Source organism: Triticum aestivum, chromosome 6D, assembly GCF_018294505.1.
Source record: "Triticum aestivum cultivar Chinese Spring chromosome 6D, IWGSC CS RefSeq v2.1, whole genome shotgun sequence".
NCBI classification, from domain to species: Eukaryota; Viridiplantae; Streptophyta; class Magnoliopsida; order Poales; family Poaceae; genus Triticum; species Triticum aestivum.
This window is the reverse complement of record NC_057811.1, coordinates 108735850-108807938: the sequence shown is the minus strand read 5'-3', so window position 1 is coordinate 108807938 and position 72089 is coordinate 108735850. Positions and strand designations below refer to the sequence as shown.

General features: G+C 43.8%; 1 protein-coding gene, 2 long non-coding RNA genes and 1 pseudogene across 3 annotated transcripts; 2 read left to right on the top strand and 2 right to left on the bottom strand.

Moving 5' to 3' along the window:
- Nucleotides 1-2569: 2569 nt before the first annotated feature.
- On the top strand, nt 2570-2774 carry LOC123146691 (uncharacterized; annotated as a pseudogene).
- Nucleotides 2775-2907: 133 nt separating this feature from the next.
- Nucleotides 2908-3612, bottom strand: LOC123141262 (uncharacterized). The gene is made up of 2 exons (XR_006470217.1): nt 3441-3612; nt 2908-3223 (listed from the first exon to the last, which is right to left on the bottom strand). It is a non-coding gene; the product is annotated as an uncharacterized lncRNA (long non-coding RNA).
- Nucleotides 3613-35102: 31490 nt separating this feature from the next.
- LOC123143918 (uncharacterized) lies at nt 35103-39406 on the bottom strand. The gene is made up of 6 exons (XM_044562907.1): nt 39040-39406; nt 38361-38493; nt 38122-38225; nt 37381-37525; nt 37155-37295; nt 35103-37066 (listed from the first exon to the last, which is right to left on the bottom strand). The coding sequence occupies exons 1-6, from the start codon at nt 39078-39080 to the stop codon at nt 35483-35485; spliced, it is 2148 nt and encodes a 715-aa protein (XP_044418842.1). The 5' UTR covers nt 39081-39406; the 3' UTR covers nt 35103-35482.
- Nucleotides 39407-52984: 13578 nt separating this feature from the next.
- Nucleotides 52985-54747, top strand: LOC123141260 (uncharacterized). Its single transcript, XR_006470216.1, has 2 exons — nt 52985-53385; nt 54231-54747. It is a non-coding gene; the product is annotated as an uncharacterized lncRNA (long non-coding RNA).
- Nucleotides 54748-72089: the final 17342 nt, after the last annotated feature.

Genomic DNA, 72089 nt, shown 5'->3' with positions numbered 1-72089 from the left:
ACATAGGATTTGGTTGATCATCACTTCAGTCACTCTGACTTTGTTCACTTGGACCCCACTTCATAGTACGGTGGTTCTTATGACTCAACAAAGAAGAAAAGGAAACTGCGAAACAGCTATGTCTTCGCACTCCATAGTCTTCACGTGAATGTCTTCTTGAGTCATAATCTTCGTTGTGAATATCTTCACATACCACCATTGTCTCCAATGTCTTCACACATTTTTAGGGGTCATCTCCGGTAGGTAAACCGAATCAATGAGGGACTACTACCTGTGTTATCTTGCAATTCTCACAAACACATTAGTCCCTCAACCAGGTTTGTCGTCAATACTCCAAAACCAACTAGGGGTGGCACTAGATGCACTTACAGATGATATTTGGATGTTTTTGCTGAATTTGAGGATTTCATAGCGGTTATATTGTAGTGCCGAGGCCCGAGGCTCACCTATAGCAATTGCGGCACTATCATGAAGATTTAGCAGACAATTTACAATCATGCTTGTAGTACATGATTTGCATAAAAATAACACTCAGCAATTTAAAATGGTCGGTAGTAAAAATGCTTGCCAAAATAGCAAAATGAAGTGTTTAACTAGAAATACTGGTTGATTATATACATAGAAAAATTCAAACTATGGAAACAAAGATGATTGGTAAATTGGAAAATCACCATGATAACCTGAAAAATTACAGTAATCCGGTTCTCAAGTAGATGTGAATCACAATAAAAGTTCGGAATATTACAGTAATCCAATTCTCAAACAGATGGGAACCACTCCTCAAATTTGGATAAGTACCGTATCCTAATTCTCAATTGAAAGACCTTTGAGGTTCAAGACCCTAGCCGAGGTTTGGACCTCAAAAAGATGAGGGGGTTACCTTCCCTTAATATTTTCTCCACCAATCCAGGGAAAAAATAGGCGTGCCGCCATGCGATGATGAGCCATGGGTTCCTATAGGACGAGGACGAGGCCATGAGGATTCGTTGGAGAGGAAGGCGAGAAAGCGGAAGGCAATATGCGCAGATACACACAAAGCGGATCAATCGATCAGATTTTCTTTGGGTCGATCGATCAGATGGGCTGCATATGGGCCATCAGATGGGTTGCGCGAGCGCTCAGTTGCTGGCTTCTCCCAGTGTCCAACAACAAAATTTACCGGTGTCACACGCCTACATGGGCTGTAAATATAACGTAAGCGGAACAATTACCCGGTGTCCTGTGACACCGGTAGCTCCTACGTAGGTCCGCCCCTGAATAGCTGGTGAACGTTGAATAGCTGGTGAACGTTCACTGGAAGGGATTGACATTTGCTACCGTTTTAGATGGCAAGTTTAGTTGTATGGGATGACAGTTTCTTCATAAATGCATGTCAACTTATGGTGTAGGCCTCGACAACTAGCACGGGACGTAGCACCATTAACGGGCCACTATGCACCCAATATGGTCTCCACTCCACCACTAAGCAGCAACTCTCTTTAGTGGAGGGGGATTCAACAGAATGCCATTCTACAATAGTGTCACATCTTTGAGTCGCCTTCATTGACCTTTTTTTTAATTCATTGTCAATTTTTTTGAAAATCATCATTTGCAAATAAAGAATGCACATCGCACAAATGTTTTTTTTTTGCGGGGTACATCGCGCAAATGATTACTAGGTTATATAATGTGTTACATTTTATTTTTACTTCATGTAAAGTATTTCAAAGTAGCATCTTGAAGATTGTTAATGTAGACATTAGGACTTACATTCTAGATCCATGTGTGGTTGAAACACAATATTTTGATGACAAACGAATTTATTTACCTTTTAAGTAAGACGAAATAGTGATCTAGGTTATCTGGTCATTCCTTTCCGAACTAATGAGGCATCTTAAGTTCACCTTGACACTTTTGCAAACAAGGCTAGTTTTAGGCAACGTTAGATATAAAAATTCAAGTGATGTGTTATTTATCTTTGTATTCACCATACGTTGCACCGATATGTTGATTATTTTGGTAAAAAGGCAATTTTTTGGAACATCATTAAAATTCTCTCATCTAACTTCCGAAGGGCAGATCGGGGTGTTAACATCTGAAATATTTTCCAGATTGAACAACCTGCTCTGTTGAAAAGTCTGGTAAAATGCAATCATCATGTTCTAATTTCAGTCTAAGTTTCTTTTTTGTATGTGCGGTAGAAGTTAGCATTTCGTTCCCCACCAAAAAAAAGAATTTCAGGGATCATGAGACATTTGCTTCTTCTTTTAGATAATGAGACCATTTGATGTTCGAGGACATGGGACAAAACTCCAAGAAAGATCATCATTTAGTCTGTAGGTAACGCTATAAATATAGGTAAGTGGTAAGACATGAAAGAGTAATGCCTAAATAGTTGCGCTCCTGTCCGGCCCAGAGGTGGCCCGGCCCAGTACAAATGCAGTTAGACCAGAGCAAAAAGGCTAGCGAGAGGCGCCACCGGCCACCCAGGCAGCCAGCGCTTAGCAAACAGAACATAGTAGATAGTACCACCTCGGAAGCTTATAGACGGATGCACCAGCTTAAATAGCGCGAAGCAATACACCTCAACACGACCTTACTTGACCAGGATCTGCTCTATAGGCTCGTACCGCTGCATCCTTAACTAATAAGGAGGCAAGCACTGAAGCCTGATTGATGAAGTTTGCCCTGTGGGCCAGAGCGTGATTGACGGCTCAGATCATGCTTGCGATAAAATGCTGTAGAGGATCGTTCCTGGTAGCTTCTGGCTTACCAGGGTGGCACACAGGCAGCTAAATCTTTCTTTTTTCCTTTTTTACTAAATTGATCGATCGGAGTTATTTGGCAATGCTTTCTGCGTATTTCAGTAGCTACCAGGTCAATTGCTGTAGTATCCTCCAAGTAGCTAGACAGAGGAAAACCATATGATTAAAGATTCCAACAGAAGATGTAATTTAGCTCATGTAAATTTCTGGCTTAGTGTCGTCAAAAACTCAATTCATACACGAAAAGGAGACCCCAAACACTGGACCAAAATCAACTATCTAAAGTAGTTTTTCGTGGGCCATTTTTCTTCAGAGGCTTTCTAAGTACAGACAATAAGTTTTGGAAAACGAGCAGATCACTTTTTGCCGCTCTTCTTGAGACCGGCGCCTCCGAGCGGGCCCTTCTGCGCAGCCTTGGCCTTGAGCTCCTTGACGGCCTTCTCGTCCTCTTTCTTCTTCTTCAAGTTCTCCAGATCCGTCTGCAGAACAGAGAAAACCCAGGTTCAGATTCCATCAATTTGTCCATGGGTACGAAACAAACTATAGATTGCAGGAAAGTGATTGGCGATCGATTTGCTGGACAACAACTAAAGTGATCGGCGATCATCATCTAGTTAACCTTTGATTTTTGAAAGAAAATAAATAAATAGACAGGGGTGCTGCAACTGCAAACGCTTGTAGATGAGCGGTACATACCTCGTCGTACTCTTTCTTCTGGGCCTTGGGCTTCTTGAGAGGCTTGGGCGGCATTGTTGATGTCTTGGCGGCGACGACTGAAAGACGAAGTTGATCGAAAAGCTCTCGTCGATGTCGACGAAGATGATCTTACGGCGGCAGGCGATGGAACTAGCGGAAAGTGTGTTGGCGTTGCAGGGTTGGGGGCGTAGGACGTGTATATATACTGGTTGCCCTAAGGAGGCGCGAGTCGTGTCGGACACGTACGCGGCACGGTAGGGTACCAAACATGTTTCCTCTCGGTGTCGGAGAGAGAGATAGAGGAGAGGTTTGTTTAGGCTAGGCCGTCGTGGGCTGTTCGATTGGTAACTTACAGGGCCCGTGTTTGCTTTTTTTTTTTAGGCTGGCCATGTTTGCTTATCTGTGGGCTCAGCCTTCGGCTAGCTGTACTGGGCCAACTGCTCGATCTGCTTGCAGGGCCCATGTTTGCTTCTCTTCGGCCTATATAAAACCTGTCTCTCATAATCCCCCTCAGCTTGTGAGTGAACTTCTTCTAAAAAAAGAACTTGTGAGTGAACTCACAGTTTAGAATATGGCGACTTGGGATCGAGAGAAGGTGCAACATGTTTCTATTAGTTTTGATGGTGAGGTGATTTTGTCGATTCCGCTGTGTACGAGACAATTGTCTGATTTTTGGTCATGGAACTATGACAAGGGAGTTTTTTTCTATTAGCTCGGCTTATCGCAAGTTGGTTGCAACCAAACACGGGCTTGAGCCCTAGCTGGAAGGAAATGCTGATTCCTCAAATTCAGAGAGGGACCAGGAAATATGGACAAGAATGTGTCGTTTCAGGTACCTTCATGTTTCTTTTGGAGGTTGGTGCGACATTCTCTGCCGACAACAAGCCTTCTTCAGCACAGGAACATGTCACAAACAAATGCACGTGGTCATTTGTGGAGTTTATCACTTTTGGAGACACTCCCTCCTAGAGTGCAACATGGCTAGGTGTGTGTGGGCACTAGCGGATCCTGATCTAGTTGAAGCCATGATCACCACTGGAAAATCGGATGTGAGGAGATGGAAAGCTTAGCAAATGATCATTTTGTGCTTCTTTTGGTAATGCTTTGGTCCAAATGGCATGCTCGCCAGAAGGCCTTACATGAGCACGAATTCATAGTCCAGGAGCTACGCATGCACTTGTGAGGCACTACATCTTTGATCTAGTGGCACTCCCTCATGCACCAAATCAAAGGTCCCAAGTAATGCTCCCGCCGGTACTTTATGCACGTTATATCCTCCTCCTGTTGGTTTTGCTAAGGTTCGAGTTGATGGAGCCGTCGCGAGAGCTTCCAACAACAATTTTGTTAGCGATGTTTGCATAAGTTCTAATGGTGTATACCTCGGTTCTTCAGCGATCTCCTTCACCGGTATAACAGACCCAGCCTCTCTGGAAGCCTTGGCATGTCGTGAAGCCCTGGCTTTGACTAATGAGTTGATGTTAAGTCAGATTGTCATCGCTTATGATTGCAAAGATGTAACTGATGATATTAGCAATGGCACAAGAGGTATCTACGGGAATGTTGTTCGTGAAATCGAAGTGACTGCCTCTAATTTTCAGGCGTGTTCCTTCACCTTCGAAGGAAGAAAATCAAAATGTCGAGGCGCATACGCTCGCTAAGCATACTCCAAGCCTTTCTGAAGGGAGCCATTTGTGGCTTACCCAGCCTACGGACCTCAATTATATCCCTATAAACTTCGCTAATCAATAAAGTGGAGTATCTTAAGCCTTAAAAAATTGCTTGATTTGCAATCGTTCAAAAGTCCAGTAGACCACCACCCACCACCACCACCACCAAAAAGGAAAGTCAAGTAGAGACCTCGTTCAAGGAGGCCATTCAAAGATGTACCTACAAAGAAATCGAAAGAGGTAGATGTATCCAACTACTATCGCTCTCTCCTAAAAAACCTTTTTATATAGTAGGAAATAGTGGACGTGAATTCCTCTTTTCAAATCCATGTTTGTATCATTTTAGCAGACACCCTTAAGCTATCAAATCAAGGAAAACAGGTCGAACAGTCACAATATTGTGAAAGAGAAACCTTCCACATCCAAGGAAGCTTGTCATAAAGTGCTTCGTCAAAGCTTTTTATTCGTTCTTTCGGAAAAAAGATAAAGACCGAATCTTCACGCGCATGCACTTTTACATGTGTCCATCGTCTGTGATGCATATGATAAATATGTGATTTATGTGAGTGTTTTTTGCTCTAGATCTAGAATGTTACGGTTTGGAAGCACGCACGTGTATGCTGAATGAAATATGCCCTAGAGGCACTAATAAAGTTGTTATTTATATTTCCTTATATCATGATAAATTTTTATTATTCATGCTAGAATTGTATTAACCGAAAACTTAGTACATGTGTGAATACATAGACAAACACGGTGTCACTAGTATGCCTCTACTTGACTAGCTCGTTGAATCAAAGATGGTTAAGTTTTCCAAGCCATAGACATGAGTTGACATTTGATTAACGGGATCACATCATTAGAGAATGATGTGATTGACTTGACCCGTTCCATTAGCTTAGCACTTGATCGTTTAGTATATTGCTATTGCTTTCTTCATGACTTATACATGTTCCTATGACTATGAGATTATGCAACTCCCGAATACCGGAGGAACACTTTGTGTGCTACCAAACGTCACAACGTAACTGGGTGATTATAACGGTGCTCTACAGGTGTCTCCGATGGTACTTGTTGAGTTGGCATAGATCGAGATTAGGATTTGTCACTCCGATTGTCAGAGAGGTATCTCTGGGCCCTCTCGATAATGCAAATCACTATAAGCCTTGCAAGAAATGTGACTAATGATTTAGTTGCGGGATGATGCATTATGGAACGAGTAAAGAGACTTGCCGGTAACGAGATTGAACTAGGTATTGAGATACTGACGACCGAATCTCGGGCAAGTAACATACCGATGATAAAGGGAACAATGTATGTTGTTATGCGGTTTGACCGATAAAGATCTTCGTAGAATATGTAGGAGCCAATATGAACATCCAGGTTCCGCTATTGGTTATTGACCGGAGACGTGTCTCGGTCATGTCTACATAGTTCTCGAACCCGTAGGGTCCGCACGCTTAACGTTCGGTGACGATCGGTATTATGAGTTTATGTGTTTTGATGTACCGAAGATAGTTCGGAGTCCCGGATGTGATCACGGACATGACGAGGAGTCTCGAAATGGTCGAGACAAAAAGATTGATATATTGGATGACTATATTCGGACACCAGATGAGTTCCGGGGGTCACCGGATAATTATCGGAGTACCGGGGGGTTATCGGAACCCCCGGGGGAACTATTGGGCCTACATGGGCCATAGGGAAGAGGGGAGGCAGCCCACAAGGGGCAGCCGCACCTCCTCCCTATAGGGAGTCTGAATTGAACTAGGGAGGGGGGCGCCCCCCCTTTCCTTCTCCTCTCCCTCTCCTTCCTTCCCCCTTCCTCCTCCTAGTTGGACTAGGAAAGGGGGAGTCCTACTCCTACTAGGAGGAGGACTCCTCCCCCTCCTTGGCGCACCCCAAGGGCCGGCCGACCTTCCCCCTTGCTCCTTTATATACGGGGGCAGGGGGCACCCTAGGACACACAAGTTAATCATTGATCTCTTAGCCGTGTGCGGTGCCCCCCTCCACCATAATCCACCTCGGTCATATCGTTGCAGTGCTTAGGCGAAGCCCTGTGCCGGTAGCTTCATCATCACCGTCATCACGTCGTCATGCTGACGAAGCTCTCCCTCGACACTCTGCTGTAGTGTGAGTTCATGGGACGTCACCGAGCCGAACGTGTGCAGATCGCGGAGGTGCCATACTTTCGGTACTAGGATCGGTCGATCGTGAAGACGTACGACTACATCAACCGCGTTGTCATAACGCTTCCGCTTTCGGTCTACGAGGGTACGTGGACAACACTCTTCCCTCTCGTTGCTATGCATCACCATGATCTTGCGTGTGCGTAGGAATTTTTTTGAAATTACTACGTTCCCCAACAGTGGCATCCGAGCCAGGTTTATGCGTAGATGTTATATGCACGAGTAGAACACAAGTGAGTTGTGGGTGATAATAGTCATACTGCTTACCAACATGTCATACTATGATTTGGCGGTACGTGTACGCTTACACGAGACTGGTTCTACCGACGTGCTTCGCACGCAGGTGGCTGGCGGGTGTCAGTTTCTCCAAGTTTAGTTGAATCGAGTGTGACTACGCCCGGTCCTTGTTGAAGGTTAAAACAGCACATACTTAACAAAAAATCGTTGTGGTTTTGATGCATAGGTAAGAACAGTTCTTGTTCAGCCCATAGCAGCCACGTAAAACTTGCAACAACAAAGTAGAGGACGTCTAACTTGTTTTTGCAGGGCATGTTGTGATGTGATATGGTCAAGACATGATGCTAAATTTTATTGTATGAGATGATCATGTTTTGTAACAGAGTTATCGGCAACTGGTAGGAGCCATATGGTTGTCGCTTTATTGTATGAAATGCAATCGCCATGTAATTGCTTTACTTTATCACTAAGCGGTAGCAATAGTCGTAGAAGCAATGGTTGGCGAGACGACAACGATGCTACGATGGAGATCAAAGTGTCGCGCCGGTGACGATGGTGATCATGACGGTGCTTTGGAGATGCAGATCAAAGGCACAAGATGATGATGGCCATATCATATCACTTATATTGATTGCATGTGATGTTTATCCTTTATGCATCTTATTTTGCTTAGTTCGACGGTAGCATTATAAGATGATCTCTCACTAAATTCCAAGGTACAAGTGTTCTCCCTGAGTACGTGATGACCCACAAGTATAGGGGATCTATCGTAGTCCTTTCGATAAGTAAGAGTGTCGAACCCAACGAGGAGCAGAAGGAAATGATAAGCGGTTTTCTGCAAGGTATTCTCTGCAAGCACTAAAATTATCGGTAACAGATAGTTTTGTGATAAGGTAATTTGTAACGGGTAACAAGTAACAAGTGTAAATAAAGTGCAGCAAGATGGCTCAATCCTTTTTGTAGCAAAGGACAAGCCTGGACAAACTCTTATATGAAGGAAAACGCTCCCGAGGACACATGGGAATTATCATCAAGCTAGTTTTCATCACGCTTATATGATTCGCGTTCGTTACTTTGATAATTTGGTATGTGGGTGGACCCGTGCTTGGGTGCTGTCCTTACTTGGACAAGCATCCCACTTATGATACCCCTATTGCAAGCATCCGCAACTACAAAAGAAGTATTAAGGTAAACCTAACCATAGCATAAAACATATGGATCCAAATCAGCCCCTTACGAAGAACCTCATAAACTAGGGTTTAAGCTTCTGTCACTCTAGCAACCCATCATCTACTTATTATTTCCCAATGCCTTCCTCTACGCCCAAATAATGGTGAAGTGTCATGTAGTCGACGTTCACATAACACCACTAGAGGAAAGACAACATACATCTCATCAAAATATCGAACGAATACCAAATTCACATGACTACTTATAGCAAGACTTCTCCCATGTCCTCAGGAACAAACGTAACTACTCACAAATCATATCCATGTTCATAATCAGAGGAGTATTAATATGCATAATGGATCTGAACATATGATCCTCCACCAAATAAACCAACTAGCATCAACTACGAGGAGTAATCAACACTACTAGCAACCCACAGGTACCAATCTGAGGCTTTGGGACAAAGATTGGATACAAGAGACGAACTAGGGTTTGAGAGGAGATGGTGCTGGTGAAGATGTTGTTGGAGATTGACCCCCTCCTGATGAGAGGATCGTTGGTGATGACGATGGCGATGATTTCCCCCTCCCGGAGGGAAGTTTCCCCGGCAGAACAGCTCTGCTGGAGCCCTAGATTGGTTCCGCCAAGGTTCCGCCTCGTGGCGGCGGAGTTTCTTCCCGAAAGCTTGCTTGTGATTTTTCCTCAGACGAAAGACTTCATATAGCAGAAGATGGGCACCGGAGGCCTGCCAGGGGGCCCACGAGGCAAGGGGCACGCCCCCACCCTCGTGGCTAGGGTGTGGGCCCCCTCTGGTATTTTCTTCGCTCCGTATTTTTATTAATTCCAAAATTGACATCTGTGAAGTTTCAGGACTTTTGGAGCTGTGCAGAATAGGTCTCTAATATTTGCTCCTTTTCCAGCCCAGAATTCCAGCTGCCGGCATTCTCCCTCTTCATGTAAACCTTGTAAAATAAGAGAGAATAGGCATAAGTATTGTAATATAACGTGTAATAACAGCCCATAATGCAATAAATATCAATATAAAAGCATGATGCAAAATGGACGTATCACTATGCACCGTTGTGAAAGTTCGTCGTGCCGAGACACCACGTGATGATCGGGTGTGATAAGCTCTATGTTCACATACAACGGGTGCAAGCCAGTTTTGCACACGCAGAATACTCGGGTTAAACTTGACGAGCCTAGCATATGCAGATATGGCCTCGGAACACTGAGACCGAAAGGTCGAGCGTGAATCATATAGTAGATATGATCAACATAGTGATGTTAACCATTGAAAACTACTCCATCTCACGTGATGATCGGACATGGTTTAGTTGATATGGATCACATGATCACTTAGATGATTAGAGGGATGTCTATCTAAGTGGGAGTTCTTTAGTAATATGATTAATTGAACTTTAATTTATCATGAACTTAGTACCTGATAGTATTTTGCATGTCTATGTTGTTGTAGATAGATGGCCCGTGCTATTGTTTCGTTGAATTTTAATGCATTCCTAGAGAAAGCTAAGTTGAAAGATGATGGTAGCAACTACACGGACTGGGTCTGTAACTTGAGGATTATCCTCATTGTTGCATAGAAGAATTACGTCCTAGAAGCACCGCTAGGTGCCAAACCCGCTGGAGGAGCAACGCTAGATGTTATGAACGTCTGGCAGAGCAAAGCTGATGACTACTCGATAGTTCAGTGTGCCATGCTTTACGGCTTAGAACCGGGAATTAAATGATGTTTTGAACGTCATGGAGCATATGAGATGTTCCGGGAATTGAAGTTAATATTTCAAGCAAATGCCCGGATTGAGAGATATGAAGTCTCCAATAAGTTCTACAGCTGCAAGATGGAGGAGAATAGTTCTGTCAGTGAGCATATACTCAAAATGTCTGGGTATAACAATCACTTGATTCAACTGGGAGTTAATCTTCCTGATGATAGTGTCATTGACAGAATTCTTCAATCACTGCCACCAAGCTACAAGAGCTTCGTGATGAACTATAACATGCAAGGGATGGATAAGACAATTTCCGAGCTCTTCGCAATGCTAAAGGCTGCGAAGGTAGAAATCAAGAAGGAGCATCAAGTGTTGATGGTCAACAAGACCACCAGTTTCAAGAAAAAGGGTAAAGGGAAGAAGGGGAACTTCAAGAAGAGCGGCAAGCAAGTTGCTGCTCAAGTGAAGAAGCCCAAGTTTGGACCTAAGCCTGAGACTGAGTGCTTCTACTGCAAAGGGACTGGTCACTGGAAGTGGAACTGCCCCAAGTATTTGGCAGATAAGAAGTATGGCAAGGTGAACAAAGGTATATGTGATATACATGTTATTGATGTGTACCTTACTAGTGCTCGCAGTAGCACCTGGGTATTTGATACTGGTTTTGTTGCTAATATTTGCAACTCGAAACAGGGACTACGGATTAAGCGAAGATTGGCTAAGGACTAGGCGACGATGCGCGTGGGAAATGGTTCCAAAGTCGATGTGATCGTGGTCGGCACGCTACCTCTACATCTACCTTCAAGATTAGTTTTAGACCTGAGTAATTGTTATTTGGTGCCAGCGTTAAGCATGAACATTATATCTGGATCTTGTTTGATGCGAGACGGTTATTCATTTAAATCAGAGAATAATGGTTGTTCTATTTATATGAGTAATATCTTTTATGGTCATGCACCCTTGAAGAGTGGTCTATTTTTATTGAATCTCGATAGTAGTGATACACGTATTCATAATATTGAAGCCAAAAGATGCAGAGTTGATAATGATAGTGCAACTTATTTGTGGCACTGCCGTTTGGCTCATATTGGTGTAAAGCGCATGAAGAAACTCGATTCTGATGGAATTTTGGAATCACTTGATTATGAATTACTTGGTACTTGCGAACCATGCCTATTGGGCAAGATGACTAAAACTCACGTTCTCCTGAACAATGGAGCGAGCAACAGATTTGTTGAAAATCATACATACTGATGTATGTGGTCCAATGAATATTGAGGCTTGCAGCGGGTATCGTTATTTTCTCACCTTCACAGATGAAGACGTACGACTACATCAACCGTGTTGTCATAACGCTTCCGCTTTCGGTCTACGAGGGTATGTGGACAACACTCTCCCCTCTCGTTTCTATGCATCTTCATGATCTTGCGTGTGCGTAGGAATTTTTTTGAAATTACTACGTTCCCCAACATATGCGTGGATGTGCTGGTGTGATTGTGGTGTCTATGAGTGTGTGTCCTTATAATTGACAAATTTGTTATGTGCTATGAATTTGATATGTACTTAGGTTCCCCGAGCCATTCTTACATAAATAAAAAGGTCTTACAAAAGCCTCATGTCATCTGGTAGGGAGATATGGTTGGCGTTGGAGGGGTAAAGTAGGAGCAAGCATGAAAGAGTAGAAGGAAGAGGATCATTGACCGGCAACATGATGATGATAAGGTGGTGTACAACGATGGTTAGAAGGTAATGGCTGTGTCCCATGAGCTGAGAGAAGTGCTCTATCGGTGTGCGGTGACACCTTACTCAATGCACGTTGCTGGTTGCAACAACGACATTCCAAGTGAGACGAAGGTGACGATGATAAGTAGGGGACAACTAGCCACGAAGAACGTATAGAGAGAGAGAGAGAGGTTGGTACGGGTTGGAAGGAGCTGGCATGAAGAAATTTAGGGTCGTCAAGCAAGCATGAAGTTAGAAATATGTCCATAGAAAATTAAGTATTGAATTCATGCTCCAGCCACTTACTTCAAAAATCTGAACTGATGAAGTGAGGTGTGCAAATATTTCAAAACTCCCCTCCCGTCCAAGCTTCATCAAGCCTTAGATGCGAGATCAATGTGTTGGGGAACATAGTAGTTCAAAATTTTCCTACGATCACGCAAGATCTATCTAGGAGAAGCATAGCAACGAGCGGGGAGACTGTGTCCACGTACCCTCGTAGACCGAAAGCGGAAGCGTTAAGTAACGTGGTTGATGTAGTCGAACGTCTTCGCGATCCAACCGATCAAGTACCGAACGCACGGCACCTCCGCGATCTGCACACGTACAACTCGGTGCCGTCCCTCGAACTCTTGATCCAGCTGAGGCCGAGGGAGAGTTTCATCAGCACGACAGCATGGTGACGGTGATGATGAAGTTACCGGCGTAGGGCTTCACCTAAGCACTGCAACGATATGACCGAGGTGTGTTTCTGTGGAGGGGGGCACCGCACACGGCTAAGAGAAACTTTGGTGTCCTTTGGGGTGCCCCCCTCCCACGTATATAAAGGGAGGAGGGAGGAGGAGGCCGGCTAGGGGAGGAGGCGCGCCATGGGGGGCAATCCTACTCCAAGTAGGATTCGCCCCCCCCTTTCCTATTCCAACAAGGAGAAGGGGGAAGGAGAGGGAGGAGAGAAGGAAAGGGGGGCCGGCCCCCTAGTCCAATTTGGTTTGGGATAGGGGGGCACATGCCACACCTTGGCCTACCTCCTCTCTTCCACCAATAGGCCCATGAGGCCCAATAACCCCCCGGGGGGTTCCGGTAACCCCCCGGGGGGTTTCGGTAACCCCCCGGTACTCCGAAAAATACCCGATACACCTCGGAGCTATTCTGGTGTCCGAATATAGTCTTCCAATATATCAATCTTTATGTCTCAACCATTTTGAGACTCCTCGTCATGTCCGTGATCTCATCCAGGACTCTGAACTACCTTAAGTACATCAAAACACATAAACTCATAATACTGATCGTCATCGAACGTTAAACGTGCGGATCCTGCGGGTTCGAGAACTATGTAGACATGATCGAGACTCATCTTCGGTCGATAACCAATAGCGGAACCTGGATGCTCATATTGGCTCCCACATATTCTACGAAGATCTTTATCGGTCAAACCACATAACAACATATGTTGTTCCCTTTGTCATTGGTATGTTACTTGCCCGAGATTCGATCGTCGGTATCACTATACCTTGTTCAATCTCATTACCGGCAAGTCTGTTTACTCATTCCGTAATGCATCATCCTACAACTAACTCATTAGTCACATTGCTTGCAAGGCTTATAGTGATGTGCATTACCGAGAGGGCCCAGAGATACCTCTCCGACAATCGGAGTGACAAATCCTAATCTCGATCTATGCCAACTCAACAAACACCACCGGAGACACCTACAGAGCATCTTTATAATCACCCAGTTACATTGTGACGTTTGATAGCACACTAAGTGTTCCTTCAGTATTCGGGAGTCGCATAATCTCATAGTCAGAGGAACATGTATAAGTCATGATGAAAGCAATAGCAACAAACTAAACGATCATAGTGCTAAGCTAATGGATGGGTCTTGTCCATCACATCATTCTCTAATGATGTGATCCCGTTCATCAAATGACAACACATGTCTATGGCTAGGAAACATAACCATCTTTGATAAACAAGATAGTCAAGTAGAGGCATACTAGGGACACTCTGTTTGTCTATGTATTCACACATGTACTAAGTTTCCGATTAATACAATTCTAGCATGAATAATAAACATTTATCATGATATAAAGAAATGTAAATAACAACTTTATTATTGCCTCTAGGGAACATTTCCTTCAGTCTCCCTCTTGCACTAGAGTCAATAATCTAGATTACACAGTAATGATTCTAACACCCATGGAGTCTTAGTGCTGATCATGTTTTGCTCGTGAGAGAGGCTTAGTCTCTACAACATTCAGATCCGTATGTATCTTGCAAATCTCTATGTCCCCTTCTGACACTTGATGACGGATGGAATTGAAGCATCTCTTGATGTGCTTGGTCTTCTTGTGAAATCTGGATTCCTTTGCCAAGGCAATTGCACCAGTACTGTCACAAAAGATTTTCATTGGACCCGATGCACTAGGTATGACACCTAGATCGGATATGAACTCCTTCATCCAGACTCCTTCATTTGCTGCTTCCGAAGCAGCTATGTACTCCGCTTCACACGTAGATCCCGCCACGATGCTCTGTTTGGAACTGCACCAACTAACAGCTCCACCATTCAATATAAATACGTATCCGGTTTGTGACTTAGAGTCATCCGGATCAGTGTCAAAGCTTGCATCAACGTAACCATTGACAACGAGCTCTTTGTCACCTCCATAAACGAGAAACATATCCTTAGTCCTTTTCAGGTATTTCAGGATGTTCTTGACCACCGTACAATGATCCACTCTTGGATTACTTTGGTACCTCCCTACTATACGTATAGTAAGGCACACATCAGGTCTGGTACACAACATTGCATACATGATAGAACCTATGGCTGAGGCATAGGGAATGACTTTCATTTTCTCTCTATCTTCTGCAGTGGTCGGGCATTGAGTCTCACTCAACTTCACACCTTGTAATACAGGCAAGAACCCTTTCTTTGAATGATCCATTTTGAACTTCTTCAAAATCTTATCAAGGTATGTGCTTTGTGAAAGTCCAATTAAGCGTCTTGATCTATCTCTATAGATCTTGATGCCCAATATGTAAGCAGCTTCACCGAGGTCTTTCATAGAAAAAAATCTTATTCAAGTATCCTTTTATGCTATCCAGAAATTCTATATCATTTTCAATCAGCAATATGTCATCCACTTATAATATTAGAAATGCTACAGAGCTCCCACTCACTTTCTTGTATATACAGGCTTCTCCAAAAGTCTGTATAAAACCATATGCTTTGATCACACTATCAAAATGTTTATTTCAACTCCAAGAGGCTTGCACCAGTCCATAAATGGATCGCTGGAGCTTGCACACTTTGTTAGCACCCTTTGGATCGATAAAACCTTCTGGTTGCATCATATACAACTCTTCTTCAATAAATCCATTCAGGAATGCAGTTTTGACATCCATTTGCAAAATTTCATAATCATTGATACGTCTCCGTCGTATCTACTTTTCCAAACACTTTTGCCCTTGTTTTGGACTCTAACTTGCATGATTTGAATGGAACTAACCCGGACTGGCGCTGTTTTTAGCAGAATTGCCATGGTGTTATCTTTGTGCAGAAATAAAAGTTCTCGGAATGACCTGAAACTTCACGGAGATTATTTTTGGAAATAATAAAAAATACTGGCAAAAGAATCAAGGCCAGGGGTCCCACACCCTTTCCATGAGGGTGGGGGGCGCGCCTGCCCCCCTGGGCGCGGCCCCCTGCCTCGTGGGCCCCCTGGAGCTCCACCGACCTCAACTCCAACTCCATATATTCGTGTTCGGGGAGAAAAAAATCAGAGAGAAAGATTCATTGCGTTTTACGATACAGAGCCGCCGCCAAGCCCTAAACTCTCTCGGGAGGGCTGATCTGGAGTCCGTTCGGGGCTCCGGAGAGGGGAATCCGTCGCCGTCGTCATCATCAACCATCCTCCATCACCAATTTCATGATGCTCACCACCGTGTGTGAGTAATTCCATCGTAGGCTTGCTGGACGGTGATGGGTTGGATGAGATTTATCATGTAATCAAGTTAGTTTTGTTAGGGTTCGATCCCTAGTATCCACTATGTTCTGAGATTGATGTTGCTATGACTTTGCTATGCTTAATGCTTGTCACTAGGGCCCGAGTGCCATGATTTCAGATCTGAACCTATTATGTTTTCATGAATATATGTGAGTTCTTGATCCTATCTTGCAAGTCTATAGTCACCTACTATGTGTTATGATCCGGCAACCCGGAAGTGACAATAATCGGGACCACTCCCGGTGATGACCGTAGTTTGAGGAGTTCATGTATTCACTATGTGTTAATGCTTTGGTCCGGTACTCTATTAAAAGGAGGCCTTAATATCCCTTAGTTTCCATTAGGACCCCGCTGCCACGGGAGGGTAGGACAAAAGATGTCATGCAAGTTCTTTTCCATAAGCACGTATGACTATATTCGGAATACATGCCTACATTACATTGATGAATTGGAGCTAGTTCTGTGTCACCCTATGTTATGACTGTTACATGATGAACCACATCCGGCATAATTCTCCATCACCGATCCAATGCCTACGAGCTTTTCACATATTGTTCTTCGCTTACTTACTTTTCCGTTGCTACTGTTACAATCACTACAAAACCCAAAAATATTACTTTTGCTACCGTTACCGTTACTATCATACTACTTTGCTACTAAATACTTTGCTGCAGATACTAAGTTATCCAGGTGTGGTTGAATTCACAACTCAACTGCTAATACTTGAGAATATTCTTTGGCTCCCCTTGTGTCAAATCAATAAATTTGGGTTGAATACTCTACCCTCGAAAACTGTTGCGATCCCCTATACTTGTGGGTTATCAAGACTATTTTCTGGCACCGTTGCCGGGGAGCATAGCTCTATTCTTTGAGTCACTTGGGATTTATATCTGTTGTTCACTATGAAGAACTTGAAAGACGCGAAAACAAAAATTTATCCCTCAACTACGAGGGGAGGTAAGGAACTGCCATCTAGCTCTACACTTGATTCACCTTCTGTTTTGAGTAAGCTTGTGACACCTAAACCTGCTTCTGCTATTAATTCTGATATGTTGCATGTTATTGATGATGCCACTTCTGCTATGCATGATACTTATGATGAGACTACTTCTATGCTTGATACTACTGTGCCACTTGGTGAATTTCTTGATGAGCAACTTGCTAGGGCTAGAGAAAATGAAATTATTGAAACTGATAATATTGATGAAAGTGATGATGAAGATTCTCCCCCTAGATATGAATTGCCTGTTGTGCCTGAGGGCTATGTTATGGATGAAGAAACTGCTAGAGACTTTCTCGCTTGCAATGATAGAAGTGATCTTAAGAAATTATTAGCTAAGCTGAAACAAAAAACTCTGAATGCTAGAATGAAATATGATCCTGCTTATGCTACTTCCCCTATCTTTGTTACTGATAAGGATTATGAATTCCCTGTCGACCCTGATATAATTACTTTGGTTGAATCTGATCCTTTTTATGGCTATGAATCTGAAACTGTTGTGGCACATCTCACTGAATTAAATGATATAGCCACCCTATTCACTAATGATGAGAAAACTCGCTACTATTATATCCTTAAAATATTTCCGTTCTCATTAAAGGGTGATGCTAAGATATGGTTTAATTCTCTTGATCCTGGTTGTGTGCGTAGTCCCCAGGATATGATTTATTACTTCTCTGCTAAATATTTCCCGGCTCATAAGAAACAAGCTTCTTTAAGGGAAATATATAATTTTATGCAAATTGAAGAAGAGAGTCTCCCACAAGCTTGGGGGAGGCTTCTCCAATTACTTAATGCTTTGACTGATCATCCTCTTAAGAAAAATGAAATACTTGATATCTTTTATAATGGACTAACCGATGCTTCCAGAGACCACCTGGATAGTTGTGCTGGTTGTGTTTTCAGGGAAAGAACACCAGATGAAGCTGAAATTTTATTGAATAATATGTTGACCAATGAAAATAATTGGACACTTCCTGAACCAACTCCTAAGCCAACTCCGAAGAAAAGGGGTGTTCTATTTCTCAGTCCTGAAGATATGCAAGAGGCAAAGAAATCTATGAAAGAAAAAGGTATTAAAGCTGAAGATGTTAAGAATTTACCTCCTATTGAAGAAATACATGGTCTTAATTTACCGCCTATTGAAGAAATATATGATCTTAATTCATCACCTATTGAAGAAACACATGGTCTTGATAACCCGACACAGGTAGTAAAGGTAAATTCTCTCTATAGATATGATAAAGCTGAAATCCCTCCTACTAAGTTTGCTAGCCAATGCTTGGACGAGTTTGATAACTTTATGGTTAAGCAAGAAGATTTTAATGCTTATTTTGGTAGACAATTAAAACACAATGCTTATATGATTGAACACTTGAGTGATCATATGTCTAGAGTTAAAGGTGAACTTAAACTCATTAGTAAACATGCTTCTATGGTTACCACTCAAGTAGAACAAGTACTTAAAGCTCAGAATGATTTGCTCAATGAATTAAATAGTAAGAATAATGATTTTGCTGTTAGAGTGGCTACTAGAACTGGTAAAATGACTCAGGAACCTTTGTATCAAGGCCATCCTAAGAGAATTGAGCAGGATTCTCAGAGAAATAATATTGATGCACCTAGTCGTTCTAAAAAGAAGAAAAAGAAAAATGATAGGACTTTGCATGCTTCTAGTGAACCTGTTGTAGACACACCTGAGAATCCTAATGATATTTCTATTTCTGATGCTGAAACACAATCTGGTAATGAACATGAACCTAGTGATAATGTTAATGATAATGTTCATGTTGATGCTCAACCTAGCAATGATAATGATGTAGAAATTGAACCTGTTGTTGATCTTGATAACCCACAATCAAAGAATCAACATTATGATAAGAGACTTTGTTGCTAGGAAACACGGTAAAGAAAGGGAACCATGGGTTCAGAAACCCATGCCTTTTCCTCCTAAACCATCCAAGAAAAAGGATGAGGAGGATTTTGAGCGCTTTGCTGAAATGATTAGACCTATCTTTTTGCGTATGCGTTTAACTGATATGCTCAAAATGAATCCTTATGCTAAGTATATGAAGGATATTGTTACAAATAAAAGAAAGATACCGGAAGCTGAAATTTCCACCATGCTTGCTAATTACACTTTCAAGGGTGGAATACCAAAGAAGTTAGGAGATCCAGGAGTACCCACTATACCATGCTCCATTAAAAGGAATTATGTTAAAACTGCTTTATGTGATCTTGGAGCCGGTGTTAGTGTTATGCCTCTCTCTTTATATCGTAGACTTGATTTGAATAAGTTGACACCTACTAAAATATCTTTGCAAATGGCTGATAAATCAACTGCTATACATGTCGGTATTTGTGAGGATGTGCTTGTTGTGGTTGCAAATGTTACCATTTTAACGGACTTTGTTATTCTTGATATTCCCGAGGACGATAGTATGTCTATCATTCTTGGAAGACCTTTTTGAATACTGCAGGGGCTGTTATTGATTGCAACAAAGGCAATGTCACTTTTCATGTTAATGGAAATGAGCATACAGTACACTTGCCGAGGAAACAACCTCAAGTTCATAGTATCAACTCTATTGGAAAAATTCCATTGATTATTTTTGGAGGTTTTGAGTTTCCTCTACCTACTGTCAAGAAGAAATATGATATTCTTATTATTGGGGATGTGCATATCCCCGTTGAGGTAACATAGTGTTATTCGAAATTTCTCCGGTTCCATGTTATTCGGAATGAGTTTGTTAACAAGACTTGGTCAACCTTGTTGGTGGATTCCTTTTGATGAGCATGGGATGGATGAAGTTAGAAAGCACAACCTTCTGTACCCTCCTGTTACTTTCTGTTATTTAGTTGAAATAAAGTAAAAATAGTATTTTCTGTCAGTTTTCTGAATTATCCGTGCAATAAAAAATACCCTGAAAATAAAAGTTCTCCAAATGCCCCGAAATTGAAATATGATTTTTTTTTCTGGAATATTTGAGAATATCTGGCACTGAGAACACATCAGGGGGAGCAAGCACCTGGCCACGAGGGTCCAGGGCGCGCCCACCCCCCTTGGCGCGCCCCCTGCCTCATGGGCCCACGGTGGCTCCCCTCCACTTATTCTTGCACCCACACACTCCTTCCTCCCAAAAAAATCACCAACCAGCTCAAACACGAGTTCTAGCTCATTTTGCTGCGATTTTTGATCTCCTTGCTCAAAGCACCTCTCACAAAACTGCTTTGGGGGATTGTTCCTTGGTATGTGACTCCTCCAATGGTCCAAATAGTTTTTGTTCTAGTGCTTTATTCATTGCAAATTTGTGTTGCCTAGGTGACCATGTTCTTGAGCTTATCAAATTTTTATGGTCCCAAGTAGTTCTAATGCATGATATAGTCTCTAGGCACTTGTGGGAGTAGTTGCTATCAATTTTGTTGAGTTTGGTTCACTTTTATTTGAAGTTACTAAAAATTTCAGAAATTTTCAGAAAATGATGAAGAGATTTTTGAGGGGCTCTTCGAGCCGAAGCTCGAAGTATAAGCAAAGTGAAGAAGAAGAGAGGCCCAAATATAATCTGCCTCGCACCGCGGAGGTTCGGCCGTGTGAATGGCCTTGCGATGATTTCTTGAGAGCAGCCGGGATTTATGATGATTTCTATGAGTTGGCTGAGAATGCAGGCCTCACCGACTTCCTCCGCGACCAACGCGGACAATATCTCTTACTCACCAATACCTTTGTGCAAAATTTTCATTTCCATTCTAGGAGGTCACCACCTACGGTGGATTTTTACTTATATGATGAGTATAAGGAGATGACCCTTCGTGAATTCTATGAGGTTTGCAAGTTGCCCTTTTCGGTCATCATAGAGGAACCACATCGTGACAATGTGGATGGGTTTATTGATACCATTGTTGTAGGGGAAATGAGGAAGGTTTCCGACGCACGAATTACTAGCATACACTTTCCTATTCTACGTTACTTTGCTATATTTGCTAGTAGGTGCTTAATTGGTCGCGGAAACTGTGGAAACCTGAGTGTCCCTGATATTATTATTTTGTGCCATGCCTTGTTTCGTGATGACACATTTAGTATGGGCGCTATTGTTGCAAAGCGGTTAAATCTTAACCGTACTAAGGGCCCTATCTTGGGAGGCATCTTCGCCTCGCGCCTCGCTGCATACTATAACATACCTATTGGGCATTATGAGAAAGAAGAAAATTTGATGCCTCCTGTTTATCTAGATTATAAGAGTATGGTAGCGCATGATTTTATAGTTAAGAATAGGGAAAAGGCGCTTAAGTACAAACTCTTATTTGATAAAAATCACCCTAAGACTATTACCTTGCCTGCTCCTTCCCTGTTTGACTTATCTGCAAGCAATTATCTCGTTCCGCTGGCGGCCATCCACGCCTACCGGAACCCTACATCAGCTACAGAGCCAGAGCTGGAACCATAATTTGATCCTCCACGACAGTCTGATTACCAGTGGGATCCGGAGGTGATTGCCAACCAGTGGCAATCCGAGGCTTCTTCACAGTACGACCCCAACTATAACTTTGGATATCCGCCAAGCCAGCCGTGGCAATAGACCAACTTAGGCCAAAAGCCTAAGCTTGGGGGAGTACGTATCTCTCACCGACATTACATTTATGTTCACACACTCATTGCTAGTTGTTGGTGCTCATACTTTTTCACTGTAATATCCATGCTAGTATATTTTCCTTTTTATGCTTTCTTCTTGTGTGTTTGAAAAACCTTAAGGAAACCAAAAAAAATAGTAGTAGCTTTTAGCTAGTTTACTTTCTTGATGTAGTAGTAATAATTAAAAGAAAGGGATAATTAGATTTATGCCCCTAGTTGTGTCCCACTCGTCTGTTTTACCCCTAATTCCCAAAAGTCACCGGTTCTATCCAAGTCACTTTGCTCCTCTTATGCTTTTGCCTTTTGACCGTTTGACCATCAGTTTGAAAACTTCATAACTAATTCATACTGAATCAGAAAAATGCAAATAAGATACCAAAATGTTCAAAAAACATGACCTATATGTCAGTGTCATTTGCATTCATGAAAAAAGTGTTGGAAAGTGCACATCCGAGTTTTAGCTCTTTTGATACCACCATGAATAGTGAACTCTAAAAAAAATTCAAAATAAAATCAAAAAAAAATATGGTGGCGAAGAACAACAAATGCTCTAAGTGCTTACCAAGTTTCATTAGGGAACGACATTCGTGGAAGTCGTGGCAAAAAAATAATCTATTTTGGAGTGCTGATTGTTTTTTTTTGCCGCGGCACCCACGAATGTTATTCCCTGATGAAACTTGGCAGGCACTTAAAACATTTGTCATTCTTTGCCACCAATTTTTTTTGAACTTTTTTTGATTTTACTATTCATGGTGGTAGCATAAGAGCTAAAACTCGGATGGGCACTTTCCAACACTTTTTTCATGAATGCAAATGACACTGACATATAGGTGATGTTTTTCTGAACATTTTGGTATCTTATTTGCATTTTTCTGATTTAGTATGAATTAGTTATGAAGTTTTCAAACTGATGCTCAAACGGTCAAAGGGCAAAAGCATAATAGGAGCAAAGTGACTTGGACAGAACCAGTGACTTTTGGGAATTAGGGGTAAAACGGACGAGTGGGACACAACTAGGGGCATAAATCTAATTATCCCTAAAAGAAACCCAAAAATATTTCATGTTCTTCTTTTGCTTGTTGGGAGCTTTCCCGTGTAAATAGTTTTATTTCTTTTCTTTCCTTTGGGGGTCGATAGGAGAAGACCATAATAAAATTGTTGAAGTGGCTCTTATATGATTTATTGTTGATTTAACCAAGAGCCCATATTGCCTGCAGATTCCAGCTTAGTCCAATGCATGTGCACTATTATTATTATTCACATCATTCGGTCGTGCAAGTGAAACGCAATTATGACGATATATGATGGACTGATTGAGATGAGAGAAGCTGGTATGAACTCGACCTCTCTTGTTTTTGTAAATATGATTAGTTCATCGTTCCTGATTCAGCTTATTATGAATAAACATGGTTGCAATGACAATTAGAGATTATAGTTGATTATGCCATGCTTAATTAGCTATGAGTTATAATGGTTTACCTTGCGTGCCAACATGCTATTAAAATGGTTGTGATGTGGTATGATGGGGTGGTATCCTCCTTTGAATGATTCTAGTGACTTGACTTGGCACATGTTCACACATGTAGTTGAAACAAAATCAACATAGCCTCATGATATTTATGTTCATGGTGGATTATATCCTACTCATGCTTGCACTCAATGTTTATTAATTTTAATGCATGTTCATGACTGTTGTCGCTCTCTAGTTGGTCGCTTCCCAGTCTTTTGCTAGCCTTCACTTGTACTAAGCGGGAATACTGCTTGTGCATCCAATCCCTTAAACCCCAAAGTTATTCCATATGAGTCCACTATACCTTCCTATATGCGGTATCTACCTGTCGTTCCAAGTAAATTTGTATGTGCCAAACTCCAATCCTTCAAATGAAATTCTGTTTTGTATGCTCGAGTAGCTCATGTATCAACTAGGGTTGTCCGTATCTTTCCATGTTAGGCGGGTTATTCTCAAGAGGAGTGGACTCCGCTCCTCACTCATGAGAAAATGGTTGGTCACCGGGATGCCCAGTCCCATGCTTTATGCAAATCAAATCAAAATAATTGCAAACAAAACTCCCCCAGGATTGCTGTTAGTTGGAGGCATCCGTTGTTTCGGACAAGCCATGGATTGATGTTTGTTGGTGGAGGGGGAGTATAAACTTTATCATTCTGTTTGGGAATTGCCTATAATGTGTGTAGCATGGAAGATATCTCCATCTCTTGGTTGTTATGTTGACAATCAAAGTATACCGCTCAAAATATTATTTACCTCTGCTTTAAAACCGAGGTCTGGCACCTCTACAAATCCCTGCTTCCCTCTGCAAAGGGCCTATCTATTTACTTTTATGTTGAGTCATCACCATCTTATTAAAACGCACTAGCTGGAGAGCACTGCTGTCATTTGCATCCATTACTGTTAATTTATATTGGGTATGACCATGACTGGATCTCTTTTACCATGAATTACAATGTTTAGTCAGTCCTTGATCTTTAAAGGTGCTCTGCATTTATGTTTTGCGGTCTCAGAAAGGGCTAGCGAGATACCATCTTGTTATATCATATCATGATTATTTTGAGGAAGTGTTGTCATCCGAGATTTATTATTATTGCTCGCTAGTTGATTATGCCATTGATATGAGTAAACATGAGACCTAAGAGTTATTGTGAATATGGTTAGTCATAACCTTTGCTGAAAACTTGAATGTTGGCTTTACATATTTACAACAACAAGAGCAAACAGAGTTTGTAAAAGTTTTTCTTTATCACTTTCAGTTTATCAACTGAATTGCTTGAAGACAAGCAAAGGTTTAATCTTGGGGGAGTTGATACGTCTCCGTCGTATCTACTTTTCCAAACACTTTTGCCCTTGTTTTGGACTCTAACTTGCATGATTTGAATGGAACTAACCCGGACTAACGCTGTTTTCAGCAGAATTGCCATGGTGTTATCTTTGTGCAGAAACAAAAGTTCTGGGAATGACCTGAAACTTCACGGAGATTATTTTTGGAAATAATAAAAAATACTGGCGAAAGAATCAAGGCCAGGGGGCCCACACCATTTCCACGAGGGTGGGGGGCGCGCCCCCTGCCTCATGGGCCCCCTGGAGCTCCACCAACCTCAACTCCAACTCCATATATTCGTGTTCGGGGAGAAAAAAATTAGAGAGAAAGATTCATCACGTTTTACAATACAGAGCCGCCGCCAAGCCCTAAACTCTCTCGGGAGGGCTGATCTGGAGTCCATTCGGGGCTCCGAAGAGGGGAATCCGTCGTCGTCGTCATCATCAACCATCCTCCATCACCAATTTCAAGATGCTCACCGCCGTGCGTGAGTAATTCCATCGTAGGCTTGCTGGACGGTGATGGGTTGGATGAGATTTATCATGTAATCGAGTTAGTTTTGTTAGGGTTTGATCCCTACTATCCACTATGTTCTGAGATTGATGTTGCTATGACTTTGCTATGCTTAATGCTTGTCACTAGGGCCCGAGTGCCATGATTTCAGATCTGAACCTATTATGTTTTCATGAATATGTGTGAGTTCTTGATCCTATTTTGCAAGTCTATAGTCACCTACTATGTGTTATGATCCGGCAACCCAGAAGTGACAATAATCGGGACCACTCCCGGTGATGACCGTACTTTGAGGAGTTCATGTATTCACTATGTGTTAATACTTTGGTCCAGTACTCTATTTAAAGGAGGCCTTAATATCCCTTAGTTTCCATTAGGACCCCGCTGCCACGGGAGGGTAGGACAAAAGATGTCATGCAAGTTCTTTTCCATAAGCACGTATGACTATATTCGGAATACATGCCTACATTACATTGATGAATTGGAGCTAGTTCTGTGTCACCCTATGTTATGACTGTTACATGATGAACCACATCCGGCATAATTCTCCATCACCGATCCAATGCCTATGAGCTTTTCACATATTGCTCTTCGCTTACTTACTTTTCCGTTGCTACTGTTACAATCACTACAAAACCCAAAAATATTACTTTTGCTACCGTTACCGTTACTATCATACTACTTTGCTACTAAATACTTTGCTGCAGATACTAAGTTATCCAGGTGTGGTTGAATTCACAACTCAACTACTAATACTTGAGAATATTCTTTGGCTCCCCTTGTGTCGAATCAATAAATTTGGGTTGAATACTCTACCCTCGAAAACTGTTGCGATCCCCTATACTTGTGGGTTATCAATCATAAAATGCGGCAATTGCTAACATGATTCGGACAGACTTAAGCATCGCTACGGGTGAGAAAGTCTCATCGTAGTCAACTCCTTGAACTTGTCGAAAACCTTTCGCAACAAGTCGAGCTTTGTAGACAGTAACATTACCATCAGCGTCAGTCTTCTTCTTGAAGATCCATTTATTCTCTATGGCTTGCCGGTCATCGGGCAAGTCAACCAAAGTCCACACTTTGTTCTCATACATGGATCCCATCTCAGATTTCATGGCCTCCAGCCATTTCACGGAATCTGGGCTCATCATTGCTTCCTCATAGTTCGTAGGTTCGTCATGGTCAAGTAACATGACATCCAGAACCGGATTGTCGTACCACTCTGGTGCGGATCTTACTCTGGTTGACCTAACATGTTTGGTAGTAACTTGATCAGAAGTTTCATGATCATCATCATTAGCTTCCTCACTAATTGGTGTAGGAATCACTGGAACTGATTTCTGTGATGAACTACTTTCCAATGAGGGAGCAGGTACAATTACCTCATCAAGTTCTACTTTCCTCCCACTCACTTTCTTCGAGAGAAACTCCTTCTCTAGAAAGGATCCATTCTTAGCAACGAAAATCTTGCCTTCGGATCTGTGATAGAAGGTGTGCCCAACAGTTTCCTTTGGGTATCCTATGAAGACACATTTCTCCGATTTGGGTTCGAGCTTATCAGGTTGAAGCTTTTTTACATAAGCATCGCAGCCCCAAACTTTAAGAAATGACAACTTGGGTTTCTTGCCAAACCATAGTTCATATGGTGTCGTCTCAACGGATTTAGATTGTGCCCTATTTAACATGAATGCAGCCGTCTCTAAAGCATAACCCCAAAACGATAGCGGTAAATCAGTAAGAGACATCTTAGATCGCACCATATCTAATAAAGTGCGGTTACGACGTTCGGACACACCATTACGATGTGGTGTTTCGGGTGGCGTGAGTTGCGAAACTATTCTGCATTGTTTCAAATGAAGACCAAACTCATAACTCAAATATTCACCTCCACGATCAGATCATCGAAACTTTATTTTCTTGTTACGATGATTTTCCACTTCACTCTGAAATTCTTTTAACTTTTCAAATGTTTCAGACTTATGTTTCATCAAGTAGATATACCCATATCTGCTCAAATCATCTGTGAAGGTCAGAAAATAACGATACCCGCCGCGAGCCTCAACACTCATTGGACCGCATACATCAGTATGTATTATTTCCAACAAGTCTATAGCTCGCTCCATTGTTCCGGAGAACGGAGTCTTAGTCATCTTGCCCATGAGGTATGGTTCGCAAGAATCAAGTGATTCCAAAAGCCCATCAGCATGGAGTTTCTTCATGCGCTTTACACCAATATGACCTAAATGGCAGTGCCACAAATAAGTTGCACTATCATTATTAAACTTATATCTTTTGGCTTCAACACTATGAATATGTGTATCACTACTATCGAGATTCAATAAAAATAGACCACTCATCAAGGATGCATGACCATAAAAGATATTACTCATATAAATAGAACAACCATTATTCTCTAATTTAAATGAATAACTGTCTCGCATCAAACAAGATCCAGGTTCATGCTTAACGCTGGCACCAAATAACAATTATTCAGGTCTAAAACTAATCCTGAAGGTAGATGTAGAGGTAGCGTGCCGACGTCGATCACATCGACTTTGGAACCATTTCCCACGCGCATCGTCACCTCGTCCTTAGCCAATCTTCGCTTAATCCGTAGCCCCTGTTTCGAGTTGCAAATATGAGCAACAGAACCAATATCAAATACCCAGGTACTACTGCGAGCATTAGTAAGGTACACATCAATAACATGTATATCAAATATACCTTTCACTTTGCCATCCTTCTTATCCGCCAAATACTTGGGGCAGTTCTGCTTCCAGTGACCAATCCCTTTGCAGTAGAAGCACCCAGTCTCAGGCTTAGGTCCAGACTTGGGTTTCTTCACTTGAGCAGCAACTTGCTTGTCGTTCTTATTTAAGTTCCCCTTCTTTCCTTTACCTTTTTTCTTGAAACTAGTGGTCTTGTTAACCATTGATACGTCTCCAACGTATCTATAATTTTTTATTGTTCCATGCTATTATATATTCTGTTTTGGATGTTTAATGGGCTTTATTATACACATTTATATTATTTATGGGACTAACCTATTAACCCAAGGCCCAGTGCAAATTGCTGTTTTTTTTTCCTATTTCAGTGTTTCGCAGAAAAGGAATATCAAACGGAGTCCAAACGGAATGAAACCTTCGGAAGCGTGATTTTTGGAACAAACGTGATCCAGAGGACTTGGAGTGGACGTCAAGAAATCAACGAGGAGGCCACGAGGCAGGGAGGCGCACCTGCCCCCCTGGGCGCGCCCCCACCCTCGTGGGCCCCTCGTGGCTCCACCGACCTACTTCTTCCTCCTATATATACATACGTACCCCGAAACCATCCAGGAGCACCACGAAACCCTATTTCCACCGCCGCAACCTTCTGTACCCGTGAGATCCCATCTTGGGGCCTTTTCCGGCGCTCCGCCGGAGGGAGCATCGATCACGGAGGGCTTCTACATCAACACCATAGCCTCTGCGATGATGTGTGAGTAGTTTACCACAGACCTTCGGGTCCATAGTTATTAGCTAGATGGCTTCTTCTCTCTCTTTGGATCTCAATACAAAGTTCTCCTCGATCTTCTTGGAGATCTATTCGATGTAACTCTTTTTGTGGTGTGTTTGTCGAGATCCGATGAATTGTGGGTTTATGATCAAGATTATCTATGAACAATATTTGAATCTTCTCTAAATTCTTTTATGTATGATTGGTTATCTTTGCAAGTCTCTTCGAATTATCAGTTTGGTTTGGCCTACTAGATTGATCTTTCTTGCAATGGGAGAAGTGCTTAGCTTTGGGTTCAATCTTGCGTTGCTCGATCCCAGTGACAGAAAGGGAAACGACACGTATTGTATTGTTGCCATCGAGGTTAAAAAGATGGGGTTTATATCATGTTGCTTGGGTTTATCCCTGTACATCAAGTCATCTTACCTAATGCGTTACTCTGTTCTTATGAACTTAATACTCTAGATGCATGCTGGATAGTGGTCGATTTGTGGAGTAATAGTAGTAGATGCAGGCAGGAGTCGGTCTACTTGTCACGGACGTGATGCCTATATACATGATCATGCCTAGATATTCTCATAATTATGCACTTTTCTATCAATTGCTCGACAGTAATTTGTTCACCCACCGTAATACTTATGCTATCTTGAGAGAATCCACTAGTGAAACCTATGGCCCCCGGGTCTATTTTTCATCATATAAGTTCCCAATCTATTTTTACTTTGCAATCTTTACTTTAAATCTTTATCATAAAAACACCAAAAATATTATCTTATCATCTCTATCAGATCTCACTTTTGCAAGTGGTCATGAAGGGATTGACAACCCCTTTATCGCGTTGGTTGCAAGGTTCTTATTTGTTTGTGTAGGTACAAGGGACTTACGTGTGGCCTCCTACTGGATTGATACCTTGGTTCTCAAAAACTGAGGGAAATACTTACGCTACTTTGCTGCATCACCCTTTCCTCTTCAAGGGAAAACCATCGCATGCTCAAGAGGTAGCAACCATCAACACTTGATGCTCCTTCTTGATTTCTACCTCCACAGCCTTTAGCATTGCGAAGAGCTCGGGAATTGTCTTATCCATCCCTTGCATATTATAGTTCATCACGAAGCTTCTGTAGCTTGGTGGCAGTGATTGAAGAACTCTGTCGATGACACTATCAACCGGAAGATTAACTCCCAGTTGAGTCAAGTGATTATGATACCCAGACATTTTGAGTATATGTTAACTGACAGAACTATTCTCCTCCATTTTGCAGCTGTAGAACTTATTGGAGACTTCATATCTCTCAATCCGGGCATTTGCTCGAAATATTAACTTCAACTCCTGGAACATCTCATATGCTCCATGACGTTCAAAACATCGTTGAAGTCCCGGTTCTAAGCCGTAAAGCATGGCACACTGAACTATCGAGTAGTCATCAGCTTTGCTCTGCCAGGCATTCACAACGTCCGGCGTTGCTCCTGCAGCGGGTCTTGCACCTAGCGGTGCTTCCAGGACGTAATTCTTCTGTGCAGCAATGAGGATAACCCTCAAGTTACGGACCCAGTCCGTGTAGTTGCTACCATCATCTTTCAACTTAGCTTTCTCTAGGAACGCATTAAAATTCAACGGAACAGTAGCACGGGCCATTTATCTACAACAACATAGACATGCAAAATACTATCAGGTACTAAGTTCATGATAAATTAAAGTTCAATTAATCATATTACTTAAGAACTCCCACTTAGATAGACATCCCCCTAATCATCTAAGTGAACACGTGATCCATATCAACTAAACCATGTCCGATCATCACGTGAGATGGAGTAGTTTTCAATGGTGAACATCACTATGTTGATCATATCTACTATATGATTCACGCTCGACCTTTCGGTCTCAGTGTTCCGAGGCCATATCTGCATATGCTAGGCTCGTCAAGTTACCCGAGTATTCTGCGTGTGCAAAACTGGCTTGCACCTGTTGTATGTGAACGTAGAGCTTATCACACCCGATCATCACGTGGTGTCTCGGCACGACGAACTGTCGCAACGGTGCATACTCAGGGAGAACACTTGTACCTTGAAATTTAGTGAGAGATCATCTTATAATTCTACCGCCGTACTAAGCAAAATAAGATGCATAAAGGATAAACATTGCATGCAATCAATATAAGTGATATGATATGGCCATCATCATCTTGTGCCTTTTATCTCCATCTCCAAAGCACTGTCATGATCACCATCGTCACCGGCTTGACACCTTGATCTCCATCGAAGCATCGTTGTCGTCTCACCAACTATTGCTTCTACGACTATCCCTACCGCTTAGTGATAAAGTAAAGCAATTACATGGCGATTGCATTTCATACAATAAAGCGACAACCATATGGCTCGTGCCAGTTGCCGATAACTGTTACAAAACATGATCATCTCATACAACAAATTATATATCATCACGTCTTGACCATATCACATCACAACAAGCCCTGCAAAAACAAGTTAGACGTCTTGTACTTTGTTGTTGCAAGTTTTACTTGGCTACTACGGGCTTAGCAAGAACCGTTCTTACCAACGCATCAAAACCACAATGGTTTTTTTCAAGTGTGCTGTTTTAACCTTCAACAAGGACCGGGCGTAGTCACACTTGATTCACCTAAAGTTGGAGAAACAGACACCCACTAGCCACCTGTGTGCGAGGCACGGCGGTAGAACCAGTCTCATGAACGCGGTCATTTAATGTCGGTTTGGGCCGCTTCATCCAACAATACCGCCAAATCAAAGTATGATATGCTGGTAAGTAGTATGACTATTATCGCCCACAACTCTTTGTGTTCTACTCGTGCATATAACATCTACGCATAGACCTGGCTCGAATGCCACTGTTGAGGAACGTAGTATTTCAAAATTTTCTTACCATCACGCAAGATCTATATAGGAGAAGCATAGCAACGAGCGGGGAGAGTGTGTCCACGTACCCTCATAGACCGAAAGCGGAAGCGTTAAGTAACGCGGTTGATGTAGTCAAACGTCTTCGCGATCCAACCGATCAAGTACCGAACGCACGGCACCTCCGCAAACCATCTTTGATAAACAAGCTAGTCAAGTAGAGGCATACTAGGGACACTCTGTTTGTCTATGTATTGACACATGTACTAAGTTTCCAGTTAATACAATTCTAGCATGAATAATAAACATTTATCATGATATAAGGAAATGTAAATAACAAATTTATTATTGCCTCTAGGGCACATTTCCTTCACAATGAAGGCCACAACTATTTTTATATTGACTGGGTCTTCAACTTGAGACCTCTTGATTTTGACACCATATTGAATTCATACTCCAACGAATTACTCCAAAAATCCAAACCGATAAAAAGAAGTGGGCAATATATTTCGGCAGTAAAGAAAATATATTTGGTGTCCGAAAGCAGAGCCAGTAAATATATGTATAAAAACTTCTTTTTGTGAAGAACAAAAAACAGCTCTTCCCAAAAAAAAGAACAACAAAAAACAGCGTGGAAGAACCAAGGAGAGCGGCAGCTAGAGGCGTGCCGAGTTTGCATAGACGGGACTAGCCTAGGGTCCAATGACCGTCGTTGCTGCCATCGCCAGCCCTTACCTAGCGAATCCCGTCGCGTCGAGCCCCACATGGAAACCCCATTTCTTTCAGATTCACGCCGAAACCGTATTTATTATCCAAAATATTCTTCATGTGCTCAATTGTATCCCTATAAACTTCGTTAATCAATAAAGTGGAGTATGTTAAGCCTTAAAAAACTGCTCGATCTGCAATAGCTCAGAAGTCCAATAGACTACCCACCACCACCACCAGCACTACTACCACCAAAAAGAAAAGTCAAGTAGAGACCTCGTTCAAGAAGGCCATTCAAAGATATACCTACAAAGAAATCGAAGGAGATAGATGTATCCAACTACTATCAGTTTCTCCTAAAAAAACCTTTTCTTACAAGGGGAAATAGTGAATGTGAATTCCTCTTTTCGAGTCCATGCTTGTATCATTTTAGCGGAAGCTATCAAATCAAGGAAAACATGTCGAATAGTCACAATACCGTGAAAGAGAAACTTTCCACATCTAGGGAAGCTTATCAAAAAGTGCTTCTTCAAAGGTTTTTATTCGTTCTTTCGGCAAAAGATAAAGACCGAATCTTCACGTGCATGCCCTTTTACATATGTCCATCGTCTTTGATGCATATGATAAATATGTGATTTATCCAAGTGTTTTTTGCTCCAGATCTAGAATGTTACGGTTTGGAAGCACACACGTGTATGCGTCAGTGGCGATTCTACTGGGCATGCTTCAACAGGCTCAAGCCTGCCCTCTGAAATTGTAAAACAAAAATATACTACTAGTTCCTAGCCCATCTCAGCGCATTGTCAAGTGTCTAGCCTATTGTTTACCCGTTCCAACCCTTGTACTGAGAAGTTGAGCCTGCCCTTCATTTTCATCCAAGATTCGCCACTGGTATGCGTGGATGTGCTGGTGTGATTGTGGTGTGTGTGAGTGTGTGAGTATGGGTGTCATTATAATTGACAATTTTGTTATGTGTTGTGAACTTGATATGACTTAGGTTCTCCGAGCCATTCTTACATAAATAAAAAGGTCCTACAAAAGCATCATGTCATCCGGTAGGGATATATGGGTGGCGCTAGAGGGGTCACGTAGGAGGAAGCATGAAAGAGTAGAAGAAAGAGGATCATTGACCGGCAAGATGATGATGATAAAGTGGTGTACAACGATGGTCAGAAGGTAATGGGTGTCCCATGAGCTGAGAGAAGGTGCTCTTTCGGTGTTAGGCAACACCCTTACTCAATGCATGTTGCCGGTTGCAACATCGACATTCCAAGCGAGATGAAGGTGACGGTGAAGTAGGGGACAACGAGCCACGGAGGACGTGCATCGAGAAAGGGAAGGAGAGAGAGGGGGGTTGGTACGGGTTGGAAAGGGGTGGCATGTGGAAATTTAGGGTCGTCAAGCGAGCATGGAATAAGAAATGTCCATAGAAAACTAAGTATTAAATTTATGCTCCAGCCAGTTACTCAAAAGTCCAAATAGATAAAAAGAGACGTGCAAAATAATCAATACTCCCCTCCCGTCCAGGCTCCGTTAGGACATAGACGGGAGATCGTTGAAGGCACAACTATTTTTCTATTGACTGGGTCTTCAACTTATGACCTTTTGAATTTGGTACCATATTGAATTCATGCTCCAACGAATTACTCGAAAAATCCAAACCGATAACAAGAAGTGGACAATACGATTTCAGCACTAAAGAAAATATATTTGATGTCCCAAAGCAGAACCAGTTATATATGTAAAAAAACTTGTTTTTGTGAATGAAGAACCAAAGGCAGGGTGGAGGAACCAAGAGAGCCGCAGCTAGAGGCGTGCCAAGTTTACATAGACCGGACTAGCCTAGGTGCAACGACCGTATGTTTGCTGCCATCGCCAACCGCTGCCTAGCGAATCCCGTCGCGTCGAGCCCCACATGGAAACCCCGTTTCTTTCAGATTCACGCCGAAACCGTATTTATTATCCAAAATATTCTTCCGTCCCAAGAAAAAAAAATCAGCTCTGATGTATCCTAAGAAATTCTTGCGTCGCAAGCACAGCCTGGCAGTTAGTTACTTATCTTGGAGTGCCCGCGTATAAAAGGGATAGCTTCAAATCGGCCCCAGGAAGGAGAAGTGCAGAAAAGGTATATCTACCTGCCGATCGCGGGAAGCGCCCGCCGAAGGTAACCGGAAGGCCATGCGATGGTGAGCGCTCTGTGTTCCACGAACATTTGGATCCATTTTTACTGTGCTCTGTTTCTGTTCGTTGGGTATAGTTTGCTGATTTCTTCTTGGGTTTGCGCAGGGTCTCCTGCCGCTGTTCCTCCGGGCGGTGGCGAGGCTGGCGGCGTGCGTCGCGAGCAGGCCGCCGGCGGCGGTTGCGGCGACCGTGCTGTACCACGGCGGGGCGCTGCCGAGGGACCCCCGGCTGGAGCGGCTGGTCTGCGACGGCATGCTCGACGGCGGCGGCGGCGACAGCCGCATCCTGCATTTCGTCGTCGGCGTCATGAGGTCCCTGGGCTAGCTGCGAGACGTGCCTAGCATGCTTTCTTCCGTCAGGAGAATCCACGGAGTTCGCCGGCATCAGATTCCTATATGGTAGCAGTAGTTTAGTTCGGTACTGACCCAGCTAATTTGAAGGTCTCTCGAGAGAACGTGCGTACGTAGATTATTATTAGGCCAGGAAGTCGGTCGGCGTCGGCGTCGGCGTCGGCGCCGTTTATTGCGCCGACGGCCACATGCTCGCTCGGTCTTTCCTGCGAGAAACAACCAAAAAATGCTTCAACTCAACGTGGCCAGTCTGACTACTAGTAATGTTGTCATGGGTCAGAAATTCAAGGTTGAAATGTCAAACGCATACAAACTTAAAACTCACATGCACACAGCACCAACAGAAACAAGAATGAAGAAATCATCACTTCAGTATAGCCTCATCATCAACGGCATCTATACATACACTGACAATTGAGCACATGAGCACATCAAACAACCGCACCCGACACAACATGGAGTATATAGTATGGTATTCCTATCAAATTGCGAACTTGAATTCTCCGACCAATGCTCTCTACCTAGATATCACACCCAGGGAGCAATGCAATGCAATGCAAGTATACCACCAAAGAAAGATTGAAACAAGGCCACCGAGGTCCGAGGAAGCATGCGACAACCTCAGGAGATGCTCTGATTCATGCGAATATGCGATCGCCGTCATGAGATGCTGTTGCTGCGGTAGAACACACGGCGTGCTGAAAGCCTGAAAACAGGTCTGGTGACAGGCAACTCATGCCCTCTTCAGAGCGCTGATCCGCGCAGCAAGTTCGTCGAAATCAGGCATCTTTGGGTGCACGTTCCCCCTGGACGTGTCCTGCTGCAGCGAGATGGACCGAGCAGGAGCCGGAGCCTTCGGCCTCGCCACCGGGGAGCCAGATTCTGCAGGCAGAGATACAGTTCTCTCTGGATGACTGGGCGCACCCTCTCTGTTGTTGCCGTCAGCAGGTTGATCGGGTCGAGGCCGAGGGGTCCTGGACTTCGACCTCGTCTTGTGCTCCTCCTCCCTCTCCATCCCCTTCTTGCTGTAGTGCCTCAGAAGCTTATCCATCATCCTCTCCTCGTCGTCGTGCCCTCCTCCTTCGCGGGGATGAGCGCTCCTGCTCCGGTGCTTACGAGGCGCTCGGGGCAACAGATTGCCAAAGTCAATCGCAGTGTCAGTCTCATCCTCCTCTGTCTGGTAGTCACTGCCGCTCGTCGACCCGTTACGCCTGCTCGAGTGCTTTCGTCGCTCATGGTCGTCCTGGGAGCCATTCCTGCTGCTTGGACGCCTTGTTCGGCCGCCAGGGGTTTGGCTTGTCACCTTTTCATCATTGGTCACCTCATCGTACAAAGAACCGTGTGTTGGTGGCCTTGAACTTTTCCTTCTCACGGAAACGGGCCGAGGTGCACCATCATCGTCGACCAGACCGTCTCTCCGGTGACCCGTTGGTTCCGAGCCGCTGAGCTTGTAGCCATTAGCAGCAGCTTGATCTGTTGGATTTTCATGCGCGGGCTTCGTGCTAGAGTTTGGCTTCACATAGGGAGGCCGCATGTTGACTAGCTTCTCTGGCATTTGCTGCCTATCTTGCACCGGCTGTCCAAACTCTCCCATATGCCGTGCTCGGTTATACAAACCATTATTATCTTCTTCAGCAGACTTCTCGCTCGTTGCTTTGTACGGCTTAGAATAAGGAGGAACCTTGTTTACTGTTTTGCCATTGCCATTCAAGGTGCCAGCTGATTCAGTTTCTTGCTTTTCCAGGCCCAGGGTTTTAAGCCCCAAGTCAGCATGTCCCCAGTTATGATCAGTGCCAGCAGCCATGTGGGTTCGATGGTAGCCTTTGCCATTAGCCTTTTCGGCGCCGTCTTTCTTCTCAGTTTCCTTTAGGTCTGTGTATGGAGGAACTATTTTCTTCATTTCTCTTTGAACAGGTTTTGCCACGGCAACCTCCTGCTTCTTTGAGCCATTGAGATCCAGCTCCTCTGCATTCATCAGTTCCCTCCAAGACTGACCGCCCTTTTTCTCGTCCTTGTTGACCTCCTTTTGATGACCGTTCCTTCGCTTCATGTTCACAGGAGGCACATCACTATCCAAATGTTTCTTCTCAACAGGTTTATCTGAATAGTTCTTTCTGCTTTTCTCACCAACTTGACCAATGTAATCAGGAACGACATGAATATCTTTTGGTTTTATCTGAAATTCCTGCTTCCATTCACGCCCATCAGGTATAGATTTAGATTTCCTGTCAAGCACAGCATGCTTATCTACCCTGTGTCCATTGCGCCCTGATGCTTCAACCTCTACGCCGTTGAATGAACCCTTCTTCAGAAGTTCCTGATAAAAAAGATCAGAAGTGAATGACCAGTCGAGTTGTTAATAAAAAGGATCGGCGGTATAAACCAGCAAGTTCCCTAAAACATACCTTTTTATTTGGAGGTACACCAGATATCTGTCGTTCAAATGTCTTGGTATTAAACGGGATAGCAAATTCTTCAGCAACATCTTCAATCACTTGCAACTTCTCCTCCTTAGTAAATGATTTGTTCTGAAGCTTCTGAACAAACTGTCCACATAAGGGTTAAGTTAATCAGCATAGGTGCAACAAAAGAGAGCAACTCAAAACACAAAAATCACAGCATTGTATGCACCTCAGAGCTAACAAAAGGTTCAATGGAAGCCCCATATTTCTCTGTAAATACATGTCTGAGTTCACACAGTTCAGGTAAATCAGGATATCTAGCAGCAGCGAAAATCAGAGTTGACACAGCTTCCAAGGCTTCATGAGGGCATTCACTGTAAATAGAGCACCACATATTAGTGATCAACTATAGAAGGAAGTTGCGTAATCATAACTGAATGCAACCAGAAGTATTCCTAACTTCTGTAAGAGGTGCACATGCTTGACTGATATAGCAAAACACGAACAATACTCATCTAGTATGGAAGTTGGGTATATACCCACTGATACTGAACAATTCTGCAAAAAGCTACTATATGCTTATTTGCAGTTTCAAGATCCTCTAAAACTTTGTAAACACCATGCAAATAGTTAAAGAACATAGCTAATACATACTAAGTTGGTTGATTAGCTAAATTGACAGGAATTGTGTCACTTTAGGTTTTCAATCAAAACTGGGGTATGACATGCATTATGCAGAAACTGATTCAGAGACTCAAGCTATTGCTGTCAACAAAGCAACAATTTTGAAACATCGCATACAGAAGGAAATCACGAAGATCTCATACACCAGAAAATTTAGTGAACACATCTGCGTTGCAGTAATAGAATGAAACATATGGCATCAATTGATCCTAAACTTAACTACTAGGGATTGCAAAATTGATCGACATATTCTCTGTTAAAATCCCAGCATAAACATCGGCGATACCTCTGTTTCTGCAGGTTGTTGAGCTGCTTCCCTATGTAGTCACAATACTGCTCGATCATGTCATAGCAGGACGCTTGGTTCATCTCCACAATCAGCCCTTCCATCTGCATTCCATCCAAGGAGGAAACATTTACAAAAGAAAAGAAAATGCAGCTGTTTGCACCAAGTTAAAGTGTACACTGCTGGTAATAATCATTACTAGACAGTGCAAGTCGGTGAGTTGAGTGTGCAGGATGTACCCGTCCGAAGGCGTGCGATTCAAGGTTGTTTGTGAGGAGGTCGGCGACGTCCTTCCTCAGGAACTTCACCATGGCCTGCTTTTTCTTGCGCACCAGATCCAGCCGGGTCCGGGTGCATTTGATTGCGTGCTTGCTGCATCAGACAGCAGTAGCAAATCCAGCAATCAGATCAAGAAAAAGCAAGCAATAACAAATGCGATCCATCCAAATCGAGTCACGAATGGCAGATTCCCAGGCCATCAGAGAGCAAGCAACAGAGTCCCCCCGAAAGACAGATTCCCAGACCATCAGAGAGCAAGCAAAGCTGGACGAACACATGTGAGCAACAGCGACTCGAATCACGAATCGGGCCTGGTAATCTCCGGCCAAACAAGAGGGAAAAAGGCAGGCGAGACAGAGAAACAGCCCTTGAATTAAAGGCGAAGCAACTTTTAGCTCGGAAACTGAAAAATCCGGACCTCTGATGAACCGCGGCCGCAGCAATCGAGAAATCAAACAAATGCCGGCCGCCGGCACCGGAGAGCTCGACGAGCAAAAGTCATCGCCGAAAATCCTCAAGCGCTCGATTTCGGGCTGGCTCGACCAGCGAAAGCAAGAGCTGGAGCTCTCACGGACCAGCAAAAGTAAAAGCAAGAGCCGGATGGACGGACAGGGAGGAGGGAGGGATCCAGGGGCGTACCATTTGTTGTGGAACTTGGAGTTGAGCAAGCTGTCAAACATCTCCAATGGCCGCCGCCGCCGCCGCCTCCTTCCCCTGCGCCGCTTTCTGTTCTCTCTCTTCGCCTACGCTTCGAGTGGTGGGCAGCGGAGGAGCGGGAGCGGGAGCCGCCAATGGTGGCGAGAAAGGGAGGAGAAAGGGAGGAGAAAAGGGGAGAAATCGGGAGGACGGACAGCGGGAGGGATGGAGATGGTGGGGTGGGGGGAGGTGGAGGTGGAGGTAGTGGAGAAGGAACACCAACAAATCAATGTTAATGTTAGCTGGTGCTGAACAGGGGCCAGGTGGCTGGGAGGAAGACTTGCTTCGTCCTGCTGTGCACAGAGGAAATTGGTTGGGTTTTCTTGGAGGAAAAAATGGGGAGAAGAACAGCAGCTTAGAGAGAGAGAGAGAGAGAGAGAGGGGGGGGGGGAGTAACTGACCTTGGAAATTTATGCACATCCGTCCAGTTAATTGTCCATTTGTGGCGCAGTTACCATGTGGATGGGCTCCCACCATTTCAACTTCAGGCGGGTGTGACGGGCAAATTTGACAATTTTAACCTGTAGATAAAACCATATCACAAAATGAACTGCTCTTAAAAAAATTCACTCAGCTGACCTTTTTGAGTTGCGCCCGACACAAAGGCGCCACACTATACTATACAACGCATGACTGACAGGCGCTGCACGTCTGGCAGCGTCGCACTGCGGACTACATAAAAATTACTAAGTCAATATGCAGCTCCTAGCATCTAGGCGTTGCACTAGTGGTTGCGTGCAACGCCTAGATGCTAGGCGCTGCACATTGACTTAGTAATTTTCGGATCACACGGGTAGGCGTGCAACGCCTGTCAGTCAGGCGCTGCGTAGTGCAGGGTGGCGCCTTTGTGTCGGACGCCACTCAAAAAGTCAGCTAAGTAAAAAAAATTAGGGAGGGTTCATTTTGTGAAATGATTTCATGCACAGGTCGAAATTGTCAAATTTGCCGGTGTGATGTGAAAGTAAATTCTATTTCTGTGCAATGCCAAAGTGTTTCTGCATCCATGATTCATGGCCAAAAACTAGGGGTTTCCCCTCTAGAATTTAGGGATCGCTTTTCGGTGCTGCTGCATTCCTTTTGGGCAGCTAGCTTTCCTCTCCGTTTGCCTGTGATTTTTATAAACGGTAAAAAGAACTCAAAATAGATATACAGTATACATGGAAATAAGATGCATTTAATCATAGGCTCCATGTCCTGCACTTTGTACTACAGCACTCACCAGCAGTGGACCCCACGGATTTAAATTAAAGTGACGCCAAGAGAGCTGTTTGTTTGTGCGTCGCCACCAATGTGTGTCCGCTTTGAAGACTTCACATGTAATCCGTGACAGGTAGAGAATCCTAATCACAACGATCACTCTTAATTAAGGCTGTCAGTGACTCAGTGGTGCTAGATTACACAATCTTATTTCCACTGGGTACACCGACCAGACAAAATGCTGACTAGTCCTGCAAGACTGCCCCAGTGAGCCGGTTCATGGAAACATGTCACTGATTAGTACTACTCTTGCCTGTTTTGTGCGTCGATGCTTCTAGTTCCAGGTTCAGGATGACCACTTTTTCAACAACAAAGAAAATAGATCAGGATAAACAGCGAGTGAAAATGGCTAGGATATGTGCGTCTTGTGTGCGCATTAATGATTTAGTAATGCGGGTGCATACTTAAGTAGGTAGTACGACTTGTTAAGTTTTTTTCGCAATGGAGGCAAAAGATTTGCCTCATCAATTAGATAAGGAGAGAAGTATGACTTGTTAAGTACTATAAGTATAGACATTTTGTGATGATGCAGATCCTCTTCCATTTATATATCTTGCATAAATATACAAGCAACAATTTTTTTTGCGAATATATACTGGAAGGAACTAATAATCTCTCTCCTTTTAGTGACCAACACGACGTTTCATGTATTTACACGGTTATATATACCGGTCAATTTCAGCTAAACATTTGAACAAGTCAAACTATGTTGTCCTCACCTCACTCTCACACACAACAAAGACTAAAATTCACAGTGCAACTAATTTAGTCACCTGGCACGGCCGGATCGATGGTTGTCGGCGATCAAGTCGGGGTCGCTTTCCCAAAAAAAATGTACCATCTATGTAAAGAAATATAAAAGCGTTTAGACATCTCTTGATGAGTTTTTCTTCTCGGTGGTCTATGTGAGATATCTTGTGTGTACTGCTTAGGAGTTGTGATGGTTTTTGTTCGTTAATTAACCGAGGAATTCTCTTTGGTAAAATGCTCACCTTCATTTCGAAAATCTACCAATTTAAGCCTAGTGCAAATTTTGATAGTAATGGTGATTTATGACACTTTCAGACAAATCCATACACATCATGAGGGACGAGCAACAGATGAGTGGCTGGTAGACGCGTGACATCGAATCCACGGACAGGCTGAAAAGTTGAGGCTTCCACGAGACTCCGCCCAACCCCGATCGAGCCAGTGCCCATTCCACTAATCGGGCGTGTACAGCACCACGATTTGTTGGCAGAGGTGCGGGATTTATGAGCCTCTCTCTCCGGCAGCAAAGTGCACAGTACTGTAGGAACTGATTAATTATGTTCGCCTCGACTGGCTAACCGAACCTTGCTCAGGACAGGCGCGGCGTGACAGGCAGGCAGACAAGGGCGTCAGGAGCCTCGCCTGCTCCCACATGCTTTGCTACCGCCGACCAACCCACCCATGCCAATGCATCCAAGCTCACGAGTTCCGGTGATGCTTCCTTTGCAGGAAAGGAAGCCACACGAGAGCTTTCTTTGTTTTGGAAAGATATATGATTTAGATTTGTATGATTGTAAACTTTTCAGTATATTCACCAGCCTGCTTCTTAGAGCACCCACAGACGGATTTCACAAATTCGACCCTTCAAACGCCCGCGAAGCACTCGGCCTCGTCTTCGGACAATGACCGATCACGTCTCAAATATTTAATTCTACAACCTAGAAACTTCAAATCCTGGTATAAGTATCTAGGGAGAACATGAGGCTTCTCAGAGCTTAGCGACTCTCGGCCGTCGGATCGATTTTTTGATGCGTTGTGGACCGTTCGATCTCGCTTCGGAGCAACCTCGGCCGTAGGATCAAACCGAAACACTGCTACAATGAATAGTGTGCTCTCCAACGTGCCACCACCTGTTATTTCTATGCCCCACCAAGGGCAATTTCGCCATTTCGCACATAGGCGTATAAAAGGTTGTGGCTCCTGTTGAAGAAGACCTAGCCGCCGCTCCCCTCCCACTCATGCCGCCCTCTCTCCTTTTCCTCCCGCCCCGCCTCTCTCTCTCCCTCCAAACCCTAACCCGCGCCCACCTCCCTACCCCATCGTCGTCCAGATCCAACCCCACGCTGCCGTCATCTCCTTCGCCCAGTCGGCTGCCGCCGCACCGCACGAGGTGGGATGCCATGCCCCAGCCGTCTCCTCGGTCTGCTTCACCGTCGAGCTCGCTCGTCATGTCGTCGGGAGGGAAGGAAGATGGTGTTGCTCTTCTCGAGGTGCACCGCCGTGATGTCAACGGGAGGAGGCCAAGCGAAGCGGGACATCCACTCATCCACATCCCATCCTCTCTTCCTCACCCCATCCTATCTCCCTCCCAGATCCACCACGCAGCTCTGTAGCTCGCTCGGGCGCTCGGACGCCGACGCCATGGAGGACGCCGCTCCACCCCTGCTCCTGTCCGTGCCCCCGACGCCATGGAGGACGCCCCTCCACCCCTGCTCCAGCCTGAAGGTACTCCACCCCTACTCCATCTCAGTTTTGGTCAAAACTGACTGCTGAATGCTCCTGCTGCTCTGTAGCTCGCTCAGGCGCCCGGACGCCGACGCCATGGAGGACGCCGCTCCACCCCTGCTCCGATCCGTGCCCCCACGCCATGGAGGACGCCCCTCCACCCCTGCTCCAGCCTAAAGGTACTCCACCCCTGCTCCATCTCAGTTTTGGTCAAAACTGAATGTTGAATGCTCCTGCTGCATCAAGCTGCTGTTTCACAATTTAAAACTGAGTTTTTTTAAATTCCGTTCTGTACTATGGTCTATGTTTTGTCAATCTATTGTAATCATTTATGTTGTGGAGTAAGTTTTAAAAAAATTCAGTAGAGTTCTGAACCATTGCATCAGTAAGTTCTAAACAAATTCAGTTGAGTTGTAAACAAATTACTAGATCATTAAGTTCTGAACCATTGCAAATTCTGAATTTTTTCATCGACGGCGACGGCTCCTCCTCTTCCAAGTCTACCCATCGATGACGCGCCGTCTCCTGCAAGCCCCTCGCCTCCTCCTCGACTGGCGGCAGCGCCGACCCCGATGAGGAGCCCATCTTGCCCCTCCTCCAGGAACTAGCAGTAAGCCATTGATTCTCCTCTGGCTCATCGTATCTACATTCAGTTAAAAATTTGATGAAGATTCGAAGAGGTTCTAATTGCGTTGTTCTGTTGCTAGGATAGCTTGGTGCTCCCGCAAGCAATTTGGGATTCTGTCTTGATGTAAGCAGTCACTATCCCCTTCTCAGCTTCGATTGAAACTCACCTGGTTGCTAAGATTATTTGGGTTGTCATCAGAATAAAAACTGTTACCTTTAACAACAGTAGTAAAGGAAAACATAAATGGTTAATGTAGACACTTGTGTACGTAGATTTGCTTCAAACAGAATAGGCAAGCAACATTGTGATGACCCCAAAAGGATAGTTAAGTAATGTGTGAGTTTCCTTTGCCTTTACTGTCCTAACACCCATGAAATTCACTTTATGAAGTGTAACCAAGCTTTATGATTTTCAGCACAAGAATCCATCAGAATTCAATACCCGACAGTCATGCTGACATGATGGATCTGGATGAACCATTTGATCCCATATTTAGCTGACCTATGGGCAACCCATTTGGTATTTTGGACCCAAATTTTGTTGAGAGAGCCGCTGCTGGTTTCTTTGGTCAGGGACCTCAGGTTACACATCGCAGGGTTGTGCGGTAGATACCTATCACACTAATAATCCTCAAACTGGAAGGTCTGGTTAATGGAGGGTATTATCACCTCATGCCACTGTCCATTGCACTTTTAGTTCAGCTTCCACTTCTATACTCTATTTTTTGTATGCATGGACTGCTTATTGTGTTGTCTTTGATTATAATTTTCTGTAATAGAAATACTTGAAGGAAATATGCCCTAGAGGCAATAATAAAGTTATTATTTATTTCCTTATATCATGATAAATGTTTATTATTCATGCTACAATTGTATTAACCGGAAACCTGATACATGTGTGAATACATAGACAAACAGAGTGCCACTAGTATGCCTCTACTTGACTAGCTCGTTGATCAAAGATGGTTATGTTTCCTAGCCATAGACATGAGTTGTCATTTGATTAACGGGATCATATCATTAGGAGAATGACGTGATTGACTTGACCCATTCCGTTAGCTTAGCACACAATCGTTTAGTATTCTGCTATTGTTTTCTTCATGACTTATACATGTTCCTATGACTATGAGATTATGCAACTCCCGTTTACCGGAGGAACACTTTGTGTGCTACCGAACGTCACAACGTAACAGGGTGATTATAAAGGTGCTCTACAGGTGTCTTCGAAGGTACTTGTTGGGTTGGCGTATTTCGAGATTAGGATTTGTCACTCCGATTGTCGGAGAGGTATCTCTGGGCCCTCTCGGTAATGCACATCACTTAAGCCTTGCAAGCATTGCAACTAAAGAGTTAGTTGTGGGATGATGTATTACGGAACAAGTAAAGAGACATGCCGGTAACGAGATTGAACTAGGTACTGAGATACCGACGATCGAATCTCGGGCAAGTAACATACCGATAACAAAGGGAACAACGTATGTTGTTATGCGGTCTGACCGATAAAGATCTTCGTAGAATATGTGGGAGCCAATATGAGCATCCAGGTTCCGCTATTGGTTATTGACCGGAGACGTGTCTCGGTCATGTCTACATAGTTCTCGAACCCGTAGGGTCCGCACGCTTAAAGTTCGATGACGGTTATATTATGAGTTTATGTGTTTTGATGTACTGAAGGTAGTTCGGAGTCCCAGATGAGATCGGGGACATGACGAGGAGTCTCAAAATGGACGAGGCGTAAAGATCGATATATTGGACGACTATATTCGGACTTCGGAAAGGTTCCGAGTGATTCGGGTATTTATCGGAGTACCGGAGAGTTACGGGAATTCGCCGGGGAGAAGTATTGAGCCTTATTGGGCCATACGGGAATAGAGGAGAGAGGACAAAATGAAGGAGGCGTGCACCCCCCCTCTGGTCCGAATTGGACAAGGGGTGCAGCCCCCTTTTCCTTCTCCCTCTCCCCCTCTTTCCTTCTCTCCTACTCCAACAAGGAAAGGAGGAGTCCTACTCCCGGTGGGAGTAGGACTCCCCCCTTTGCGCGCCCTCCTCCTTGGCCGGCCGCCTCCCCCCTGCTCCTTTATATACGGGGGCAGGGGGCACCCCATAGACACAACAATTGATCATTAATCTCTTAGCCGTGTGCGGTGTCCCCCTCCACCATATTACACCTCGATAATATCGTAGCGGTGCTTAGGCGAAGCCCTGCGTCGGTAGAACATCATCATCGTCACCACGCCGTCGTGCTGACGGAACTCTCCCTCAAAGCTCGGCTGGATCGGAGTTCGAGGGACGTCATCGAGCTGAACATGTGCTGAACTCGGAGGTGCCGTGTGTTCGGTACTTGATCGGTCGGATCGTGAAGACATACGACTACATCAACCGCGTTGTGCTAACGCTTCCGCTTTCGGTCTACGAGGGTACGTGGACAACACTCTCCCCTCTCGTTGCTATGCATCACCATGATCTTGCGTGTGCGTAGGAAATTTTTGAAATTACTACATTCACCAACAGTGGCATCCGAGCCAGGTTTTATGCGTTGATGTTATATGCACGAGTAGAACACAAGTGAGTTGTGGGCGATATAAGTCATACTGCTACCAGCATGTCATACTTTGGTTCGGCGGTATTGTTGGATGAAGCGGCCCGGACCGACATACGCGTACGCTTACGCGAGACTGGTTCTTCCGACGTGCTTTGCACAGAGGTGGCTGGCGGGTGTCAGTTTCTCCAACTTTAGTTGAACCGAGTGTGGCTACGCCCGGTCCTTGCGAAGGTTAAAACAGCACCAACTTGACAAACTATCGTTGTGGTTTTTGATGCGTAGGTAAGAACGGTTCTTGCTCAGCCCGTAGCAGCCACGTAAAACTTGCAACAACAAAGTAGAGGACGTCTAACTTGTTTTTGCAGGGCATGTTGTGATGTGATATGGTCAAGGCATGATGCTATATTTTATTGTATGAGATGATCATGTTTTGTAACCGAGTTATCGGCAACTGGCAGGAGCCATATGGTTGTCGCTTTATTGTATGCAATGCAATCGCCATGTAATTGCTTTACTTTATCACTAAGCGGTAGCGATAGTCGTAGAAGCAATAGTTGGCGGGACGACAACGATGCTACGATGGAGATCAAGGTGTCGCGCCGGTGACGATGGGGATCATGACGGTGCTTCGGAGATGGAGATCACAAGCACAAGATGATGATGGCCATATCATATCACTTATATTGATTGCATGTGATGTTTATCTTTTATGCATCTTATCTTGCTTTGATTGACGGTAGCATTATAAGATGATCTCTCACTAAATTTCAAGATAAAAGTGTTCTCCCTGAGTATGCACCGTTGCCAAAGTTTGTCGTGCCCAGACACCACGTGATGAGCGGGTGTGATAAGCTCTACGTCCATCTACAACAGGTGCAAGCCAGTTTTGCACACGCAGAATACTCAGGTTAAACTTGACGAGCCTAGCATATGCAGATATGGCCTCGGAACACTGAGACTGAAAGGTCGAGCGTGAATCATATAATAGATATGATCAACATAGTGATGTTCACCATTGAAAACTACTCCATTTCACGTGATGATCGGTTATGGTTTAGTTGATTTGGATCACGTGATCACTTAGATGATTAGAGGGATGTCTATCTAAGTGGGAGTTCTTAAGTAATATGATTAATTGAACTTAAATTTATCATGAACTTAGTCCTGATAGTATTTTGCAAATTATGTTGTAGATCAATAGCTCGCGTTGTTGCTTCCCTTGTGTTTATTTTTGATATGTTCCTAGAGAAAAATTATGTTGAAAGATGTTAGTAGCAAAGATGCGGATTGGATCCGTGATCTGAGGATTATCCTCATTGCTGCACAGAAGAATTATGTCCTTGATGCACCGCTAGGTGACAGACCTATTGCAGGAGCAGATGCAGACGTTATGAACGTTTGGCTAGCTCAATATGATGACTACTTGATAGTTTAGTGCACCATGCTTAACGGCTTAGAATCGGGACTTCAAAGACGTTTTGAACGTCATGGACCATATGAGATGTTCCAGGAGTTGAAGTTAATATTTCAAGCAAATACCCGAGTTGAGAGATATGAAGTCTCCAACAAGTTCTATAGCTAAAAGATGGAGGAGAATAGCTCAGGCAGTGAGCATGTGCTCAGATTGTTTGGGTACTACAATCGCTTGAATCAAGTGGGAGTTAATCTTCCAGATAAAATAGTGATTGACAGAATTCTCTAGTCACCATCACCAAGTTAGTAGAACTTCGTGATGAACTATAGTATGCAAGGGATGACGAAAGTAATTCCCGAGCTCTTCGCGATGCTGAAATCGACGAAGGTAGAAATCAAGAAAGAGCATCAAGTGTTGATGGTTAAGAAGACCACTAGTTTCAAGAAAAGGGCAAAGGGATAGAAGGGGAACTTCAAGAAGAACGGCAAGCAAGTTGCTGCTCAAGTGAAGAAGCCCAAGTCTGGACCTAAGCCTGAGACTAAGTGCTTCTACTGCAAAGGGACTAGTCACTGGAAGCGGAACTGCCCCAAATATTTGGTGGATAAGAAGGATGGCAAAGTGAACAAAGGTATATTTGATATACAGATTATTGATGTGTATTTTACTAGTGTTCGTAGCAACCCCTCGGTATTTGATACTGGTTCAGTTGCTAAGAGTAGTAACTCGAAACGGGAATTGCAGAATGAACAGAAACTAGTTAAGGGCGAGGTGACGATGTGTGTTGGAAGTAGTTCCAAGATTGATATGATCATCATCGCACACTCCCTGTACTTTCGAGATTAGTGTTGAACCTAAATAAGTGTTATTTGGTGTTTGCATTGAGCATGAATATGATTTGATCATGTTTATTGCAACACGGTTATTCATTTAAGTTAGAGAATAATTGTTGTTCTGTTTACATGAATAAAACCTTCTATGGTCATACACCCAGTGAAATTGATTTGTTGGATCTCGATCGTAGTGATACACATATTCATAATATTGAAGCCAAAAGATGCAAAGTTAATAATGATAGTACAACTTATTTGTGGCACCGCCGTTTAAGTCATATTGGAGTAAAGCACATGAAGAAACTCCATGCTGATGGGATTTTGGAATCACTTGATGCTTGCGAACCATGCCTTATGGGCAAGATGACTAAGACTCCGTTCTCCGGAACAATGGAGCGAGCAACTGACTTATTGGAAATAATACATACTGATGTATGCAATCCGATGAGTGTTGAGGCTCGCGGTGGGTATCATTATTTTCTGACCTTCACAGATGATTTGATCAGATATGAGTATATCTACTTGATGAAACATAAGTCTGAAACATTTGAAAAGTTCATATAATTTCAGAGTGAAGTAGAAAATCATCGTAACAAGAAAATAAAGTTTCTACGATCTGATCGTGGAGGAAAATATTTGAGTCACGAGTTTGGTCTTCAATTAAAACAATGTAGAATAGTTTCACAAACTCATGCCACCTGGAACCACAACATAATGGTGTGTCCGGACGTCATAACCGTACTTTATTAGATATGGTGCGGTCTATGATGTTTCTTACCAATCTACCACTATCGTTTTGGGGTTATGCATTAGAGACAGCTGCATTCACGTTAAAAAGGGCACCATCTAAATCCGTTGAGATGACACCTTATGAACTGTGGTTTGACAAGAAACCAAAGTTGTCGTTTCGTAAAGTTTGGGGTTGCGATGCTTATGTGAAAAAGTTTCAACATGATAAGCTTGAACCCAAATCGGAGAAATGCGTCTTTATAGGATACCCAAAGGTGACTATTGGGTATATCTTCTATCACAGATCCGAAGGCAAATTCGTTGCCAAGAATGGATCCTTTCTAGAGAAGGAGTTTCTCTCGAAAGAAGTGAGTGGGAGGAAAGTAGAACTTGATGAGGTAACTGTACCTTCTCCCAAATTGGAAAGTAGTTCATCACTGAAATCAATTCCAGTGATGCTTACACCAATTAGTGAGGAAGTTAATGATGATGATCATGAAGCTTCGGATCAAGTTACTACCGAACCTCGTAGGTCAACCAGAGTGAGATCCGCACCAGAGTGGTACGGTAATCCTGTTCTGGAGGTCATGTTACTTGACCATGAAGAACCTACGAACTATGAGGAAGCGATAGTGAGCCCAGATTCCGCAAAATGGCTTGAGGCCATGAAATCTGAGATGGATCCATGTATGAGAACAAAGTGTGGACTTTGGTTGACTTGCCCGATGATCGGCAAGCCATAGAAAATAAATGGATCTTCAAGAGGAAAACGGACGCTGATAGTAGTGTTACTATCTACAAAGCTAGACTTGTAGAAAAAGGTTTTTGACAAAGTTCAAGGTGTTGACTACGATGAGATTTTCTCACTCGCAGCGATGCTTAAGTCTATCCGAATCATGTTAGCAATTGCCGCATTTTATGAAATCTGGCAAATGGATAAACAAAACTGCATTCCTTAATGGATTTATTAAAGAAGAGTTGTATATGATGCAACCAGAAGGTTTTGTCAATCCTAAAGGTGCTAACAAAATATGCAAGCTCCAGCGATCCATCTATGGACTGGTGCAAGCATCTCGGAGCTGGAATATACGCTTTGATAAGTTGATCAAAGCATATAGTTTTATACAGACTTGCGGTGAAGCCTGTATTTACAAGAAAGTGAGTGGGAGCAGTACAACATTTCTGATAAGTATATGTGAATGACATATTGTTGATCGGAAATAATGTAGAATTATTCTGCAAAGCATAAAGGATTGTTTGAAAGGAGTTTTTCAAAGAAAGACCTCGGTGAAGCTGCTTACATATTGAGCATCAAGATCTATAGAGATAGATCAAGACGCTTGATAAGTTTTTTCAATGAGTACATACCTTGACAAGATTTTGAAGTAGTTCAAAATGGAACAGTCAAAGAAAGATTCTTGCCTGTGTTACAAGGTGTGAAATTGAGTAAGACTCAAAACCTGACCACGGCAGAAGATAGAAAGAGAATGAAAGTCATTCCCTATGCCTCAGCCATAGGTTCTATAAAGTATGCCATGCTGTGTACCAGATCATTGTATACCCTACACTGATTTTGGCAAGGGAGTACAATAGTGATCTAGAGTAGATCACTGGACAGCGGTCAAAATTATCCTTAATGGAATAAGGATATGTTTCTTGATTATGGGGGTGACAAAAAGTTTCGTCGTAAAGGGTTACGTCGATGCAAGTTTTGACACAAATCTAGATGACTCTAAGTCTCGGTCTAGATACATATTGAAAGTGGGAGCAATTAGCTAGAGTAGCTCCGTGCAGAGCATTGTAGACATAAAATTTGCAAAATACTTACGGATCTGAATGTGACAGACCCGTTGACTAAAATTATCTCACAAGCAAAACATGATCACACCTTAGTACTCTTTGGGTGTTAATCACATAGCGATGTGAACTAGATTATTGACTCTAGTAAGCCCTTTGGGTGTTGGTCACATGACGATGTGAACTATGGGTGTTAATCACATGGTGATGTGAACTATTGATGTTAAATCACATGGCGATGTGAACTAGATTATTGACTCTAGTGCAAGTGGGAGACTGAAGGAAATATGCCCTAGAGGCAATAATAAAGTTATTATTTATTTCCTTATATCATGATAAATGTTTATTATTCATGCTAGAATTATATTAACCGGAAACCTGATACATGTGTGAATACATAGACAAACAGAGTGTCACTAGTATGCCTCTACTTGACTAGCTCGTTGATCAAAGATGGTTATGTTTCCTAGCCATAGACATGAGTTGTCATTTGATTAACGGGATCATATCATTAGGAGAATGATGTGATTGACTTGACCCATTCCGTTAGCTTAGCACACGATCGTTTAGTATTCTGCTATTGCTTTCTTCATGACTTATACATGTTCCTATGACTATGAGATTATGCAACTCCCGTTTACCGGAGGAACACTTTGTGTGCTACCGAACGTCACAACGTAACAGGGTGATTATAAAGGTGCTCTACAGGTGTCTCCGAAGGTACTTGTTGGATTGGCGTATTTCGAGATTAGGATTTGTCACTCCGATTGTCGGAGAGGTATCTCTGGGCCCTCTCGGTAATGCACATCACTTAAGCCTTGCAAGCATTGCAACTAAAGAGTTAGTTGTGGGATGATGTATTATGGAACGAGTAAAGAGACTTGTCGGTAACAAGATTGAACTAGGTACTGAGATACCGACGATCGAATCTCGTGCAAGTAACATACCGATGACAAAGGGAACAACATATGTTGTTATGCGGTCTGACCGATAAAGATCTTCGTAGAATATGTGGGAGCCAATATGAGCATCCAGGTTCCGCTATTGGTTATTGACCGGAGACGTGTCTCGGTCATGTCTACATAGTTCTCGAACCCGTAGGGTCCGCACGCTTAAAGTTCGATGACGGTTATATTATGAGTTTATGTGTTTTGATGTACGGAAGGTAGTTCGAAGTCCCGGATGAGATCGGGGACATGACGAGGAGTCTCGAAATGGCCGAGACGTAAAGATCGATATATTGGATGACTATATTCGGACTTCGGAAAGGTTCCCAGTGATTCGGGTATTTATCGGAGTACCGGAGAGTTACGGGAATTCGCCGGGGAGAAGTATTGGGCCTTATTGGGCCATACGGGAATAGAGGAGAGAGGCCAAAAGGAAGGAGGCGTGCACCCCCTCTGGTCCGAATTGGACAAGGGGTGCAACCCCCTTTTCCTTCTCCCTCTCCCCCTCTTTCCTTCTCTCCTACTCCAACAAGGAAAGGAGGAGTCCTACTCCCGGTGGGAGTAGGACTCCCCCCTTGGCGCGCCCTCCTCCTTGGCCGGCCGCCTTCCCCCTTGCTCCTTTATATACGGGGGCAGGGGGCACCCCATAGACACAACAATTGATCATTGATCTCTTAGCCGTGTGCGGTGCCCCCCTCCACCATATTACACCTCGATAATATCGTAGCGGTGCTTAGGCGAAGTCCTGCGTCGGTAGAACATCATCATCGTCACCATGCCGTCGTGCTGACAGAACTCTCCCTCAAAGCTCGGCTGGATCGGAGTTCGAGGGACGTCATCGAGCTGAACGTGTGCTGAACTCGGAGGTGCCGTGTGTTCGGTACTTGATCGGTCGGATCGTGAAGACATACGACTACATCAACCGCGTTGTGCTAACGCTTCCGCTTTCGGTCTACGAGGGTACGTGGACAACACTCTCCCCTCTCATTGCTATGCATCACCATGATCTTGCGTGTGCGTAGGAAATTTTTGAAATTACTACGTTCCCCAACAATACTCGCCACAAATGATAATGTACATCTGCTCTTTTCTAAGAATGAAGTCTGTAACCCTCATTTGGATAAATGTCTATGAACAAGTCAGTTTTATATACCGACCTGTCCCCATGATACAAGTCAGTTGGTAGCTGTTTCTTCAATGCCATATTATGCTGACAATTTTGAGGTAGCTTGTGCAACCCTGCTGTTGTAGCTGTTTTTCTTATACATTGTCTTATAGCACCCGTTTTGTACTCTAATCATGTGAATTACTCCTATTCATGAACAAGAGAGTATCTGCTCATAATAGAGATCTGCCTCCCCATGATGAGGAGTTCATTATTTAAATAGTTGTGCATGCCATTTTCAATAAGCAGAAGCATTACATAAATATTCATATTGACCATAGGGCAAAAACAGAGGAAATTGATTATATTTCCGTTTTTCTTAGGACCAGGAGCAGCTGCAGGCTATCACGGAACCAGTTCTCTCATTTGTTCTGCAATGCAGTAGGCACACTCCACAATCTCAGTTCCTAATCTTTGTTATGCGCTGAGAGGAGGGAAGAAGGATAATGTGGTCGCAGCCCTATCGGCACCCTTCTCACCTGATTCATCCGCAACACGCCATGCAGGTGATCTTCTCTATTGATATATTAAGAACATTGACTGCATTTCTTCTCTATGTTTCCGAACATTGTATATATTGTGTGCCGATGATGAAGTTTTTTCACTTCTATCTCCTGTAGCAATAGTCTATTTTGTTCTTGCAAAAATAGGCAACTGTGTATATGATTGGGCATAATCTTTATACTGAGCACATCGTGTGACCCTTAATTATCTGATGATCATGTATCACACACACACACACACACACACACAATATTACAGTTTAATACTCAGGTTAACTTTCTCAACATTACTGATTTGAATTGGTTTATGAAGTAAATTCATTGTTCCTCTACCTCCGCCACTTGGTTTTGCATTCACGGGAAAACTTCATATGGGTTCTGGCTACAGTAAGTTATATTTCTATGGGTACTGAGTAACATTGGTTGATGGTCACAAAATGAAAATGTATGCACAAGTGTCCCTCCTCCTCCAAGTCTGTAGTGTGATACAGTAGAAGTCTGCAAGTGCTCTGCAATTCTGTTTTTATACCCTGTATATATGGTGCCTAAGTTACAGTAAGTTAGTGGTTAATTGAGCTACTGAAGATTGTACTGAAGATGCATGAGTAACAGTAATATATTGTTGTTTTGGAGGTGTTGATTGTCATTGTGCAATTTGATTCCGTTTTAAAATGATGCACATCTTGGTTTGGTTCAGTTTGAATGCGTGTGCAATCAAATTGATTTGAAGTAGAGCTGGATCCATGGTGAGAAATGGATTTAAAATAGAGCTGGATCCATTGTTGTGAGTTTCTTATGCAGTAGAGTTGGATCTTTAGACTCACAACATTTCTTTTGCTCTGATTCAGGTTCGTTTTTGTGTATTGTTCTTTACTGTCAAGTCTGAAGTTAGTGGTTCTTGAGTGAGCTGCGGAAGCTACTACCGTCTGTTATCTGCTCCATCTGTGCGCCGACGAACAAGTTAATTAGGTGGCTTGGTGTGTGCTTTTCGACCGCCATGGCCGACGACTCATCGTCCCCGATATCTTACATCCAACTGGTACATTCACACAGTATAATGCTCTGCTCCACTGTCTTTCTTGCGTTGCATTTCTGCATGCATGCAGAGGAAGGGAGAAACTGTATTCCGAGATTGTATCTTCAGATACTGGCTAGCTAGCTTTGATCCAAAAAAGAAATGGTTGTCATGGCGGCAGCAACATCTATACTCTGAATATGTGTTCCTCTGTAGATGTGTGTTGTCACTGTAAATAAATTCAGTGTACGTAGCCTGCCACTTGTGTAATTCATTAACATCCGACCACATGAGAGTTTGTAGCTGGTGACAGCACCAAGTGGTAAGCATGTTTTCTTGAGAATTCAACATCAGCCTAGGATCATGCTCCCTCTATTTATGTGTGACTATTGAATCATCTAAAATTCGATGAGTAAATTGAATGTACACAGGAGCATCTTACTCTAAATTGGATCATCATTTACAGATCATTTACACATGATTGAGTTAGTGGCTCCAAGTTCATTTACACAGATCATTTACACAAACCATGACGTGATCATTCATAGGCTCAGTGGGTTCTGAAAACCACAGATGAACCTATATTTTTTGCTTTAGGAGGAAGTGGGTCAGAACTCAGTGAGAGTGCGCCAACATCTCTATATTGTGAAGATTAGTTAATTTGAATTTGAATTTCATTTCACTTTCTGTAAATGATAAATTTGGATTACACCACGTTTTGATTTGATAAATACCGTGGATTGATCCCTGCACTTTTGACAAATTTATGTTCATGACATCTCCGGTTTACTCATGTTCTCATTCTTTGTGCTTCTCAGATCCGGCGGCTCCATTGATACGTCGAACCCGTCATCACTCTGTCGGACTAAGTGTGGAGTTACTTGTGCAAGTTACACCATCAGCAAACACATAAAGACCTGAATGCTATCATCGCAAGTAGAGCATGCATTTACATGCTCTAAGTCAATCTGTTTGGGAGAAAACAAAGGCTTTGTGCCTATTAGTTACTTTTTGTCTTATCATATCCGTGGGTACCATCACTAATACAAGGGGAAGACTCCCAATCTGTAACATGTGACCTGTCCAACTGCAAAAATGTTAAGCAATAAAAACTATGTGTAACACATGTTCTTATACACTCTGCCTATGCTTAGTATAGAAACTATCCATAGATGGTACTCCCTTTTTGTGGCCCTGTGTAATATATATTGCAAATAAATTATTGTGAGCTGCTCAACCTTTGCGCGTTTGCTCTAACATACCGAACCTTTACGCTATTGCCTTTCATCTTATAAACGTATGAAATACAAAACGTATTATACAGGTTGGATATGGCTGGGGCGGGTGGGGTGCGGCAAGCCGCACTTCCTATCTAGTCCATATTATTACATGTAACATAAACCGATCTTTAAGCAGAGCTCGGCCGGTTTCGTCGTGCCCATGTTCGGTGGCCGGCTGCGCTGCTCAAAGTGTTGGTTCTATCGCCGGCAAGGTAGAGTAGGGCATGGGACACGAGCCGACTCACGAGACTCAAGGCGCCGCCGTCACCCATGCCCCACTCTTTCTCGTGTTGGAAATATGCCCTAAAGGCAATAATAAAATGGTTATTATTGTATTTCCTTGTTCATGATAATTGTCTATTGTTCATGCTATAATTGTATTAGCTCGAAACCGTAATACATGTGTGAATACATAGACCACAACATGTCCCTAGTAAGCCTCTAGTTGACTAGCTCGTTGATCAATAGATGGTTATGGTTTCCTGACCATGGACATTGGATTTCATTGATAACGGGATCACATCATTAGGAGAATGATGTGATGGACAAGACCCAATCCTAAGCATAGCACAAGATCGTGTAGTTCGTTTGCTAAGAGCTTTTCTAATGTAAAGTATCATTTCCTTAGACCATGAGATTGTGCAACTCCCGGATACCGTAGGAGTGCTTTGGGTGTATCAAACGTCACAACGTAACTGGGTGACTATAAAGGTGCACTACAGGTATCTCCGAAAGTGTCTGTTGGGTTGGCACGAATCGAGACTGGGATTTGTCACTCCGTATAACGGAGAGGTATCTCTTGGCCCACTCAGTAATGCATCATCAGAATGAGCTCAACGTGACTAAGGAGTTAGTCACGGGATCATGCGTCACGGAACGAGTAAAGAGACTTGCCGGTAACGAGATTGAACGAGGTATTGGGATACCGATGATCGAATCTCGGGCAAGTAACATACCGCTGGACAAAGGGAATTGTATACGGGATTGATTGAATCCCCGACATCGTGGTTCATCCGATGAGATCACGTGGAACATGTGGGAGCCAACATGGGTATCCAGATCCCGCTGTTGGTTATTGGCCGGAGAACGTCTCGGTCATGTCTGCATGGTTCCCGAACCCGTAGGGTCTACACACTTAAGGTTCGGTGACGCTAGAGTTGTTATGGGAAATAGTATGTGGTTACCGAAGGTTGTTCGGAGTCCCGGATGAGATCCCGGACGTCACGAGGAGTTCCGGAATGGTCCGGAGACGAAGATTTATATATGGGAAGTCCTTATTCGGTCGCCGGAAGTGTTCGGGGGTCTATCGGTATTGTACCGGGACCACCGAAAGGGTTCCGGGGGTCCACCGGGGGGGTCCACCTGCCCCGGAGGGCCCTATGGGCTTAATATAGAGGGGAACCATCCCCTAGGTGGGTTGGGCGCCAAACCCCCCTAGGGCCCATGCGCCTAGGGTTTGGGGGAAACCCTAAAGGGGGCGCCCCCCTTGGCTTGGGGGGCAAGCCTCCCCCCCTGGCCGCCGCCTGTAACACTCCAAAAAAAAATATTTGGCTTTTTATTTATTTGATTTAAAGGAGGTTATTTGAATTTTTCTAAAAGAGAGACTCTCCTTCTCAATTTTTCCTTATGACAAATATTTTCTTTAAAAGGGTCCCTCTCAATATTGATTTGTGGTCTTGAGGGTTTTACATCTTGTGTTGACTCAACACAAATTTTTGTTGGGAAGTTTTTGAAATCCTTCCTTTTAGAAATAACCCCATGACTTATGGATTGATTCTTCCTCATTCAAATTTCTTTTCTTGCCATGACCTAGGTTGAAAAAAATTTCTTCCTAAACCCCTCCCTCCACTTTGGGTCAAGCCAAGCATCCTATTCCAGCAAGTCTCAAACTCTTTTAAATTTTATTCCTATTTATTTTATCCTCAAAACAATTTCTGTCTTTTATTTTGAACCTTGGTGATTTACAAAGGAACCACCAGATCCCTTTTGAGTTTTGGTTCCAAACAAACTCCTCTGACTAGTCCTTGGTACCCTCAACCTAGATCCATCAAGATCCACTAGTCCACAGTTCAAAATTTTCAAATTCTGCTTGCTGCAAGTTTGGACCAGATTTGCCATTTTTGGTGAAATTCATTATCTTTCTTCCCCAAAAATTCTGAGAAAAATCAGGCAGCCTCCAGATGCATCAAGAGACCTCTCCACCAAAGATCAACTCCAGAAAAAATTTCCACGTGCTTGAAACATATCGTCAAACACCTGGCATGCACTGTTTCTGTCAAAATTCAGAGTTCAGTGCTTCAGTTTAGTCGTCAGTGTCGTTTTCGTCAGTCGGCAGCGTCAATCTCGCCAGTGCCCTCACTGGCTCGTTGCTCACTTCTCCTCCTTCTTATCCACTGCGACGCACGGTCACCTGGACGGTTGCGAGTGTCGGCGGTGAGCTGGCAGAGGTGCATCGCCCCCGTGAGCGGCGGCAGCAGCACTTGCTGCGGCTGCCAGAGAGGCGCAGCGAGGGACGGCGCCGTCCAGCACCGCCCACACCACCAGAAGCCTACGCGTGGCCGTCTTCTTCCCCGTGCGTGCTGCAGAGCCGTCGTCATGGCCTGGAAAGCACAGAGCACGCTCCCTGCCTCCGACGTGCCCGTAAGGCCGTTCCGTCGAGAGCTTGGAGTATCACCCAAGCCATACCAAATTTAGCCCTTGAACAGTACCAGTGGACCATCACGATGATGCCCAATCACCTAAACCTCCAGCCCGACCACTGCCTCGCCGTAATCGCCCGCCGGAGTTATCCCGTTTTCGGCAACCGCCTCGGGCCGGCTATAAATAGCGACCCCGAGCTCGCCTTCGATCCAGCACCACCCCTACACCTCACCAGAGCCGCGCCCAGCCACTAGGAGGACCTCGAGGAGGCCTTCTTCCCCGACTCCGGCCGCCCCGATCCGCTTCGGGCTCCGGCACGATTCTCTCCGGTGAGGGCACCCCCGCCTCCCAAACCTTGCCAGTAGCCTCCTAGTGCTCCCACTCTTCTGACCCTAGCTTCAATTTGGCGTCTGCAGCCCTCCTCGGCGAGATCCATCACCGCCCGAACCACCGTCCGCCGGAGTGGAGGCCGCCGTCGACGTGGTGCTCGCCGACGACCAACTCCACCACCCACAGACGCGGAAGGACACCGTGAATCCGTAGGTACCCTCCGATTCCCCTAACTCGCCGTGGATCGACGCCGGCGACCACCGCGAGCCTCGGCGCCGGCGAGCTCTGTTTCAAAGTTTGAACCTGACGGGTGGGACCCCCTCGTCAGCCTCTCTCTCTTATTCGAACCGTTTTCTGAAAGCGCCTTCGGGCAAAGTGTGTTTTCCTTCTGGGCTGGCGTATTTCCAACCGAAACGTTTTCTGCTTTTTCAAACTAAACCCTAGGTCTTTTCTGTTTCATCACAGATTAGTCCCTAGACTAAAACCTTTATAACTTTTAAACAAAAGATGATTTTGAGTTGATTCTTTTTCTGTCATCTTTGTTTTTCTGTCTAGTTTTTTATCATATTTATTTGTAAAATATTTGGAACAACTTTTATGCACACTCGGTATTTACGTTAGTATGCGATTTCTTTATACCGTAGATACCGGAAGAGGTGACGGAACCGCGAACTTCGCCGAGCTAGACTCCGACTACTCTGAACCAGGCAAGCATGTTTGAACCTATGATATGATGAGTGTTTTGCATGTTTGCTTGAATAATTAGTGCATGGCATGTTTATATGAGCATCAGTGAGTGTTATATTGCATGCAAGGCAACTACCAGTATGCTTCGAGAACTTGATGAGATCATTTGATGGGAGATAACATGATCATGTAGTGACATGAAAGGTGGTAAGATGGTATTGTTGAAGCATGCCAGTCTTATGTCAACCGTTAAACTCCAGTGTTAACGTGGATCAAGCCACGTTACCGTCCGTCCCCTTTTCGTGCTGCCACATGTTTTCTGCAAAGAATACGGTTTAGTAAGTTGCAAACCTCTTTCCTCGTACACACCAAATAGAGGGACCGTGATGAGGGTCCCATGGCCCTGGATTAAAGCCCGTCATCCGGTCAGGGGGCATGGGTGTTTCCGGTTGGGACCGAGAGGGGGGCACCCCTTAGAGCGCGCGATATAAATTTGATCCCATGCTACGCGAGGTTGTAGCCTCCCCGTCTTAAGGTTTTTCTTGAACGTTGCCTAGGGTGATTCCTGGCAGCGGAATGTGGAATGGGTGTGTACTGGTTAGATGTGTAAACGGAACTAGTCCTTCGTGACTACTGAAATCCGTTGGCTGTGGTTAAAAAATACAAACTCTGCAGAGTCAAAACCCATCCGAGTAACCGTGTCCATGGTCAAGGATCTTGGGCAACATACCCATAACAGTATCAGTATCAGTCCCAATGTCCATCTCAGCGTCAGTCTCTGTGTCAGTCTCAGTGAAAATCCCCGGTGAACAAACATGAGTGGTAAACCAGGTTGAATGTTATTCCTGTGGATGGACTAACCCGTTTATTATTACATACATGAGTATTTCCTTGAGATGATTTAAATTCATGAGCTACTTGAATTCGAGTAATGAAATATAAGCCCTTTATGTGATGTTGCTCAGATGTCCGACTGTGGCACTCTTGTTATTTACTTTTGATATAAGCCCTTTATGTGATGTCGCTCAGACGACCGACTGTGGCACTCTTGTTATTTACTTTTGATATAAGCCCTTTATGTGATGTCGCTCAGACGTCCGACGGTGGCACTCTTGTTATTTACTTTTGATATAAGCCCTTTATGTGATGTCGCTCAGACGTCCGACTGTGGCACTCTTGTTATTTACTTTTGATATAAGCCCTTTATGTGATGTCGCTCAGACGTCCGGCTGTGGCACTCTTGTTATTTACTTTTGATATAAGCCCTTTATGTGATGTCGCTCAGACGTCCGACTGTGGCACTCTTGTTATTTACTTTTGATATAAGCCCTTTATGTGATGTCGCTCAGACGTCCGACTGTGGCACGCACTGTCGTTTATATATTCCAATATGAGCCCTTTATGTGGTGTCGCCCTGACGCCCGACTGCGGCATTGTTAATTTATTTTTACCTTTCGAGGCGTCGTTTCAGACACCCGATCGGTCTTCAGTTATTTCATTGGGATTTCGGGAGGACTACCGCCTGACTTCCTTTTTATTTCTCATGCAGTGCAATTTTATTATCTGAGTGCGCATTACTAATCTGCTCATGTGCATCATGTTTGCATTTGTTATATCTTATGTCCAAACTGTCTTGCGAGTACTTTCAAAGTACTCACCTGGCTTGTTGATTTGGCCAGATGTTGACGAAGGCGATCTTATGGATGAAGAGTTCGATAGCGAGTCCGACGCCTAGAGGAGTCCCAGTCAGTCCCGTGCGATCCTGGAATTGGTCACTTGTATTATATACGCTTCCGCTACCCAGAATAAAAGTCATCGAGCCTCACTCCGGCGCTCGATGAGTTGTAAGATTTAGCAGTCATGTCACCCACTTCACTGTGACGTATCCACCACCACTTTTATTACGAGTCAGTAGTTATGCCACCATACCCCTTTGTGTCATATCCGCCTTTATGTATAATATCGGCGTGCTTGTAATAAATTGTTGAGCAGCCTCAGCTCAACCCTGTATAATATTTAGCACTTCTGGATTTCTGTATAAAGGATTTGTCTACCGGTAAGAAGGATTCTTCTATACTGGTCCGATAAAAGGGTCGGTTTCTCAATAAATGTTTTATTGGAAAACCGGTCCTGACACCGCCCCCTCTAGATCCATCTGGAGGGGGCCGACCCCCTCTCCCTTGCCCCTATAAATAGAGGGGGGGTGGGAGGGCAGCCGGACACATCCCTGGCGCAGCCCTCTCCTCCTCCAACTCCTCCTCCTCCTCCGTAGTGCTTAGCAAAGCTCTGCCGGAGAACCACGAGCTCCATCGCCACCACGCCGTCGTGCTGTTGGAGTTCTCCCTCAACTTCTCCTCTCCCCTTGCTGGATCAATAAGGAGGAGACGTCCCCGGGTTGTACGTGTGTTGAACGCGGAGGCGTCGTCCGTTCGGCGCTAGATCGGATCTTCCGCGATTTGAATCGCCGCGAGTACGACTCCATCAACCGCGTTCTTGTAACGCTTCTGCTTAGAGATCTTCAAGGGTATGAAGATGCACTCCCTCTCTCTCGTTGCTAGCATCTCCTAGATTGATCTTGGTGACACGTAGGAAAATTTTGAATTATTGCTACGTTCCCCAACAGTGGCATCATGAGCTAGGTCTATGCGTAGATTCTATGCACGAGTAGAACACAAAGAAGTTGTGGGCGATGATTTGTTCAATTTGCTTACCGTTACTAGTCTTATCTTGATTCGGCGGCATTGTGGGATGAAGCGGCCCGGACCGACCTTACACGTACTCTTACGTGAGACAGGTTCCACCGACTGACATGCACTTGATGCATAAGGTGGCTAGCGGGTGTCTGTCTCTCCCACTTTAGTCGGACCGGATTCGATGAAGAGGGTCCTTATGAAGGGTAAATAGAAATTGGCATATCACCATTGTGGCTTTTGCGTAGGTAAGAAACGTTCTTGCTAGAAATCCATAGCAGCCACGTAAAACATGCAACAACAATTAGAGGACGTCTAACTTGTTTTTGCAGGGTTGCTATGTGATGTGATATGGCCAAAAGGATGTGATGAATTATATATATGTGATGTATGAGACTGGCCATGTTCTTGTAATAGGAATCACGACTTGCATGTCGATGAGTATGACAACCGGCAGGAGCCATAGGAGTTGTCTTAATTTATTGTATGACCTGCGTGTCAATGAAAAACGCCATGTAATTACTTTACTTTATTGCTAACCGTTAGCCATAGTAGTAGAAGTAATAGTTGGCGAGACAACTTCATGAAGACACGATGATGGAGATCATGGTGTCATGCCGGTGACGAAGGTGATCATGCCGCGCCTCGAAGATGGAGATCAAAGGCGCAAGATGATATTGGCCATATTATGTCACTTTATGATTTGCATGTGATGTTTGTCATGTTTACATCTTATTTTCTTAGAACGACAGTAGCATAAATAAGATGATCCCTCACTAAAATTTCAAGAGATGTGTTCCCCTTAACTGTGCACCGTTGCGAAGGTTCGTTCTTTCGAAGCACCACGTGATGATCGGGTGTGATAGATTCTAACGTTCGCATACCACGGGTGTAAGCCAGATTTACACATGCGAAACACTTAGGTTGACTTGACGAGCCTAGCATGTACAGACATGGTCTCAGAACACAAGAGACCGAAAGGTCGAACATGAGTCGTATAGTAGATACGATCAACATGGAGATGTTCACCGTTGATGACTAGTCCGTCTCACGTGATGATCGGACATGGTCTAGTCGATTCGGATCATGTATCACTTAGATGACTAGAGGGATGTCTATCTAAGTGGGAGTTCATTAAATAATCAGATGAACTTAATTATCATGAACATAGTCAAAAGGTCTTTGCAAATTATGGCATAGCTTACGCTTTGGTTCTACTGTTTAAGATATGTTCCTAGAGAAAATTTAGTTGAAAGTTGATAGTAGAAATTATGCGGACTGGGTCCGTAAACTGAGGATTATCCTCATTGCTGCGCAGAAGGCTTATGTCCTTAATGCACCGCTCGGTGTGCTGAACCTCGAGCGTCGTCTGTGGATGTTGCGAACATCTGACATACACGTTTTGATGACTACGTGATAGTTCAGTGCGTAATGCTAACGGTTTAGAATTGAGGCGCCAAAGACGTTTTTTGAAACGTCGCAGAACATATGAGATGTTCCAAAGACTGAAATTGGTATTTCAGACTAGTGCCCGCGTCAAGAGGTATGAGACCTCTGACAAGTTTCTTAAGCCTGCAAACTAAGGGAGAAAAGCTCAATCGTTGAGCATGTGCTCAGATTGTCCGAGTACTACAATCGCTTGAATCGAGTGGGAGTTAATCTTCCAGATGAGATAGTGATGGTTCTCCATAGTCACTGCCACCGAGCTATTAGAGCTTCGTGATGAACTATAACATATCAGGGATAGACATGATGATCCTTGAGCAACTCGCGATGTTGGACACCGCGAAAGTAGAAATCAAGTAGGAGCATCAATTGTTGATGGTTAGTAAAACCACTAGTTTCAAGAAGGGCAAGGGAAAGAAGGGATACTTCATGAAACGGCAAATCAGTTGCTGCTCTAGTGAAGAAACCCAAGGTTGAACCCAAACCCGAGACTAAGTGCTTCTGTAATGAGGGGAACGGTCACTGAAGCAGAACTACCCTAGATACTTGGTAGATGAGAAGGCAGGCAAGGTCGACAGAAGTATATTGGATATACATTATATTAATGTGTACTTTACTAGTACTCCTAGTAGCACCAGGGTATTAGATACCGGTTCGGTTGCTAAGTGTTGGTAACTCGAAATAAAAGGCTACGGAATAAACGGAGACTAGCTAAAGGTGAGATGACGATATGTGTTGGAAGTGTTTCCAAGGTTGATATAATCAAACATCGTACGCTCCCTCTACCATCGGGATTGGTATTAAACCTAAATAATTGTTATTTGGTGTTTGCGTTGAGCATAGACATGATTGGATTATGTTTATCGCAATACGGTTGTTCATTTAAGGAGAATAATGGTTACTCTGTTTATTTGAATAATACCTTCAATGGTCTTGCACCTAAAATGAATGGTTTATTGAATCTCGGTCGTAGTGATACTCATGTTCATGCCAAAAGATATAAAATAGAATGATAGTACCACATACTTGTGGCACTGCCATTTGAGTCATATTGGTATAAAACGCATGAAGAAGCTCCATGTTGATGGATCTTTGGACTCACTCGTTTTTGAAAAGATTGAGACATGCGAACCATGTCTACTGGTAGATATGCATGAAGAAACTCCATACAGATGGATCGTTTGGACTCACTTGATTTTGAATCACTTGGGACATGCAAATCATACCACATGGGCAAGATGACTGAAAGGCCTCGTTTTCAGTAAGATGGAACAAGAAAGCAACTTGTTGGAAGTAATACATTTTGATGTGTGCAGTCCAATGAGTGCTGAGGCACGCAGTGGATATCGTCATGTTCTTACTTCACAGATGATTTGAGTAGATGCTGAGTATATTTACTTGATGAAACACAAGTCTGAATTATTGAAAGGTTTAAGTAATTTCAGAGTGAAGTTGAAGATCGTCGTGACAAGAGGATAAAATGTCTATGATATGATCATAGAGATGAATATCTGAGTTACGAGTTTGGCACACAATTAAGACATTGTGGAAATTGTTTCACAACTAATACCGCCTGGAACACCATAGTGTGATGGTGTGTCCGAACATCATAACTGCACCCTATTGGATATGGTGCATACCATGATGTCTCTTATCGAATTACCACTATCGTTTATGGGTTAGGCATTAGAGACAACCGCATTCACTTTAAATAGGGCACCACGCAATTTTGTTGAGACGACACCGTATGAACTATGGTTTAGAGAAACCTAAGCCGTCGTTTCTTAAAAGTTTGGGGCTGCGATGCTTATGCGAAAAAGTTTCAGGCTGATAAGCTCGAACCCAAAGCGGATAAATGCATCTTCATAGAATACCCAAAATAGTTGGGTATACCTCCTATTTCAGATCCGGAAGCAAAAGTGATTGTTTCTGGAAACGGGTCCTTTCTCGAGGAAAAGTTTCTCTCGAAAGAATTGAATGGAGACTTGATGAGGTTATTGAACCGTCACTTCAACTAGTGTGTAGCAGGGCACATGAAGTTGTTCCTGTGGCACCTACACCAATTGAAGTGGAAGCTTATGATAGTGATCATGAAACTTCGGATCAAGTCACTACCAAACCTCGTAGGTTGACAAGGATGCGTACTACTTCAGAGTGGTACGTAATCCTGTCTTGGAAGTCATGTTGCTAGACAACAATGAACCTACGAGCTATGGAGAAGCGATGGTGGGCCCAGATTCCGACGAATGGCTCGAGGCCATAAAATCCGAGAGAGGATCCATGTATAAAAACAAAGTATAGACTTTGGAAGAACTACTTGATGGTCGTAAGGCTGTTGGGTGCAGATGGATTTTAAATGGAAGACGGACAATGATGGTAAGTGTCACCATTAAGAAAGCTCGACTTGTCGTTAAGATGTTTTCCGACAAGTTCAAGGAGTTGACTACGATGAGACTTTATCACTCGTAGCGATGCTAGGAGTCTGTTGGAATTATATTAGCAGTTACTGCATTATTTATGAAATCTTGCAGATAGGATGTCAAAAAAACATTGTTTCCTCGACGATTTTCTTGAGGAAAGGTTGTATGTGATACAACCAGAAGGTTTTGTCAATCCTGAAAGATGCTAACAAGTATGCAAAGCTCCAACAATCCTTCTAAGGACTGGAGTAAGCATCTCGGAGTTGGAATGTATGCTTTGATGAGATGATCAAAGATTTTGGGTTTTTACAAAGTTTATGAGAAACTTGTATTTCCAAAGAAGTGAGTGGGAGCACTATAGAATTTTTGATGAGTATATGTTGTTAACATATTGTTGATCCGAAATGATGTAGAATTTCTGGAAAGCATACAGGGTTATTTGAAAAGTGTTTTTCAATGGAAAACCTGGATTGAGCTACTTGAACATTGAGCATCAAGATCTATAAAGATAGATAAAAAACGCTTAATAGTACTTTCAAATGAATACATACCGTGACAAGATTTTGAAGGAGTTCAAAATAGACCAGCAAAGAAGGAATTCTTGGCTGTGTTACAAGGTGTGAGTATTGAGTAAGACTCAAGACCTGACCACGGCAGAAGAGAGATAAAGGACGAAGGTCGCCCCCTATGCTTTACACGTAGGCTCTACAGTATGCTATGCTGTGTACCGCACCTGGAGTGTTCCTTGCCATGAGTCAGTCAAGGAGTACAAGAGTGATCTAGGAATGGATCACATGACAGCGGTCGAACTTATCCTTAGTAACTAGTGGACTAAGGAATTTTCTCGATTATGGAGGTGGTAAAAGAGTTTGTCGTAAAGTGTTACGTCGATGCAAAATTTGACACTAATCCAGATGACTCTGAGTAGTAAACCGGATTCGTATAGTAGAGCAGTTATTTGGAATAGCTCCAAGTAGCGCGTGGTAGCTGCATCTACAAGATGACATAGAGATTTGTAAAGCACACACGGATCTGAAAGGTTCAGACCCGTTGACTAATAACCTCTCTCACAAGCGAGATATGAACAAACCCCATGGGTGTTGGATTCATTACAATCACATAGTGATGTGAACTAGATTATTGACTCTAGTGCAAGTGGGAGACTGTTGGAAATATGCCCTAGAGGCAATAATAAAATGGTTATTATTGTATTTCCTTGTTCATGATAATTGTCTATTGTTCATGCTATAATTGTATTAGCTGGAAACCGTAATACATGTGTGAATACATAGACCACACCATGTCCCTAGTAAGCCTCTAGTTGACTAGCTCGTTGATCAATAGATGGTTATGGTTTCCTGACCATGGACATTGGATGTCATTGATAACGGGATCACATCATTAGGAGAATGATGTGATGGACAAGACCCAATCCTAAGCATAGCACAAGATCGTGTAGTTCGTTTGATAAGAGCTTTTCTAATGTCAAGTATCATTTCCTTAGACCATGAGATTGTGCAACTCCCGGATACCGTAGGAGTGCTTTGGGTGTATCAAACGCCACAACGTAACTGGGTGACTATAAAGGTGCACTACAGGTATCTCCGAAAGTGTCTGTTGGGTTGGCACGAATCGAGACTGGGATTTGTCACTCCGTATGATGGAGAGGTATCTCTGGGCCCACTCAGTAATGCATCATCATAATGAGCTCAACGTGACTAAGGAGTTAGTCACGTGATCATGCGTCACGGAACGAGTAAAGAGACTTGCCGGTAACGAGATTGAACGAGGTATTGGGATACCGACGATCGAATCTCGGGCAAGTAACATACCGGTGGACAAAGGGAATTGTATACGGGATTGATTGAATCCCCGACATCGTGGTTCATCCGATGAGATCATCGTGGAACATGTGGGAGCCAACATGGGTATCCAGATCCCGCTGTTGGTTATTGGCCGGAGAACGTCTCGGTCATGTCTGCATGGTTCCCGAACCCGTAGGGTCTACACACTTAAGGTTCGGTGACGCTAGAGTTGTTATGGGAAATAGTATGTGGTTACCGAAGGTTGTTCGGAGTCCCGGATGAGATCCCGGACGTCACGAGGAGTTCCGGAATGGTCCGGAGACGAAGATTTATATATGGGAAGTCCTTATTCGGTCGCCGGAAGTGTTCGGGGGTCTATCGGTATTGTACCGGGACCACCGAAAGGGTTCCGGGGGTCCACCGGGAGGGTCCACCTGCCCCGGAGGGTCCTATGGGATGAATATAGAGGGGAATCAGCCCCTAGGTGGGCTGGGCGCCAAACCCCCTAGGGCCCATGCGCCTAGGGTTTGGGGGAAACCCTAAAAGGGGCAAGCCTCCCCACCTGGCCGCCCCCCTCTAGATCCATCTGGAGGGGGCCAGCCCCCCTCTCCCTTGCCCCCATAAATAGAGGGGGGTGGGAGGGCAGCCGGACACATCCCTGGCGCAGCCCTCTCCTCCTCTGTAGTGCTTAGCGAAGCTCTGCCGGAGAACCACGAGCTCCATCGCCACCACGCCGTCGTGCTGCTGGAGTTCTCCCTCAACTTCTCCTCTCCCCTTGCTGGATCAGGAAGGAGGAGACGTCCCCGGGCTGTACGTGTGTTGAACGCAGAGGCGCCGTCCGTTCGGCGCTAGATCGGATCTTCCGCGATTTGAATCGCCGCGAGTACGACTCCATCAACCGCGTTCTTGTAACACTTCCGCTTAGCGATCTTCAAGGGTATGAAGATGCACTCCCTGTCTCTCGTTGCTAGCATCTCCTAGATTGATCTTGGTGACACGTAGGAAAATTTTGAATTATTGCTACGTTCCCCAACATCTCGTTGGAGCCCGGAACCCGAACGGTGTCGGCAGACGCCAGATCGATGATGTATCCGTCCTCGGACGAGCCGGCGACATCCACCACGACACGGTTGCGGCGCCCGGACTGCTGCATCATATGGGGCGCCGGAGAATGCGACTCCGCCCTGCCGACGTCCACCGTCGCGAGGGCTGCCGCCGCCTCCCGCGCCTGGTGCCTCGCGCGGCGGGCACGTCGTGCCGTGTTTGCGTCGGACGACGCCCATAGTGCGTCCATGACCTCGGTGTGCCAACGGAGGAGTTGCGCGTCCGCTACCGCGTTCGGACGCCAGACGAACCACACCGCCTCCGGTTAGGCAGCGACAACACTCCTAGCGCCGAATTCATGTGCCGTCTGAGCGCTCCCTCGCACAGGCCTTCTCCCAGGAGCGGCGGAGCGTAAGCCAGACCACCATCTCCTCCTCGGGGGTCGCGTGGGATGAGCTCGGGTCGACGTGTCTGGAGGGGAAGGACTTGGATCCATTGACCGCCATGCCGGAGCTCGCTGGACGGGAGCTTGGGTGGCGGAGGGGAGTGGAGTTAAGTGGCTAGGGTTTGGTTCGACGAGCGGATGGGGAGGAATATTTATGGGGTCGGGTGGGCCAACATGGGTTGGGTCTGACGTGGCGGACGTGTCCGGGCGCACCCATATCCGCCCTATACTGGGGATGGATATGAGTGGTGCCAGTCAGCTCGAGCATTTGAGGCCCGTTTGAGGCTCCCATCTTGGTCAATTTTCGTGACTGGTCAGTGATCGGACCGTCCGTCCGGGCATTTGAGGCGAGTTTGGGGTGCTCGGCTGTAGATGCTCTTAGAGAGTTTGGGTCCCCTTAAAATTCATGCTATGTAAACCAAGTTGTAGTTGAATGGTTAGGAGAATAATATTTTCAGTCTACCAGAGTTTAAGTCTTAAACTTGGCACTTGTGTTTGCATTCTTTTTTAATTTATTTTGGACCTTTTGGCGATGTGTGTTTCATGGTAGAAGACGTCCCCGACGACAATGAAGGCGTGCGTGTGCGACTTCGTCAATCTTAAAATGATACGTTGGCTCAATCTTTCGAAGGTGCTTATAGGACATGTTGCATAAATCTTCTGAAATAAGACCCATGTTGCAGAAAATAAAACCTTCACCGTTGAACCGTTTTTTCTTTTCTTTTTGAAACAAGACATCTGTAGCAAAAACCTTGTAAAACAAGACCCGTGTTGCAGAAAAAAAAGCTTCACCACTGAACTGTTTTTTTCTTTTTGAAATAAGACCTATATTGCAGAAACCTTATGAAACAAGACCCATGGAGCGTGTTGATGCGCGGGTCTTGTGGCCAGCATGAGCGCTCGATCAAAGATTGATCTGACCACTACGCAGACGGCGGACGCTACATGTGCATCAGCCCGCTGAAGGGTAGTGTTTTTCATAATTTGTTTGTTATTTTGCGTGTCACACTTTCTAGTGCTAGATTAATTCACAACCAATATAACTAAGGAGTACATACATTTAATGGCGTGTTCTCTCATTTTTTTGTGTTTTATAAATCCTACAAATCCAAGAGGCCCTCTGTGACAATAACCATACTTTTTGTAAATTGGGGGGGGGGGGGGGGGGGGGGGCAAGGTTAGGCAGTATTTTTTTTACCGTTTCACGGTTATTTTTCATCAGTGCATTGTCAAACTAGTTCAACATATTGTTGTTTAGCGATTACAAGTTGGACATCAACATAACCTTTAACTGAAATACCCCCTCCTCCCCTAAAATCTCACAATTAATCCAACCTAAAAAAATGAAAAGCCAACTCTTCCCAAGTAATCCGTCAGTGTGTCTTTGATTAAAAAAGACAATATGAAATGTAAAAATCATTTTGTTTTCTTATAATGGTCGTTTTATTAGTAGGATTGAATTCCTTACGAATTCTGCAGGCATATTTTCGTTGCAATTAGGTTTGTATTGGATTTTTTTGGCTTGAAACGTGATTAAAAGACTCGAAGCATTCGCAAGCCTTGGTCCTCTAGAGAGTTCAAACTCGTGTTCGGATATCGTTTGCAAGTTGATACCCTAACATAACTTCTGATTGTACCCTACCCCCCCCCCCCCCCCCCCTCCGAGCGCACACTCGTAGTTAGTCTAGCCTCCAAAAAAGTGGAATAAGCTACTCATCCCAATTAACATGTTGGTATGTCTTTGCTTTAAAATATTCACATGAATTTTAGAAAACCGTCACAAAAATTATACCTTTTTTTATTGTAGGACTACATTTCTTAGTTAATTTTCTGCATGCTAAGTTGCAATGAATTTTGTATAGGCATTTTTTGTCGACTCGAAGCCTCATGAAAAAAATTCCTTTGTCTTTCTTATTTGTGCAACCAGACAAAACTTTGAAAAGCACTAAAAATCTAACGTTAGATTTTTACACATGGCAAATCAAATGGCAATTTATATTGGTGCGAGGATGACAAATCTAGTGTGCAAGCATGCCAATTTCCTGGCAAGAAATTTAATTGAGGCGAATTTGCCATACTCGTCAACTAGAGTAGTCATCCTCGGCAAACATAATTTGTCATTAAAAATGTTCGACTTACCATGGTAAAAAAATCAGACCTCGTTTAGTTGAGTGCTAAAACTTTGGTGCAAGCTCAATCTTTGTGCGTATATACTACTACGCGTACAGTTTTGGAATCATGCGAATCAAAACAGGGCGAACATGATATTGGCCAGCCTGAACTGGGTTAGTTTAGACCAGAACCACTGAAACACAGTGACAATTTTTTTTAGTGACTAGCAAAAGGGCCCGTGTGTTGCAACGGGAGAAAAGAATATCACCACTCTTAATTTACAAAAAATGTCTATAATCTGAGTATTTGTAGCTACGACCCAAACAAAGATGGTCTTTGCTTACAAAAGCGCAAGTTCAAGATTCCACATTCTTCTATTTAAACATGGCTTGTAAGTAGATTTAATACGTACAAAGAAACGGGCAAGTGATCTTCAATTCTGTCTCGAATCTTGATTTTGCTGAGATGTTTATTCACAATCTGGATTAGTACCAATATGAAAAAAAGACGAATAATGTATTGTTGATTAAGATTGTACTCTAGATAGTATTTTTTAAATAGTTAACAGGTAAAATAACATCATATTCTGATTCTATATATTTTTCTAATTAAATTCCATATATAACATGTTAAATTTGGAGTTACGGTTTAGAAGATATGAGTATTTTAAAAAAACATTTGATATGTACTGCAGATTTAATGTCAGAAACATAGGAGGTTTCTATAAAATAGCATGACGGACTAAGAATACCTATTTCTTTTAGGTATAGATAGATATAGATATTGATGACAG

What these genes read in the sequence shown, in the direction of transcription:
- LOC123143918 (XM_044562907.1), bottom strand. Translation starts at nt 39,080, where the DNA reads ATGTTTGACAGCTTGCTCAACTCCAAGTTCCACAACAAATG. An exon ending in AACAACCTGCAGAAACAGAG is followed by an intron (nt 37,526 to 38,121) that starts GTATCGCCGATG and finishes CTCTATTTACAG; the next exon opens with TGAATGCCCTCATGAAGCCT. An exon ending in AACCTTTTGTTAGCTCTGAG is followed by an intron (nt 37,296 to 37,380) that starts GTGCATACAATG and finishes TTATGTGGACAG; the next exon opens with TTTGTTCAGAAGCTTCAGAA.